Source organism: Numida meleagris, chromosome 1 (genome assembly GCF_002078875.1).
Source record: "Numida meleagris isolate 19003 breed g44 Domestic line chromosome 1, NumMel1.0, whole genome shotgun sequence".
NCBI lineage: Eukaryota > Metazoa > Chordata > Aves > Galliformes > Numididae > Numida > Numida meleagris.
Window position 1 is genome coordinate 34,294,867 of NC_034409.1, and position 71,928 is coordinate 34,366,794.

At 44.4% G+C, this 71,928-nt stretch overlaps 2 protein-coding genes and 1 long non-coding RNA gene across 4 annotated transcripts in view; 2 read left to right on the plus strand and 1 right to left on the minus strand.

Annotated features, from left to right (window-relative positions):
• On the minus strand, window positions 5,345-48,597 carry WIF1 (WNT inhibitory factor 1). The gene is made up of 10 exons (XM_021385087.1): window positions 48,437-48,597; window positions 48,200-48,339; window positions 24,344-24,452; window positions 20,384-20,524; window positions 16,286-16,381; window positions 14,590-14,685; window positions 12,985-13,080; window positions 9,245-9,340; window positions 8,836-8,931; window positions 5,345-6,182 (listed from the first exon to the last, which is right to left on the minus strand). Exons 1-10 carry the CDS (start codon window positions 48,567-48,569, stop codon window positions 6,061-6,063), a joined length of 1,125 nt encoding a protein of 374 aa, XP_021240762.1. The 5' UTR covers window positions 48,570-48,597; the 3' UTR covers window positions 5,345-6,060.
• On the plus strand, window positions 56,014-57,349 carry LOC110392758. Its single transcript, XR_002434600.1, has 2 exons — window positions 56,014-56,148; window positions 56,714-57,349. It is a non-coding gene; the product is annotated as an uncharacterized LOC110392758 (long non-coding RNA).
• LEMD3 (LEM domain containing 3) overlaps window positions 63,986-71,928 on the plus strand; it is a 50,483-nt gene continuing 42,540 nt past the window's right edge. The window contains exon 1 of one of the 2 annotated variants that reach the window (XR_002434599.1): window positions 63,986-65,506. Coding sequence is in view for 1 of the 2 variants with exons in the window: in XM_021385088.1 (XP_021240763.1) it covers window positions 64,072-65,506 (1,435 nt within the window). In the remaining variant the exon portion in view is untranslated. The remainder of the gene's footprint in view (window positions 65,507-71,928) is intronic. The other variant, XM_021385088.1, reaches the window with a different exon arrangement.

The following is a 71,928-nucleotide window of genomic DNA, read 5'->3' on the forward strand; positions in this document are numbered from 1 at the left end:
TCTGTCTTTACAACAGCTTGTACCATAGGCATGCTGCTACTCTTTGTCCTTCCTTTGAACTTTTCTCTGCTCCTGGTCTTGCAATGGTGTGATATTTTGAAGTTTTCCTTCACAATAGCTTTTCAAAATCCCAGTTCTCACATATCAACATACTGAGGAGAAACAGTTGCCACGGGACAATGAAAAACATATTTCAGGAGCTCAGGAGCAAGGAAGGAAATAAAAAAGGCACGGCAGTTCAGCAATTACTTGTTGTAGTGTTTGGCATGGCTCTGAGTTCTTTGCTTTGTCACTAGTTGAAGTGGTACCATGCCTCTCACGCTCAGGGTGGGTGTGCTCAGCAGTGGGTACAGCTCTCGGCAGTGACCTCGGTCACTGATGGGCTTCAGCCACTGCTGCAGTGGTGACATGGCAGCGCCCAGCACTGCAGCTGTGTTCTGCGGAACAGGGAGAGGAGAATACTGGTGTCACCTGAAGCTGTGGGGTACTCAAGCGTATAACATCTGGATTAGGATTAGGCCTTAGTTCTGGAGTTATTAACCATGTTGTACGTTTATAACCAGAACAGGCAATTAGACAAAAGCTCAGAATGGATGAGCACGCTGTGGAAAGAACCAGCACCTCATCTGGTCTCTGCATCAAGACTCCAACTTCATTTTTAGCCAGTCATGTGCCTTTTAGAAAGTCATGGTTTTAATACTCAAGTGATGCAGAGTCTGCAGCAGTCCAAGGTAAAACCTAATGGTTACAGAGTTCATGATTAAAAATATATCCCTGAATCCAGTCTGAAATTTCCTTAGATTCCATCTTTCAACCCCACTGGGCATTTTTCTAAAAGGGAGTTGATCCTTTGGGTGGCTAAGATGCCTTGTAAAGATCTCCTCCCTTCAGCTGATCTGCTGGAGGGCAGACTGGGGTAGCTGATCCAGCAGAAAACACATTTTCCTTGCGAGGAAGGTGTGTGGGTGAGGGAGAGGCCTCTCCTCCAGCAGCAGGAGCTATCTGGCTGGCTCTGCCAGTCCTGTTGAGTTGTGTTCAAAGCCTCTCGGTCCGCCACACTTTTCCATAATTCTAAATAGTTCTTGCTGCTTTCTTCTCAATTCTCATAAATTTTCCAGGATCTCTTTTGAAATACGGATACTGGAAGCAGGCTCCTTTTTTTTTTTTTTTTTTTTTTTTTTCTGGAACTAGTGCAGCACCTCTTTAATAACAACATCTGGTTAGGATCTCTAATTCTGTCTGTCACAGAAGATTACATTAATATCACTGCAAGGTCCTCTCGCGCCCTTTCATGTGAGCGCCGTACAGTTCCGTATGGAAAGGGAGAGAGCCACTGCCAGATCTCTGCTGCTACTGCCCTCTGTGCTGTGATGGGTGACTCAACTGGGAGACTTGGTTCAAACTGGGATGGCGGGCAGGATCACGCAGCTTGAGATGCCCATGACTCTGAGAGGATCTCAAGGGCAGGAGCTAGCAGGGCTCAACCCTTCTGCATTCAGCAGAAGTCACTTCTGGGCTTTGCACACATACCATAAAAAAAGCCGTCAAGTTTGTGCCCTGCAGCTATGTTGTCAGACTCAAAGCAAAGAGGAAGCGTTTCATAGCAGCTTTGCAGGAAGATTTTTTGCCCCTAATAATAACTCCAGAGATATGAAATAACACTGTTGTGTCATTGTTCATAAGGGGAGGAACCCTTGCAAGGTTTTATAAGATTCTTCTCATTTCTCTCCCCTTATTTCAAAGGCACATTCATTGGTTGTCTTTTAGGGATCTCACATGTTGAGCTGAGTGAGATGGACAATGCACACCTCCCAGTTAGCCACTTTTTCCTAGTAATTATTCTCTGTTTTCTGGGATGCTGAAGGGGACACATACAAAAAAAATGCTTTTTGCTAGGAGAGGAAACAGACTTCAACATAAATGAGGGATTTTGCATTCCTCTTTCCGTCAAGATGTTGTGTTCATAAGACCTTTTTCTTTTATCTTAAACTCTTCCAGAACAACCTCTGCAGTGTATATGAGAGCACTGCAGCATAGTTAGAGCTGTTGCACGAAGACACGTCAAATCCACTTAAAAACCGAGCAGGAACCTAAATATTTAACTACCTTCCTGGCTCTTTTCAGGTACTTTCTGTACTCAGCAGCTCACCCATTTGATTTAGCTGTTTGTGTTACTTATTTGCTTCGGAAAGAATGGTCTCCCTCAAGCAGAACAGACTCGTCTGAGTGATCAAAACCTATTTCAGTCAAAATACAAACCAGCTAACTACTTCCTTATTGTCCTCTAAATCCCCAAGGAAACATCACACTGAAGGCATTCTGCTGGCCACACGGCTGCTGCTCTCTGCTTGTGGGAGGTCCACAAGGTGTTTGGAACAGTTGTGGTACAGTGGTACTGCAGGAGGAATTGCGATCACGCACAGTGTTACCACAGCACTGAGCAGCTTCTCCAAACAGGCCAGGAGCGGGCACTTCCAAGCATAAGTGACCCTCATGGATTTTCAGTTACTTGTTGTCTCTCTGACATTTGTTCTTCTTGTTTGTTTGAAGTTACTGAGTTTTAACTCAGCTGGAAAAAAAAAGGAATGGTAGAGGGAGAAAATCTAAATTGAATGCTTTGGTATTACTAAATGACGCATTGTCAAGATGCGCAGGCTAGCTGCAGAGGCCCACAGGGCTTATGGTGATCCCAGTTCCAGCTCCTTGGTGGTGACAAAGTCACATCAGCTCCCAGAACACTGGCACACCCACCTCCCTCGGGCTTCTGCCCTTACGCAGCACTGTCTGCAGGACTCCATGGGCTCTGGCAAGTTCTTGCTCCCACTGATCTCAGAAGAACCCAGAAGCGGGGAAAAAAACCAAGCACCTCTCCCTGGAAAGCCCTCACCCTCTTTGCCAAATGTGCCAGTTTAACTGATGACATCTGAAACGCTGGTAATTTTGGTGGGGAGAAAGTGTAAAACTAGGGCAGCATTTCCATGTGTTTCCAACACAGTTCATTCTTTGTAGGAACATGCATTGGAGCTGGAACTGCCTCTAGTGAATCACCGTCTTACACGTGATAAATAAAATCAAGCAGTATAGAGTCAGTAGCAAGTTTCCAGTCCAGAGAACACCCCCTTTCCTGTGGAGAAGGGAGAAAACTTTATTTCTTCATATAATGAAGTGGCTTGAAAAATCGTGTTAAGTTGTGCTAAGCATTAACTTAAATTTTTAATGGTGACACCATCTTGGAGATGTATAGGTGGGGAACTCATCCTCCAGGTGGGAAGGGGAGAGGTTGTACCCACAGCAACTCCCCTCTTGCTGAGCAGATACACTGAAAACAGCCGGGGCTTTAACTGAGCTCCGACTTTCAGCTGAGTTAGTCAAATTGGATGCAAGCCATGGGCCAGCACACAAGGAACTCAATTTGTAGCCAAGTTTGTCCAGAAAAATCTGATAATCAGTAGTATGAGGAGTGGGGAAAATGCCAGGATGGGGTCATGGTCATATGGACAAGTTTCCTGGGAGCTGGGTAGCACAGAAGATGCTGAAATGTGATGCAATAGGTATAAATGATGTAAGGTGGCCTTTCCCAATGCTCCCTGCCATAAATGGGGTCCTATTGGTCCTTGGCTATGCATGAAGCTTGCTGGGGAAGTGACACAGCTGTGGTGAACATTCCAGGAGGGCAGGAAGCAGGGAGGCTGCACACAGGGCTGTGGCGAGGCCTGAGAAGCTGCACTGCCACCAGTGCATGGGCAGAGGCTGAGGGCCTCAGGGAGGGCCTCCGCCAGGGTCCACACCAGCTGCAGGGAGCTGCCATGGGCTGCAGAGCCAGATGCATCTGGGTGCTTGGACTTACAGCATAAATGTGGTTCTTCCAGTGCAAGATTTCACATGGAATAAAAAGTGGTAGAAAATTCACCTGTAGGAATCCGATGTAATTTAAGAAAAGGAATTGTGTTACAGTGTACACACTGGAAACCTTAGAGGAACTTTTTTTTTTTTCGTTTTGTAATCTTTCTGTCCATATTCTCCTCATGATTAATGATTTTTCCCAAAATGAATGGTGAAACTTAAAAAAACAATGAAGCAACACTTTGTGTCTCTGAACACTAAAGTCTCAAATTATTCTATTTGAAAGAAGGCATTTGGTATTTTTAAGGAAGCACTTTCTAAGAATTTGACAGAATCAGAAGTTCAGCCAAAATTTCTAAGGAATATTAATTCAGAAATGTCTTCATTTTTTTCCTGCAGCATGTTAACTGATCTCTGCAGGCAATCTTAGCCTCAGAAAGAGCAAAAAGCAGGCAAGTGCAGCATCCATGTTTAGAAATAGCTCCTCAGGGGAGGCACTTGGGGAGGCATGAGGCCAGGGCTGGGATGGAGGTGGCAGTCTGGAGCCCACCAGCTGTAGCAGTTACACATCTAGGCCAAGAAGGCTCCTTATGTCACAAGCCTGAGCTTTGCTGCTGCCCTGCCCCAGAAGGCCACACCACCCTGCTCTTGTTAGTGCCCCAGGTGTACCATGGCTGCTGTGGCCATACTCTCCATTCCCCGGTCACATTTATCCCTGAACTGGACCCAGAGGGCAGCAAGGTGGTCTTCTGTGGGAGCAGGTTTGTGCGGTTGCATCTGCAGCCACACTGCAGGAAGGCCAGTGTAGGAGCGAGCCCTTGAGAGCTGTCCTCCCTCTCTGGCCAAAGCATGTCCTTTTGATTGGCCTCTGGATCCCTTGCTCAAATAAGACCCACAAGATAAGCCTACTAAAATAGTCTTTTCACTCATTAAGATACATTTTGTGCACCAAATCCAGTGTATTTTCTTTATTTATTTAGTAATAGGGCTCCCAGAATAGCGGTATAGCAGTCAGTATCTATTTGTTGGAATGAGTATTGTTCTCCATCTCAGAAAGGAACCATCTCCATTGCTCTCTGTCCACATCACATTATCAATGTGACTGTAGCAGAACGGAGTGCTCAGACTTCACAGAGTCTGAACATACCACGAGATGAGAGCATCGCTCTGCAATAGTATCAGTAGGAATAGATGATTTCTTTTTCATCTGCCTTTCAAAGGCAGCACCTGAAAGGAAGGCTACAGAAGAAAGTGAAAAGAGAATCTCTACGTCCAGGACTCTGATTGGGAGCGGAAGGGCCTCAGATGGGGACACAGGTAAAAACGTGACACTTCTGGCTGTGCAATGCCCAGTGCCACCGCCCAGTACCGCTACCACTGGGACAGGTGCAGCAGCAGGGAAGTGGGGACAAGAAAAGCGGTCCAACCCACCACTGGTTTATGCAGGGAAGCCATCGTCCAACCCAGCACTGATGAAAGTGGAGCAGGCCACACAGAGCAGTACTCAAAAAACTAAAGCAGCATCTTTATTTTATACATAACCATCAGTACAAAAAGTTTATTATATAGGAGCTGTTTTGTTTACAATATATTATATTGCTTCAAGCCAATGCAAAAAGTTCATACATTACAGTTCTACTTTGTTTAAAATATATTATATTGCTTAATTGGCACCACTGAAGTGTATTTTTAATACACAGAAATTTGCAAAATTTTAAGGCCAACAATAATGCTGAGTTGAGTAGTTCAATTTTTAAATTAGGTAACATTTGTTTATTTTCCTTTGGGAAAAATCTAAATACACAACAACACTGTAAAAGACACCTTTCCTTTGTCTTGGGCAAACTAAAATCTGCAATCATTGAAATGATTCAGGTTAGCATCTAGGAAATTTTCTGCTTGAATATTGTTACTTAATTTTTGGAAAATGTTATATTGCAGATATGTAATAAAAACAAATGAAATTAAAACATAACCAGAGTATAGTACAAAACACCATCCAAAGCACTGAAAGAAGAAGCCTATATAATCATGCTATAGAAGTATTTATAAAACTTAAAAGGAATAGTAAATATCAGCTCAGTGGTTTATAATGAAGCTAATAAAATTCCAGCCAGTAATCTAAACTGTAGAGAACAGCGTTTTAACATCCCATCCATGAAAGGTTAATGAAGGCTATGAACTTTGTGTAACACGAAGCGTTTCAGATGTTGGAGCTCACCAGATATAATTGGATTCGGGTGGAGCATGCCTCTCCTCCGCCTTCTTGGGTGAAGGCGTGTACTGTCTGTGCTTGGTGCTGGCCGGTCTCAGGGCACTCAGACCGCTGGCTCCGTACCCTGGAAAATTACCCAGCTCAAGAGAACAGAAACCACAGTGGCAGCCTCACGATGTGCTGCTAATATTTCAAGTGGAGACAGTCCCCCAGCTTGAACAAAGGCTTCTAATACACCTCACATGCACATGGTCCCTTCCCCTTCCTCTCCCTTGTCTTGGAAGAGCAGGATGCTGTTGGGCAGGCTTAGCCCCAAAAAATCAGGATCATCAGGCAAGCTTATCCCCAAAAGACTGGGACAGTCAGCCCACTCGGGCTGCCATCTGGTGCAGGTTCCCATCTACACAGCCCATCCGAATGTGCATGTCAGGTGTGAGCCCCAGCAAGTGTTAAGAGCCACCCTGAGCAGCCCTTTGGGGAACCCAGCATTAGCAGGGTGAGCTGTGTTCTGCTGTACAGTGGGACGCAAAGAGAAAGAGCAGCGACAACAAAAAGTTCTCAGTAGTCTGAAAGTAGTTTGAAAAAGGCTTAGCAGAGCTGCCTTGCTGTTGCTAATAAAAATGAAACACAGAACTCAAAGTCTTGTTTTGACATTATTTATAGTCTCATTTACCCATCTCACTCTGTAAAGCCCATGAAAATAACTTTGAAAAATTAAGCCCCAGGTTTAGTTTTTTAACCACTTCTTTTTAAGAAAATAGCTTTCCTGAGGAGCTGTTCATTTGATACAAACATTAACTTTCTAAGGTAGTCTTTCTAAGCCATGAGGTTATTGGCTATCAGCTGGAATTTTTTATGACTGCTGAACTCACAACTACATGGTGTATGAAGCAAGTCTCTCAAATTAACTATAGGTCTTCTATCAAGGCCAAGAGATACTTGGTTTTAGCTGAAAAATGAACTGCCATGCCACACAGACTTCAACATGCAATTTAAGCCCTATATAGGCACTCAAAATGGGAGTGAATTTTACCCTAGTCACCTGTATCACTTTCTTTGCTGAATGCAAATAATTTTGCAGTGCTAAATGCAACAGGTCTTTGCCCAAACTCCACATAATGTACACTGCAAAACCATGGAGTTGTCAATAACATACAACACCTGAATTTTCATTATAGGGTAGTGGTACTCTTTTTTTAAATTCTTGTTATAGTATAGACAATTACCTTTTCTGGGCTGTTCATTCTTAATATATACATTTTCACTTGCTATATATTCTTTATAACAAGAATATTACAATATTTTTTATCATTGCTACTGAGTAATGAGTAGTTTGCCAACAGTGTTTAAGATATATGCTAATCCTTCATGAAAGTATATACAGAATGTCTTCAGCATCTTTATCAATGACCTGGATAGTGGGATCGAGAGCACCCTCAGCACACTCACAGATGACACCAAGCTGAGTGGTGTAGTCATTATATGACAGAAGGAAGGGATACCATCCAAAGGGATATAGACAAGTTTGAAAAGTGGGACAATCCCAGACACGAGTACAGACTCGTGGACAAGAAATCCTTGAGAGCAGCCCTGTGGAGTACAACCTGTGGACATGAAAGCTGGACATGAACCAGCAGTGCGTGCTTGCAGCCCAGAAGGCCAATGGTGTCCTGGGCTGCATCAGAAGATGGCGGCCAGCAGGGAGAGGGAGAGGATTGTCTCCCTCTGTTCTGCCCTTGTGAGACCCCTTCTGGAGTACTGCATCCAGGCCTGGGGCCCCCAGCACAGGAAAAATGCGCACCTGTTGAAGTGGACCCAGAGGAGGGCCATGAAAATGATCAGAGGGCTGGAGCACCTCTACTATGAAGAAAGGTTGAGGGAGATGGATTTTTTCAGCTTGGAAAAGGCTCCAGGAAAACCTCATTTTGGCCTTTCAATATTTAAAGGGAGCTTATAAACAGGAGAGAGACTGATTTTACATGGTCTGATAGTGACAAGACAAGAGGGAACTGTTTTAGAGTAGAAGATGATCTTTGAGGTCCCTTCCAACACAAGCCATTCTATGATTCTATGACTCTTTGACTCTATGATTCTATCATTTGCTTACAAAACCTTATTGCACATGAAATATAAAATTAAGTCTGAATTTGTTACTGGATATATCCAAATGTATTTCAAATAATTCCATAATGCTTAAGTAGCACAACAAAAATTCATTTTAAATATTTCAACTTTGCTTTGAGACGATATAATTTGAATTCTGTGGAACATGGGTGAGGAAGAGTAGAAGAAAACATGAAAGTTGTTAGGCATAGATTCCGTACAAGCTTTCAAGTTTTCTCCCAAGTTTCTAAAGAGCAATTCCGTTTTTGTGAGCTTTAATCATCTTTATAACCTGACAGAACTTTATGTGTAAAAATGCCAGTCTGACACTTGAAGGCCAGCTGACTTTACTGCGGAGTGCTGTGGGACTTACAATCCACTCCGCACTGCAGGTGGAAGACACACAAGGTCACCCCAGTGGCCTGGGTGACCCCAGCTCTAGACCTTATGATACAAAGAGAAAGGAAGTAAAAGAATTTTAAACAATTTGGAAGGTTTTTAAAAAGTAGTTAGCATTATGAAGAACGTAAAATCTTTGTTTTATTGTTTGGATTAAAGAAGAAAAAGTGGAGTGTGGTATTAGTGATGATGGTGGAAAGGCTCTTGAAGCCATCATGTTCGTATGGCATCTGTAAGTGCCCCCAGCACACACCTGTTGGTTGTTTCTCACTTACTTTTATTGCAGTGCCTCCCATGCCAGCCTTCTTTGCACTGGCACTTGTTGGGCTCAACGCAGGTCCCATACAGTCCACAGCCAGGCTCGCAGACAGCTGCAACAAAGCAGGCACACACGTTGGACTTGGTGGCATTTCTCTAGGAACATCTGCAATTGCTACACTGACATGTTGACACTGACATAGGGACCCAGGATGCAGGCCAGACTGGTGGGAGGCATTTGTAAAAAGATGTCTGGTCTTATAATTCCTTGCAGCCTGGTGTGTGTTATATGCCCAGGAAGCCAATCCACCTGAAGTACTCTGACAACAGGCAGCTAGCACTGTTAGCACGTGAGAGGTCCCGTGTGAGCCCAATGTTCATCCAAGGACCGACCGAGTGCACTGGTACTTATGCTCTGGTACTTACGCTTTGAACAAAGGTCTCCTTGGTAGCCTTTGGAGCACTTGCATTTATTCTTACCCATACATTTTCCTCCATTTCGACAGGGCTGATGGCACTTACCTAGAAATTAAAAGAACAGAAACGAGGGCCTTAGTCCCCAGCACCTACTCATGACAGTTCTCTGAGACGCCTGCCCTGTGCCCAAAAACTCATCGAGCTGTGGGCTCAGAGTGTGGTCTGTGAATCTAAGTGAAGGCTCCTCTGCCAGTACCCTGTGGGCACAAGCAGAATGCAACCTGGTGGTGTACGAGCAAGATTTTAAGTAAAGGGAAACTTGGGAGCTGATAGGTAAGGCAGCCTCTTGCAGAAAAGAAGTAGATCATCTGGGCCTGGCGGCCCGTGACAAGAGGCCGTGAAGCACCACAGTGCTGTGGGTGGTGCCATGAGGACTGTTTCACGCCTCAACTCAAAAACTAAAGGCACATTACAAAAACATGCCCTTCTTTCCCATTTGCGCAGAACAGAGCATCTTTGGTGACAGTAATTAGAATTGGCAGACATTTTTCAAGGCTTTTTGTCCAGAAATTATTTTCCCTCACATTCATATGTTGCCAAAAGAAGAAGCTGGGTCTGCCCACGTATGATGGTGTGCTCGGGCCTGACTTGCCAAGAGACAGGAGATCCACACTGATGGGGCAGAGGCACATTTGAGTTCTGCTAGGCCTGATTCACACCAAGAAACCTCTGAGGGCTTCCTCACAGTTAGAGTGAAGTCCCCGAAGACCAGGCTGTCAGTCTCTTGTTAGATATGTCTGCATTCTTTACCTCACTAACTCTCTACCATCTGTAGGAGCACAGCCCCCACAAGCACAGACATCCCCAGTGCAGGGGGATGTGCTCAGCAAGCTGGACCTGTGCTTCTGGCCTCCTCAGTGGCCATAGTGACTGCATCAGCTTTCTCACTGACCTCCAACACATTTCCAATGATATTGACAGAGAGCTGCACATGATAATATGAGCATCAGAACTCTTCCTTTCCACTGCTGGTATGCTGTGCTGAAAAACTCTGGGAGTGCACTCATCTCACAATCCTAAAATGCCCCCTTGGGAACTACACACTCCCAACAGTGCTGCTTGGCTCAACTCCACCAGGCTTCTGTGATACATGTGTGTGTTGTCAATATAAAAGAAACATTTGTTCTCGATGTGCATAATTATTTTAATAGTCCTGAAGCAAGTTCACAACCAGCCAGAAGAACAAGCTGTGCTGAGGAGAGTTTCTGCAGAAGCACACTTTCCCCACAGAAGCCTCTGTAGAGGGAATCTGTGGGTATTCTAATTTGCAGGCAATTGGATCTGGAGTAATTAACGAGTGAAAGGAGCAATGCTAAGAGAATCCAGGAGTTTTACTTGATCTTGAAGTAAATCTGGAGAATGTGGGTCAAAGCATGTGGTATGGACTTCCATGGAGCTGCATTCGGCAAACACTTGGCTCAGCGCAGCTCAGTTCAATCGAGACTCAAATGTTTCCACAGAATGGAGGAAACCTTCTGCTATTAACCGATAAATGGAAAAAGCAACAAAACAGTTGGTGACAAATGGAGGAGGAGGAATTCAAAAGGAAATAAAACTAACTTGTTATCAAACTGCAACACTAATTAGAGACAATGCATGACTGTATCTAGAAAAAAATCTGGAGGATTATGAATGCTTGCTAGTACGGAAGACTGGGCCCAGCAATTTCCCGGGAGTCTTAGAGAGTGATTCAGTTATCAGATGAACACTCCAAATCTTTAAACAAGAATAGAAAAAAAACCAATCCAACTGCTCAGTTTTTGGAAAATAGCTTTCAGTCTGTTGAAAGGTTTTCTTCTCGTGTTATTTCAAGACTCCCATAACTGAATGTAGCTGGGCCTGGGTCTAAGAAAGAGTTGTGTTTCTCCTCTGGTGTTCCTAAGTCTTGTTCAGCGCTTCTTGCAGTCCTCCACTGCTGAGCTAGTGCTAGGGCAGTGCCCAGAGGTGGTAGCAGCCATCCATTCTCTACAAACAATGGCTGTCCAGCTTCATAAAGGCCAAAAGAAGAACACAGCTTTTCTTGCTCTCATTGATAGATTCCTAGTCTAGCTCTCCATACTCTGATCCTAAATATTCATCTTTCTTTTGTACAGAAACTCATTTAATATTTGTGTATTAGCTAATTTAATTTGATTTGCACAGGTAAGCCTTTGTAAGAAGCCAAAGTCATTTGCACCTGTTTCGAGCAGCGGTAGACATTAATGACCCATAGAGCCTCCAGAAGAGACCAATTAAATGGAGTACCCTAAATTATACATTCTGCAGTATCAGTTCTAAGAATTTGCCTAAAAAACCCGACAACGCTGGCATAAAATAATGTAGCATTTGAGCTTTGAACTTTATTTATTATCTGAGAAGTATCAAAAAAGTTGACTTTCAGGGGAAGAAAGAAAGAAATGAGATCCTGTCAGAGGATCAAATTTGAACTTGGTGGAAACAAAGGAAAATTCAGTGGAAGCCCACTCTGTTGTACTTCATGACCCCTGATCTGAATTTATATCAGAGGGCTATACCAGTCAAATAATTTCATAACAATACACCTTTACTGCTTCCATTTGGCTCAAATTTTCTTTAGTTGAAAAAGAGATGCAAAATTCCTCATAATGCGTAGATATATGGTGAAACATTCACCTTTTTCTACACTTAAATGCTATGCAAAACATAGATCCTAAGTTATCTGTGTCCTTTCCTTGCACAGTAATTCATTTATCATCTGATACTGGCTGGCAGTATGTTAGAGATTATTTCCATGTGTTTCCAAGGATTTGCTGCTATTCGTTTCATCGCTGTGAGAAGAGCCTGTCCCTAGTGATGCATGAAGAGCAATCACTTTTTAAACGTCCCAGGCCAAACGCTGCTGTCTGTGCTCCTGTGACAGCCCCTTGAAAGCCAGTGGGAATATTTACATCAGAAAGGTGGGGAAGCTCCACATACAGGGGAAACTTTCATCCCAGAAAGAACTATGTGGGTGTATGTTCCCCAAACCAAAAAGCTCATACACCATTCAAGTGTGAGGAACTATATAATTAATCCAATTTATCAGAGCTATGAGAAAACTCTTCTTTCAGCAAGATCAAATGCCTGACAGCTGACCTCCCAGGTCTGCTCCAGCCTGGCCACATCTACAACCCCAGCTTTACACAGCACAGCACACTTAGATTAACTAGGAGCTAAAATATTTTCAATGGCTTTGATGCTAACCTTCTGAAAATACCAAGTCTTTTGATGTTTGCGAGGCGGATTTTCAAGTTGCCGTGTGAATGCAACTTAATACATTAAGTGAAAGCTCCCAGCTCTTACAGTTCAGTCCTCTCTTCAGCACAAACCCCTCTGCTTCCATCTTAGAGCAGCCCTTTTGGAGGTATGGGCTCAAACCTAACCTGCTGTGCACTACAGTGAATTGCAGCAACTTCTGAAAATATCTGTTCCACACGGACTGGGCACAGAGCAGTGTTTGCATACTTCTGGCTTGAAGGCTGCTGCCAAGCCCAGTTACTAGTGACAGCAAAACAAGGTCGGGGTGGGATGGTCCAACAGTGAGTCAGACTTAATCAAGTAATGGTCTCAGCGGAGTCATCTGGCCCTCTGAGGGTGCCAACCAGCAGAGCCAGGTCATGCTGTATCTTTTAGACACTGACAACAGAATAAGTTGATATAAAGGAAAGCAAGCACATGGAGATGCTACTCACTGATTTCACATTGGTCTCCTTCAAATCCCGAAGGACAAATGCATTTTCCCAGATAGAAACACGTTCCTCCATTGAAACAGGTTGTTGTACAGTTTGCTGAAACAAACAAAGCAGAAATGAACTAAATCACTTACATCAACTCACTCTGGCTTGCCCTTAGTATTTTCTGCTGCTCAACCCAAATAAACATTGCAGTTGCAACAAATAAGCAATGCAGCAAAGAGATCCCCAGGGACTGGTTGTGTTACGTCTTCATCAGTCCTCACGCGTGCAGCTCGTTGAAGGACCACATCATTCCTGCTGTGTGTGGTACAAAGGGCATAATCCAGGGCTGGAAGTTACTTCAACAAGAAGACACTTCAGCACAGCTCTTAATTAAAGCTGTGGGAGATTGGAGGTTTAACAGGAAGTAAACCTTTGTAAGATTTTGCTGTGTGGTGACAGAGATGCAAGTGCTGTGTCTTTCATCTGTTAAATTGCTCACATTGTGCTATATGTGACTTTTCACCAGCCACCCGGGATTCATATTAATCTCACAGTTCTATGTCCTTGGGGACACTGGGAGCATTACACTACAGTGCACTTCTGCAATGTTTTCAAAATGCTGTAAAGGTCTCATCAAGAACTATGTTCACGCCAGAAGGGTTTTTACTCCAGCAGTTTGTACAAGTGTTCCTCAGGACCTAGAGAGGTTCCTGTTGTTTTTCAGGAAAGTCCATTAGGACCTTTTGCATTTACTGTCTACTTCATGTAGTTGTGAAGCAACAAAAGCAATGTGATCATATCATCATTTAGGTTGGATGAGACCCTTAAAGGTGACCTAGTCCAACTCCTTGCAGTGAACAGGGACACCTACAGCTACAACAGGCTGCTCAGATCCCCCCCAGCCTGACCTTGAGTGCCTTCAGGGATGGGGCATCCACCACGTCTCTGGACAACTTGTTCCAGTGTCTCTCCACACTTATTGTAAAAAACTTTTTTCTTATATCCAATCTAAATCTCCCCTCTTCTGATTTGAAACCATTTCCCCTTGTCCTGTCGTGTTCTGCAATCTTCTCTGCCATGAGCGGGTCAGTGGTATTTGTGCAGCAAACCCTTTGGCTCTCTCTGCACAGTGCTTACACTGTTCCAAATTACTGTTCTGAACAACTTCTTGTTCCTTTTTAACCCGAAGCTACAGAGCAGCAACAACAACAACAACAAAAAACAAATGGACTTTTTGTGTGTGTGTGTGTGTGTGTCCAGATGCAGAAAATTATCGTACTAATTAGTAAAACTAATTCTACTTCAGGAAACTAGAGTTCAAAGAGAGATGACTTATTTTCCTAAGTGAATGTGGTGGTAAGTCCCCCAGCCTTCAGTGGGTCAGCTAAAGAGATCTGCTGAATTACCTTTGCTCAGCTGGCGGCTGTGGCTGCTGCACGTGGAGCTGTGACAGCGCTGCATGCTCCCTGCAGCTCCCAGCCTGTGCCAGAGCCTGGACAGGAGGAATCACAACACTGTGTCCTGTAAACCTTCCTTCACCACCTACTTGGCTTTCCTAGAGGGGAATTAACATGTGGATGTCCAGAGTGGCCACAGGACCAGCGGTTTCACTGCTGTTACCTTTGTCGCAGTTGATGCCGTAGAAGCCGGGGGGGCAGATGCAGAGGCCAGGGGTGATGCAAAGCCCTCCATTCATGCAGCGAGGAGCACACAGAGCTGAGCAGCAGGGAGAAAAGGAAAATCGTCACTGGCATGACAGCAGCTTGCTATTAAATGCTCGGCATGCTGTCTCCTTAAGCTGCTTTTCCTTCTGTTGAATGAATCAAGCCACCTTTGCAAAGCACCTTTGTTAGTGGTTGCATCTGCTTTGTACAGACAGCTCTGCTTTGTACCTGCCAATCTGTATACAGTATTACTAAAATTGAAGATTGAATCTGATTCCACATATAAGCAGAAATTGCTTCTTGTATACTTCAAGTCAGTTCCAAGCTGGGGACAGCAAAATGCCTCCCTTCACCCACTGAATACATGAAATCCCCACTATACCAGTACTCCCTGTAACTGTGCTCTGGTGCTGAGCTGGTGCCTGAGCACTGCAGACAGGACTGTTTCTCCAGGGGATGTACTCAGAGGTGTCAGTAACTTAGCGGGGCTCCCTGGCAGATTCTGTGATGAACTCTCCTGCCACTGCATACCTGGCCATAAGCATAGCTGCCTGATTTAGTGGAAGAGAGCCTCTAATGCAGCCAGAGTGTCCTGAACACTCCATCTGAACCCTCTCTGGAGCCCCTGTGCCCTCCCAAGGCTCCTCTGCAGTTGTGGCCAGCCCATGAGGCTCTATGTCAAGGAGTGATGTTTCATTTGGTGGCTGCCCACAACCACTACAAGCAGCAAGGCTGGGTTTGTACTGTTGGGTTCAACAGCACTCAGACAGAGCCAGGCAGGGGTACAGGATCACCAGTGCTGTGAAACTGTCATTCCTGGTGTGTCTTTGTCCCCAGATGGCCAGGGCACAGCCCCAAGGCAAGCAGCCATGGGCTCCTCCAGCTGACAGTTTAGGGGGGTTTGGCTTTGGAAGGCAGGAGAGCATATTAACATACAAATACAAACTGCCTGGCCTCCAGAGACAAGAATAGTCCCTGCCCCTTTGTACTTAATATTTTGAATGTAGTCAAAGTGTCTGGGAGCTGAGTGAAGGGTGGTGTTGAAGTAGAATGCTCATGGGGTTGCTTTGCTCCACCTTGGGCTGTCCCAAGGAGGGCTTCCCTCTGGGGAAGGAGGAAGGAAGAGACAGGAAGAAGAGGTGCTTCCTCGCCCAGCCACACCAAATTCCTCCTACTTCACTCCTGGAAATGTTATTTGGAGGTATTAGTCAGTAATGGAAGGAAAAAGGAAACTATTTCCTTCATCTTCCTATCTTCGTTTTCAGTCTGCCTCCAAATTAGATCTTATCTCCATATAAACCAATGCAGAACAAAAGTCCCCGTGCTTGGTTTTCCAGCTAGTCTTCATTAGCAGATGAACTTTATTTAATCTTTTTGCCAGATGGGTGCTCTGTGATTAAGAACTCTCTAACTATTGTGTCAGTTTTTGTTAAAAGCAATCCCTTAGAGAGAAAACATTCTTGCAAGCAGTTAAATTTTCCATTAGAATATGCACCATGACAGAAATTTACTTAGATGTGTAGATTCAAAATAAAATAAATGCAACTTTAGAATAGGCCATTCATATTTTTAGGAGAGGCTACAATACAGCAGCTACGATTTTGTTGAGACTATGGTAAAGAGAGTGGAGAGGACTTTTTTTTTTTAATTACCTTTCTCACAGTGAGGCCCATAGAATCCATCTGGACATTCACAAACGTGTCTCTCGTTGCAAAACCCTCCGTTTCGGCATCCTCCCGGACACTCCGCTTCACAAAACATAATGACAATCTTAATTGGCTACTACATACTTCAGCTGTCACTTATCTTTCAGTAGGGCCAATAGATTCCTTTGATAAAACGATAACAGACAGGCAAATGCTGGTAGTAGTGAAGTTCAGCTAAGACTTTCTAATGAGAAATTGTTTCTCTTTTTGTTAATCTCCAAATACAGGTTTGAGCTCATGTGCAGGAAAATGAGTGATCTGCTGGATGCTAGATCATGCACACCTACTGCTCTGCTGTTTTGCTCATGAATGAGTAACATGGATGCTCTGCACAATTCAGTGCTGACTTCTCCACAAGGAAACGAGCAGGAAGCTGGTGCAGGACCTGCATCGCTGGTCAGACCTGCCCTTAGTGTGTTGGACCACTTCCAAATTTTGCAGCCTTAAGTTGACTGCACTGCAACTTGCATTGCATTAATTACTACATCTGTTGCTACTGAGGTGACAAAGTGATGAAATCTGTCTTCAAATGAAAGAGTCAGCTTTGAGGCTAGATGAAAGGAGGCCAGAAAGGAAGATGAAAGCATTCCTGTGTAGTGATCCTGTATTATCATCCAACTCTTATTCACATCTCAACTATTGATCAAACACTGGTTAAAGTGTTTGGCAACACTGACTGGATTACACAAGGATGAGAAATACATCTGTGTATGATCACCATCCTCAAAACACCAGAGCCCATCAAAAACAAGGCAAAACAATTTGAATCCAGTGGAACCCCACAAAAGCACTACTGCCAGGCAGTGATTCCTTGAAAATGCCTTCCCAGGCCTCTCACAGGCAAGAAGGGAAGCAGGAGAGGCTGAAATGCTGCATCACTTGTGACCAGCGGTACCACCGCCACAAGGCAGCTTTACAGAGTAGGCATGACCTCCTCATGTGGATGCTATGCTGTGTGACACCCTGCATGATGAGGTTAAAAATACTCTGCAGTAGACCAACACTCAGACAGAACTCTTATTGCAACCTTCTCAGCTCAAACTTGAAGATCATCCATTAGACAGCAGCTGGCTGCAATATTGGCACCATGCTTTTTTTTTCCTTTGGTCTAGCAGTGCTGTAAGTATACGTGGCTGATAACACCTGCCAACATTATCTTTCACTCCTCTCCATTGGCTTTTCACCTGCTTCCACCAAGAAGTGTTGGCACCCACCACTCACAAACTGTACAGATGTACCATTGATTCATGCCGTTTCCAAACTGAACAATACCTGAGTTCAAATTCAAGCAGTTACAACCTTTTAAGTGCCCTTGATTAAAGTGACAAGGAATATCAGAATGTCCATAAATTCAAGTGGTTCATGTCGCCTAAGACATTTTCACAGCCCACAGAGAATCTTGAAACTAACTCCTGTTAATGTAAGGGGAAATATAACTCTAAACTTAAATACATTTGAGTGGTTTTCCCTCCTTCTTTGTCAGGTGACATATCCTTTAGATTTATTCACAAACAAACTTCCTTTCTTGAAAATTTGTCTAGTAGCTGATTAGAGCCAGAGGAAGCAGTGGCAGCTCATGCTATGTGCAGTATTGCTTTCCTCACGCACTCATGGAATATCTCTCTACCGACTGAAATACAAAGGGTAACTACGAGACTAAGAAAACCTGAGGTACCAGGCAGGGGACTGGATGCTGTGTGCAAACACAGGAAGGAGAGAGGATAAAATCTGTGATTTTAAAATGCTCTTCTACCAAAGACCATAGATACATGGGGAAAAAAATGTGTTACTTTAAAAATAAAGATGTTTGCAGCGGTAGGAATAGCAGGAAAGGCTCTTTTGTCTCATTTGTTCTTGCAGTATACTCTAGGACTTATTGGAAATGTTTCTCTTCTTGTAGCCGAATGCAGAGCTGCTATTCATTAAAGAAAATACATGCTTAAATGCGTGCCATTTCAAACAGAAAAATAGGAAAACACAATTTTTTGTGTGGTCACCTCTTGGCCACAACAAAGCCTCTTCTCTGCCACAAAATTGTTCCCTCATTCTGCTCACTTCCTCTGGTGGGGGCCCCTCTGGCTGCCCACAAGAGACTGGAAACAGCGACCCGGCGCCCAGGCAGGAGGAATCCGAGCTGGTCGCCACAAGTGGCATCTCTTCGAGGGAGGAAACACACCCTACACTAATACAAACCAGTGAGGACATCCTTGTCCTTCCCAGTGTCTGTCCCCAAGTGTTGCGGAGTGCTCCCCACTGGACAGAGGGCAGCAGTGGGAGCCACCCCGACAGGCACCAGCAGAGGTGAGTTTGAAGGCTCCTACTCTGCCCACCAATGGTGTATGGAAAATCATCCTCATGTCTCTCAGCTGCTTCAGGACTGGGCCAGTCATCACCCTCAACTTTCCTGAGTTATGTGCTGCAATACTCCTAAATTTTAAATATTTTTTTTTTCAAAATAGTAATAACAATAATAACAAACAGCATAGAATCCAAAGCTTGGACAAATGCAGTGAAGAAACTGAGTTTTGAGCCCTTCCAGGAGAAGATGAATTTTTCCACAATGCAGTCCCATAACTGCTGTCCCGATTAGCTGACCCCAATGTTATTTCCAAAATTTATTAAGTTCAGTATCTTTGAACTGAACTGAAAATGGAAAAGTATGAGTCATTCTGTGTTGTGTTTACATCAAACACAACTCTGTGCAAGATCAATTTTACTTCCATTCAGCCCCCATTTTCCTTCCTATTCCCCTCTCCACCTCTTCTCCCCCTCCTCCCCTTTTCCCAGGCTAACTGAGAGCAGCAAGGCTTCAAAGCGGGCAGAAAGTCGGCCATTTATTTAGGTGTAGTGCAGGTTCAAAGAATGAACAGCTCCTACTCCTGCTGCTGCTCTTTGAAGCCACACTCTGGCCGGTGTGGAGAAGAAAGTGCGGGACTGGGAACCGACATTTAATAGGAGAAGAATAAAAATCTTGCTCTTTGCACATCATGGGTTGATTTGATGCAATCACACACGGTGTGGGATAGCTGCCTGATCTTAGATACTGATTTTTTCAATTTCCACAGCCTCAGTTCAAAGCGATAATGACAGCTGTTCCTGGTGTACTAAATTAATCCAGAAAGTCTTATTACATAGCGTTTATAGTTCATAGATGGGCTGAGTAGACAGGTTTGCTGCTTTCCAAGTAAGAACGGAGGTAATTTCACAATGCCCTTCCTCTATCAGTGCATCCTGTGTGTGTTTTTTCTTCCCTGGTGATGGCCAGGACCAGCTTCCATCACCTGCCTTGAGTATTGTTTTACTGTGCAAACAGTTCTACCAAAATCAAACCAATAACATGCATGCTGATGTGTTAATAAGAGAAGAAGGAATGCTCTAATTGGCTGTAATGTCTCATAAACTTTGTAAATGTCAAAGCAGCAACATGTGCTGCTGAGGCTGCTGAGCAGTGCTGCATCCAAACCCAAATGGTTGTCACCCTGAGCTCCAGAGGAGTGGAGCTAACTTTTGCAAAACGTTCTGATTTATGCTTTTTGGATTAACTTGGGATGTGCAAGTTCAAATGTAAAGAACTGTTGAACTATGACATCAAACAGTGTTAAGTGAAGTGTGTCCGCACTACAGATCACAGAATTGAGATCTCTAAGTTATGTATCATTTCTGAAAACATGAGCCTCAGCTTGTAAGACACTGTAGTGACTCTCCTCCAAATGCTTCAAATCATTTGTTCACCTTTGCTTCTCATATGATGTACTTCTATCAACATCCCTGAAATGATGAGCTGTGAACAGGAGGAGGAATGCCTCCAACCCAGTCTGCTAAGGGAGATATAGTTTAGAGCTAGAAAAAGCTTAGTAAACACATTAGAAACGAGCAGCAAATGTAAATAAGCAGCAAATCTACAAAGAGGCAGAACATCCTGGAGTTCAAAGCCTTTGCTACCCATTGCGTGACCACAAAATTCTCTAGCTATTATCCCTAAGGAAACAGAAGAAAGTTGGGTGACTCAGTCTGACAGTCTTGTCATGTCCTCATTAGCATTACCTTGCTGACAGGTTTTAAAGAAGATGGCGTTCTGAGGGGTCTGGAGGATGATATTGCCTTCTGAGTTCATTACGATCACGTTCACTTCGAATGCAGCCACTCCATCTTGTTTTCCAAGGCAAGGAAATCCAACCTGAACCACTTAAAGGAGAACAATAACAATAATATTTTGTGTTTACTTGCATATAGATAAAGGAATACTAAAAATAAAGATAATAAGTATTTACGTTTAAGCTTTAGAGTACCACCACTGATGAGAAGGTGCAGCACAGAGGTATGCAGGTCGCCATATTCATAGACAACAGCAGCAGCACAGGAGGTGAACCTGGGCTCCCTGTCTGACACAGCCCCATTGTTGGCGGCACAGACAGGAGTCTTAACAAACACACTTCTGCCTGCAGTCGGCAATTACCCACATGGAGGTATCTAAGGATAGGGTTTTCAAAACCTCCAAAGGGAGCTGGAAGCCTACATTTCATTTTCTAGGCTGCCTCGATCCTTCTGAATCTTACTTTCATGGGCTCTCACGTGACTTTTGCAAAAAGATCATGCACATTTCGGAGAAATAGTTGCTTCAGGTATGTTTTGCTGCTTGGGATCTTGCAGTTAATACTTAAATAAAACACTGATTTAATCAAAACTCCCTCCATAAAGTACTGGCAAGACAGTACAGTTTAATAAGATCATGGGCACAAATATTTAAAAAAATTACAGAGGCTCATCACTGTGACAGAACTTGTTAAGTGTGGTGATATTTGGAGATTGCCTTTCCAGGAAAAGTATTCAAACACTTTTGAACTACAAAGAGTCCAAGCAAATAATTAAGGCCAGTGAATCTGGAGTATTTTAATGAGGAAGCGGGCTGAGAGCTCAGAGCTCTGGAATGCTCCTCCGTGATGGTCTCATGTGATCTCACGTAATCTTCAGATGAAATGATCGTCTCTTTTCTTCAAAATTGGCTCTTCCTAGTTCCTTCATAAATTAGATCCAGCTAATAGTAATTGTTTATTCATCTCTCCTGAAGCTGGCCTGAGATTTTGGAACAAACTATTGACCTAACAGCCTTACATTTGGTTTGTTTTAAATTGCTTGTTATAAAAAGTGTTGCAAGTCATAATTGGGCAATTTTTGTTATTTGCTGCCTTGGTATAATACAGAATAATTTATTGCTGAAACACATTCTACTCCTGGTAAGTTCTGTTGCAGTTTTCATCATAAAGCAATTTAATTGTTGAGGCACTTTTACATCAATTTTTTTAAAGACATTTGCAAAAAAGCATGTAGCCATGTGGTAGGAAGAAAACTCTTACAGCAAATCAAAAGCAGTTTAAATGGTTCTTAAACTGTAGTAACCTTCTTACAGCTCAAGTGCAGGAATTAATTCAGTGCATAAATGAGGCTGTGTGTGACTTAGCTGAACAAACAGCTGTGGGGAGGAAGATGTGGCAGAAATTTGACGATGGCACTGTAGCAATTCCTAGACTTCACTGCATCATTAGCAACCCCCATCACTGTTGAGTGAGCGGAGATGTTGCTGGACCTGAAGAAGGCATCAGATGTGCCAGATCATGTGGAGCCACCTTGGCACCAGCATGCACTGGGGTGATGTTCACAGCTCATCACTGCCACCACCCAAACGCCGGACTTGGGTCTGAACTTAGAATCATGGAATCATAGAATCCTTAGAGGTGGAAGGCACATTTAAAGGTCATCTTGTCCAACTCCCCTCCCCGGCAATGAACAGGGACAGCACAGCCAGATCAGGTTGCCCAGGGCCTGATCCAACCTACCCTTAACAGTCTCCAGGGATGGGGCATCCACCACATCTCTGGGCAGTCTATTCCAGTGCCTCACCACCTTCACTGTAAAAGACCTTTTCCTTATATCCAACCTAAATCTAAGCTTGAACCCATTTTCCCTTGTTCTACCACAACGGACCCTGCTAAGGAGTCTGTCCCCTTCTTTCCTGTAGCTCCCCTTGGATACTGGAAAGCTGCTATTAGGTCCCCCCAGAGTCTTCTCCTTTCCAGCCCCAGCTCTCTCAGCCTGTCCTTGTAGGAGAGGTGTTCCATCCCTTGGATCATTTTTGTGGCCCTTCTCTGGATGCACTCCAACAGGTCTATGTCTCTCTTGTACTGAGGACTCCATACCTGTAGTACTCCAGATGTGCCCCAGAGGAGCAGGATCACCTCCCTCGACCTGCTGGTCACACTTCTTTTGATGCAGCCCAGGATACAATTGGCATTCTGGGCTGTGAGAGCACATTGCTGTCTCATGTCCAGCTTGCCATCTACCAGTACTCCCAGGTCTCTTTTGACAGGGCTGTGCTCAATCCTTTCATCCTCCCGTTTGTATTGGTAGTGGGGGTTGCCTTGACCAAGGTGCAAGACCTTGCATTTGGATTTGTTGAACCTCATGAGGTTCACCTGGGCCCACTGCTCAAGACTGTCTAGGGTCCCTCTGGATGGCATCTCATCCCTCAGGTGTGTCAACTGCACCACACAGCTTCCTTAAAGATCTGCCAGCTCTGCTCTGTGCCTTTGCCCATGAGGACAGTTTCCCAGGCAGCTTTGTTTACTAACTCCCTGAAGAGCTGGAATTTAGCTTTCCTAAAATTTAGAATCCTAATTTTACTCTTTGCCTGTCTCCTATCCTTCTGGAACATGAACTTAACCACAGCATGGTCACCAAAGCCCAGGCAGCTTCCAATCCTGATGTCACCAATCAGTTCATTTGTGTTGGTGGACAACAGTATTGCATCCCCTCTGGTGGGGCCATCTATTACTTCACTCAGGAAGTTACCCTCAGTGCATTCCAGGAGCCTCCTGGATTGCCTACAGTTCGCCATGCTGCTTTTCCAGCAGACGTCTGTGCGGCTGAAGTTCCCCAGCAGGATGAGCATTTGCAATCACGACGCCTCCTGTAGCTGGAGGTAAAAGGCCATTAGATTAAACTGTCACAGCCAAACTCAAAACAAGAGGCGGATCTTCACACAATGGGAGACAACAAACTTCTTACCACAGGGACTGGAGGTACAAGAAGTCTGTATGGACTCAAAGAAGAGCCCATACAAGTACTGGTAAGAGATTTGTAACTCATGTGTGAGTTTCAAAAAGACATCAGGAAGCCTCTGAGCAGAAGCCAGTCAGGGGTGAGGGTAAGTAGAAGTATCACATATACTTGCTTTCTTTTTGCTCTTCAAAAAAATCTGCTCATAGCCCTACTGGCCATATAACAAAATACTCCCTTGTCTAATATAGCTGTCTTTCCTCCATTATATTTCTTCATTTATCTTTACTGTAATCTTTTGGGCCTGTTCTCCTGGAAAGAGTCCGGCGGAGGGCCACAAAGATGATAAAGGGCCTGGAGCACCTCTCTTATGAAGAAAGGCTGAGTGACCTGGGTCTGTTCAGCCTTTAGAAGAGGAGTGAAGAAGGAAGGGCAGATCAACCTCTGCTGTAGAGCTGTAAGCTCCAGTGGGTAGCCGAGAGTGCATAGCCAAGGGGAAAATGGTAAATGATAAGATCCTAAACCAGAGCTTGTGTTTTCGAGCCTGAATGCCTGAGAACAGCAGCTTACACCAACTTAAAGTAAAATGCCCACAAACTGAAGCCTCTGAGAAACAGAATAATTGGATAACTATTCCTTACAGCAATCAAAGATTTTGTTCTCCAATAGTTGCACAACTTAACCAATAATAAAGTACATTAATGTTATGAAACAATTTTGCACAATTTTCTGCTGATTTCTCTACAGATAAAAGCTTCATGTGACTTGGCTCAGACAAAATACACTGCTGTAGTCAGGCGAGGCACTCACAAACCGCTCAGTGTCAAGCACAATGCAAGCATTTCTTTAGCAATAAGGTTCAAAACTGCAGTTCACATCAAGACATATAGTTTTTGCTGGATGTGGGATATTTTTTAAAGGAACACAATTTATAATATTAACAGCACAAACCTGATGGTTTATGAGGAACCATTCCAAGCAGAGGTATATTTACAGTTGGATCAGCCATGATGCCTTTATCCAAAGAGCGCAAGGACAAGAATTCGTAGAAGTACTCAGCCTATGACAAAATACATGAGAAATTGCTACGTATTTTAATTGCATTCATGTAAGTGATTATTTATATGTAGCTTATTTAGCACAAGCTACAGCAAAAAATCACTGCTTTTTATTATGCCATTCACTGAATTTATTTCCATTACTTCCCTGATCGCTTTCTTACCTAAGCATAATTTTTGGATAATTTCTTCTTATTTCAGGAATTGCAAGTGACCATACAGTAAACAGCATACTTGTATTATAGGAAGGACAAAAACATGCATACAGTGAACTGAGGTTATATAGAGAATATGTTTTTTACAGCCCACACATTTTATCTGACCACAAAAAAAACCAAAACATTATGAACAGTGGACTAATTCTTATAGCTGCTTTTTTGGGCAGAACTGACTGGTGAGCCTGGAAAACTTGCCTGCACCGTGAACACACCTTAAAGGACATGCCCACAGGCATGATGCAACTGTGGTGTGAGAACATCCAAACTTGCCTTTTGTGGATCTGCACAGCACAGTGCATTGCCCTGGGGAAATAGTTGGTGCTGAGCGATGAATGCGATGTTACAGGAGTGCTGTGCTGGGAGACATACATTGCTTACAGCTCCAGCACTGCCTGGTTCAGTTTCAGCTCACTGAGTTGTTCCAAGGGTGGAGCTGAGAGCTCTCCTACAGAGCAGGCTGCGTGTCACTTAAAATTAACCCTGACATACATGATTTCTTTGGCTATCCCCAAAAGGTGTTGGCATGATTGGAAGTTACTTCCCACCACCTTCATATTACTGCCTATATGCACTTGTGCAAATGAAGAAATTGTAGCCTTTGCTACTTTCTTCCATGGGAGCCCAGCTTCTCTGTTGAGTCACCTGCTCAGCATTTCTTCATATCTGAGGTAAAGTGGGATTCCTCTTGTCTAATGCCATGCGCCTGCAGCATAGATGCACACACCGTGTACATCTGAGATGCACGCACCTCAGCAAGTCACTGCTGTTAATGGACATTGGCACTCCTAAGGTACAGCTGCAGGTGCACTGAGCAAGTGGAAATGAGCCCTTTCCCTGAAGTCTGGCTTGTCATTTACCCTGAAGCATGTAAACGATGATTACAGGTAATTTTATCTGCTGCTCTCAGAAAAGCAGTTGAGGCCTTAGCACAGACACAGGTAAAAATGTATCTCCACACAGCAACTCATTGACAGCATACAGTATTGTTAAGCCTGCTTCTTAGCCAGGACTGTGAAGAGAGATTAAAACTAAAGTTTTACAAGAACTTTGAGCCAATAAATGGCAGTTAGTTCATGTCTGTGAGATGGCAGTCAGCATCCTTAGCTAGAAGATTAGCATTTTTCTCTCATTACCAGTTTTCCTGACTTACTGGCATGAAACCAGTGAACAGCCACAAAGATGATTAAGGGATTGGAGCATCTGGTGTACAGGAAGAAGCTGAGAGATCTGGGACTGCTCAGCCTAGGGAGGAGAAAGATCAGGTGGATCAGGTGGATCTTATCCATCCGTAGTAGTAAAGATGGAAGCAGGTTCTTCTCAGTGGTGTTCAGCGACAGGACAGGAGGCAATGGGCTCATCTGAACATCAGGAAACACTCTGTGTTACTGTAGGGTGGTTGAACACTGTCATGGGTTTCTCAGAGAGGCTGTAGAGACTCTACCTTTGGAGATATCTGAAACTCAACTGACATAGTCCTGGGCATCCTGCTCAAGGTGGCTTGAGCAGGAGGACAGGTTGCTTGATCTCAAGATGTTCTCATTTCAGCTCAGCCTCAGCCTTTCTGTGATTCCATACTAATTTGAGCAGAAGCTCTAACAGCATGTGAGAGATCAGAGCACTATAGCTTCTGCTGCCACCAGCAAAGCTTTCCGAAACTGGATAGAAAGACTGTTGTGGAATTCCTCATCAGCCCTGGCAGCACATCCACTTACTCTGTCAAGACAACAAAGAGACTCCAGTTTGTGGGAGCTGTGCTCTGCCCAAGGTTATTATGTAGGCATGGAGGCCTCAGAGGAGGCCTCACCAAACAACAGTAGGGAAGGAAGCCATGGAAGTTGTTCAGGGTGGCTTAAACACATGAAGCATATGTGGGAGGGAGACGGGACGTGGAAAGAAATAGTAAAACAGCAGATGAAAATTGAAGTCTGGGGTAATATTCAAAAGGCTGTTTTTAATTAAAAAAAAAATTTCCAACACAATATACCATGCCAAAATATGAAAACAAGCCATAAAGTCTTAGATTGTGAACATTTTTGTTTTCAAATAAAACTTTGGTTCAGAAAAATAATTATATGTCTCCACACATCTATAGAATACTACAGTGACTGAGTCAATGCTGTACTGTCTGTTTCTCATTGGTTAGCTTTGATGTTTGGTTATATCTAAACCAGGTCATAATGGGCTGGGATATTAAAACATTATGTTCTTACTATTCTAGTAAACAACAACTGGTAACTAAACCAAATAGCTCCGTTGCCATATTTCCACTCTAGCCAGGCTGCTGTAGCAGGTCAGTCTGTGAGCCAAAGCCCTGATGCATAGAAAATGGACTGGAATTTTATTTTCTGGAGTTAAATGATGCCTGAAGACATAGACAAAAAGAAAGTTAGGTGTGGGAAAGGTGACCGATTGTGCCATGAGTCACAACTCTTTCTGTCTTTCCAGGAAGGAATTCTTTTAACCAGGACAGAGGTGCAGCGGAGATTAATGCCCAAGGCAGGAGGTAAGATCTGCTCACACCTTAAAAAGATGGGAAGAGATGTTGCGCATGCAACAACCTTCTCAGGAGGAAACCCAATCTCTGCATTAGGGAAAGACACCTGCTCTCACTGTTTCTGTGCACTTGCTTAGTTTACAAAAACTGACCTCCTTGATATGGAACACTGCAGGTAGACCCAACTAGCATGACTATGAATTTATGAAACCATGTGCTACAGAGTGCATTTGCAAATCACGCGTGCTGGACTACTTTGGTCAAATTTTAACTAAAAAAATACTACACAAAATCAGTCTAGAGAAGCTGCACAGTGAAGGAGAGTAGTTCAGCTCCTCAAACCTGTCAATCCCAGGTTTGTCTGCCAGAAATCCTACCAGTTTTGAAGCAATCTGTCTTGACACAATCTCCATATCCAGTCTCCAGTATTGTCCTGGTGTAATTTGAGTTGATTGTCAATTAACTTGCATTAATCAGCATGACTGAATAGCAAACAACACATCCTCAGTAAATATTTACCATGCTTCAGCCTAGCATGAAATTTAATCATGATGTTTAATTGAAGAGATAGGCCTGTGCAATTAAAATCTGGACATTTGGGTATTGTATAGTGACTACCACAATTCATAATGTAAGTGGTCATTGTGAGTGACCTGGTAGTGCAAACAAAACGTCTTTGGATATTGCTGAGCGATAATGGGAAGAAAAAAACAATCTAGAATCCACTTTCATTTATAGAAACATTCTCGTGACTTTGCGTCTGAAGCCAGCCTATGTACTGTCTGGTATTTGAGGGGCAAAATCTGGTACTGAGGTTAAATCTTAAAGAAATGCTGTTATAAGAGGTGATGGAGGAAACTGGGTTTGCAGTAGTGTTGATCTTTGACAGGAGTGGGAGAGATTTTGGTTTTGGCTTGACTGCAGCACACACCCGAGGAAGAATTCTCCTTCCTTGTGTGTGAACGCTTTGTATGGGACCCTTAGAAATGGAGGGAAGGTGCCCTGCAGAGCCCACGGGCACAGTCTGGGGACTTGGTGCCTCCAAGAAGCAGGTAGCCCCACACGGCCACCCCACAACCTCTCCCCATGTGGGCAAAGCCCTCAGCAAAGGGAGGAAATTTCATTTTAGGCAAATAATTCCATGGTCAGGATTAACTTTTATGGACTTTCAGTGAACGCTTTCTATAAATCAGAGGAATCTAAAAGGTTATAAAAATAACGAAGCCCTCTAACAAGTACCGTAGTGAACATCTGTCGGCAGTTTGGTTTTACACTTAAAATTCCTACAAAACTCATTTCTTCAGGGCAAGATCTACTGCATTATAATTTTTTCATCACTTAAATGCCATGTTGTGCCTACTTTGTTTTTGTTTCATATTTAATCAAAGCATTCACAGGAATGTGCTTCACGTTTGCTTCATTTTACATGAAAGTTGTAGGATTAGAAGTAATGGTTGTACATTAAAGTGAAGCAGAGTAGCTTAAACTGCTGTATGTCACAGCTCAAGAGCCTAATGAAATCTGCAGCCTTTCTAACAAAGAAAATAGAAGGTGTGTTAGCTTTGCAAGTTGAGGTAAGAAATGAACCATATTTCCTTCTCATTATTTTAAAGAGATTGTTGCTGAGCATTCTATTCTGCTGTCAATTAAATGACAAATATACCCTAATGCCAATTTTCTTCATTTAAGAAAAGAAACTCATCAAAAGAAGTTCCTTTTTATCCCAGATCCATGGATATTTCTGGCTATGCACATCTTAGAAGATTCTAGCGTGCATTATACATAGCAGATGCTCACAGCTGCATATGCTGTATATAAAATTGCAAAGTGAGGCAATGTATGTGTTCGTTAGGTGTTTACAGCATGGACCATTGCTTCTCCAAGATAGTAACTGCATTAGGTCAGAGAAATACGTCTTCTGTGTTCCAAGATGAAACTCGTAGCAAATGAGATGAATTTCAGCAGAGAGGGGAGGCTCTAGCTGTACCGTGCATATGGGGCTATTGAAGGAGTTTGGCCACAGTTATGACTATGTCAGCAGCACATTTTGTTATTGCAGTGCAGTCTAGACATTGCTGTAATTAACAACATTGGGGTTGGAGCTTGATGATACTTGAGGTCCCTTCCTACCCAAGCCATTCTATGATAATGATCCTCCTTAGACAGCAAATAAACTGTCTGCCTACAAGGTTTTGTTTTTCTGCCAAAGGAGGCAGCTGGCCTTACCTGCTACATTGTCCTCTCCTAGAATGTGGAACTGAAGCAGTAGGATTAACAAAAAGAGAGATGCACGCAAACAGGAAAAACAGAGATGTTTTTGTTTTTCTAAAGAAGGACCCAAATTAGAATTCAATGAAATATCTCAAAGAAAAGTACAGTATGTTACAGTGTTAATTGCACACTGATGTACTGAAATGCACAGCTCTGCAGAGTCTATCTTACACTGTCTTTATTCATGTTAAGAAAACTGGAGGACTGAGGAAAGTCCATGCATGAGGACAAAGACTTTTTTAACAACGGAGTGAACCCTTACATGCAACTTCCAACAGTAATCACTTGTGCTTGTAATGGTTTTACATTTCATAAGAAGAATGGAACAAAAGTGATGGAGTCACCATCCCTGGAGGTGTTTAAGGAAAGGGTAGATGTAGTCCTTAGGGGCATGGTTTAGTGGGCAGTATTGGTGGTAGGTAGACGGTTGGACTAGACGATCTTAGAGGTCTTTTCCATCCTCTATGACACTATGATTCTAAAACCTCCCTGATTTTGTCCATGGAATATCTAACTGTTGCTTAATGTCTTCTGTGGCACATCATTGTGGATGGCAGATGAAACCCTTCGACAGAATAATTTAGAAAGCCAGAAAATAAATGCTACCTGATTATTACAAAAAGGAGCTCCAAATTTTGGAAGATGATGTCATGGGGTTCCGAGAATACTCTGTACAGAAGAGACTGACAGAAATCTTTGCAGAACATATTAGCCATTCCTCCAAAAAATGAGACAATAATTTCTACAAAGTGAAGGAATACGAAGCTTGGTAAGGCCACAGAGTAACAGATTTGGATTACTTTTAGCAATTAGGCTTCTGGCAGTTGTCTACTCTTTGGATGATGTGGAAAACGAGAGAATACTTGGATACTTCCTCTTGTTAAACTTTGAGCTCTGGAAATTACCTAGCATGTGAAGAGCTCATTGAAAACCCACCTGAGCCTGGAATTTGACTTGGCAGAAAGGGTGCGGTTCTAGAGGGACTCCAGTGAAAAACAAAAACCCAAATACCTCAGGAAGGCAAAAACACTTTAAAACTCATCTTCATATGCAGCAAAAGCAGGCTGCCTGAGACACGTTGCCAAAGAAATGCCTATTACTCCTGTCATAGAAACATAGAATAGGATATCCCGAGTTGGAAGGGCTCCACAAGAATCACTCAGTCAAACTTCTGGACCACCCAGCACTCAAATCATATTTCTGACCGTTAATCCATTGCTAGTCTGCTAATGAAATACGGCATTGGTGCAGGTCAGATCCAACCCACTGATGCAGGAAGAGCATGGGGCTGAGGCTCAGAGTGCAGGGCCATGTTCCCTAGGGCTGGCACCTCAGAAAGCAGCACGCAGACAAAGAGATTCAATTGCAAGTAATTCCCAGGTACGTACGAGTACATTGCTGCAAAGGCATGTGGAATGCAGTTCTTAAAAAAAAAACTCACATTACATTGACAGCTATTCACTGTGGGAAGGTCAGGTCTTTCTTACTCCCTCTCTATCTTGCTTTACTCAGAAGGAAATGAAAAAGGAAGAGAGTGCAACAGGTTTGGTCCTCTCGTTTAACAGGTTTCCCATAACACATTTTATTCCTGCTGCACTAGTTACTTTATAAATAATTAAAAGAGACAAAGTCACTGAGGTTTGGATAAATATGCACAGCTAACTATACCTTGAAAGTCTTTAGTGAGGAATGATATTTCTCAGTATGGACCAAGCTGGAATGCATACATATGCCCTTCAAGTTGTTTTCTACTGTATCTTATGGATGAAAATTAAACCTCTCTTCGCTGGGGAAGGGGAGAGAACCAAGCAGCACACAGAAAGAAGAAACAGTATTTAGAGCTCAGATTTAAAAACCAGGAGATGCATAACCCTACATTATCTTCAAATATTTGAGGACACACATTGCTCCGGTATCCAGAGACTTAGTAAAAACTCTTCTGATGAAAAGTTATTTCTTGTTTTGGCATAACAAGGGCTAATTCATTCTTTAGTCACCAGGCAAAAGATCAGTGCTATCCCCAGAGGGGATTTCATGATCAGAGATGTTCAAAATGCCAATTTCCTAATGCTAATGAAAAAGGGGGAAATTCGGAAATTATTACTGCTCCTTAGAGGAAAAAGAAGTATATATATACACACATTATCGAATCACATTAGATCCTAACAAAACAACACTGTGTAAGTCTGCCGTCTAAACCTGTGACACGTCTGCACAGCCCTATCTACACTGAGAATAAACTGTGAGGGTATTTTCTTCTCCTCACAGCTTGAAAGATAAATGAGAACCTGGGCTAGCTGGTCCTGGGGCTGCATTTTTACACAGATTACAGACAGTTTGCAGTTTCAGGCTCTGGACAGATTTATTTGTAACAAATAAATTAGACTCATTCCTTTTGTGTAATGTAAAATAATTTCAATAAATCCTCTACAGTGAGGGAAATGATTGCACTAACAAGTATTTAGACTAGTTTTGGTGGAGATCTGAGCAAATAGTACATTTAATTAAGCAGGATCTTTTCTAAAAGCACAAATGTAAACCTTAGAGATGGTGGCTCATCCAGTGTGATGAGAGAAAGTTCACAGTCAGAGAATAGGCTAATCCGCCTCTTGCACAGTGGTAAACATGGATAATGCGCACAGATTCATTCTGGCCAGGCTTCAAACTTCCAACCCTTTGTTCTTAAGCCTCCCAGGACAGCTTTGAAGTGGAGGATAAAGCTCCTCTAGCACACCATTACCAAAGAACAATCTTCTGATTATGATCTCATGAAAGTGTAATCAATAACTTACACAAGTTAAAAGCGTGGCAAACAGCAAAGGTCACGTAATTGGACCTTTATTGAGTCCATGTGTTTCAGTCTTGGCTTTAACTGGCACTCCTGTATCATAAATATCTCTCTCCAAAACATAAGCAATGATCTGCCTTGAAAATTATGAAATCTCACAGCAGCTTCTGTCAGACTGGAGTCCTTCCAGGGTCTCAAAGGGTGATGCTTTCACTTGTGTGTGTCTCATAGAAAGGAAGCTTGCAGCACCTCTGGAGGTGAGGCTTTGTTTGTTGACTGCTCAGTAGACGATGGCCTTTGCTTGTATTCCAAGCAAGTGTGTAAAAGTTAGGGTGAATGAGTTTTGAAAAAAAATCAGCTTTTTTTCAGACTGGTTGTTAGACTTTCCTGACACTGATCTTTCAGCGTCTTTGGCATGGGTTTTAAATGCCTCTTTTTTGTGAGCATTCACTTTGCTCTTATTTTATAACCTGCCATTCACCAAAGGAAATTCCAGATACTACCAGGAAATAACTAAATTCATTATTTAAATGGAGTCTTTGATCAAAATATGAAAAACAAACAAAATCCTGTGTGTGTTTCACAGAATCATAGAATAGCTTGGGTTGGAAGGGACCTCAAAGATCTTCAAGCTCCAACCCCCCTGCTGCAGGCAGGGCCACCAACCTCCAGATCTGGTACTAGACTAGGCTGCCCATCCAACCTGGCCTTGAACTCCTCCAGGGATGGAGCATCCACAGCCTCTCTGGGCAGCCTGCTCCAGCACCTCACCACTCTCTCTGCGAGGAACTTCCCCCTGACATCCAAACTTTCCTCTTTTTCTCCATTGGCTGTGTACCTGAGATGACACTGATTTGCTTATTGAGATAAGACCTCAGTCTGTGGACATATATTAGTGTAATATTTCCATGTACCACACAGCTCTCCATATAGTTACAGCCTCTATAATTACACCTGGAGTTCATCAAAGCAAGATGAGCTTATCTTCACCATAAAGCAGGGGAGTATTGCCTTACCACAGTCTCTGGTCAGGAGCCGAACAGTTTCTGCACACAACTTTTCTATCTTTCTGACTAATGCGGAGTCCATACAGCTCCTGGCTGCAGGCAGGGCTGCCATGATCAGGGCAATCCTTCACTTGAGGAATAAAACAAAACCTGGGAGGAGTGATATCAGTCAGGATAAAGTTGAGCTCCCAGACAAACCCTTCATGCAAACTTGCAGGAATACACCCTTTTCCAAAGCACATGAAGTTTATTTTGTGAAAGCAACATCCTGCTAGGTGTTTTCACTCTGAATGACATGACCTATAAAAGCAGCGTAAATCCTGACGGGGGGGGGCAGCAGCTGGGGGCTCACTGCGAGAATGTTTTGCTCCAGCCCTGTTTTTTGTTAGAGAAAAAGCTAGTGGGACTGTTCAGCTGAAAAACCAAAGGGAATTCAGTGACAGCAGAAATCTGTACTTTGCTTTGAGGTAACTCCCTGCATCTGGGATTAAAGAGTTTCCCTGAGGTTGACAGCTGCAGCTCATTCCTTGGCATACAGCTATGGTGAATCTGGTCGGCTGATGCAGGCTGAGACAAACTGTCCTTTTTGTCATTCAGTAACTCCCTGATATGCTGACAGTCCATCACCTCTGCCAGAGTCAGAGGCTGTTGGAGGCTCTCCAAATCCCCCCAGACAGCCTTTATTGACTAAATGAAGAAGGCGGCTCTGGGCTGAGTGTGGTCCAAGTGCTTTCAGGGACACCAGGGTAGAACAATATGCTGCAAACACTGTTGACCTGTGAGGTCTGCTCTCCAAATCTGTACCATGTTGCTGTGGCCCTGCCCTCCTCACATATGGCCATGGGCTGAGCTGCCCAAGACAGACAAGGTAACAGTCAATCACTTCTTTTTGTAGGATTAGTCTTCAGCCAGACCAACTTCCTGAGTGCCCACATCTGCACTGGCACAAGAAGGAATGGGATGGAATGGGATGGGATGGGATGGGATGGGATGGGATGGGATGGGATGGGATGGGATGGGATGGGAAAGAAAATGGGATGGTGTCAGCTGATGGCCTGGTTGAAACCACAGTGGAACCACACTGGAAGGGAGGCAAAGTGTTCCCTCGTCAAATGTTCTTATCTTACCCTCAGATTACATGATCCTAGAAACGGGAAGAAACAAAGCTGAGAACCACCAGCTAGAAGGTTTCTCCAATCCAGTGCTGAAATCAACAGAACATGCCCCCAAATAAGACACGCACATTCCCAGTGCCACTGTAGGCACAATGAAAAAATGAACAATCCATGCATATGATTCTGCCCTCAGAAATATGACCTTTTTACTGTTCGTCAAGGTTGTATGCTGGGAATAGTTCAAGCTGACTCACGTTTGTCATACTTCTAACCTTAATCATAGAATCACAGAATGGCTTGGGTTGGAATGGACCTCAAGGATCATCAAGCTCCAACCACCCTGACGCAGGCAGGGCCGCCAACCTCCACATCTAATACTAGACCAGGCTGCTCAGGGCCCCATCCAACCTGACCTTGAACACCTCCAGGAACAGGGCATCCACAGCCTCTCTGGGCAGCGTGTTCCAGCACCTCACCACTCTCATAGTAAAGAACTTCCCCCTAATATCCAAACAAAATCTTCCCTCCTTCAACTTTAAACCATTTCCCCTTGTCCTGCCATTATCTAGCCTTGTAAAGAGTTGACTCCCTCCTGTTTGTAGGCTTCCTTTAGGTACTGGAAGGCTGCAGTGAGGTCACCTCGGAGCCTTCTCTTCTCCAGGCTGAACAAGCCCAGCTCCCTCAGCCTGTCAAGGCTTTCAACCTCAACACAGTGCTTATCAACAGGCTTCTTTGGGGCAGCAGCACCGGATTCCAAAGATGTTCCTGAAATGTGGTCCAGGAGCTGTACTGTGGATGGAACACTGTGTACCCCTCAGGGTATGCTGTGACCTCTCTCAGCCGCACATGATGCTGCGTCGGTACAAAGGTGAGGCCCACGCTCTGTTTGCCGCTTCTGCCCTGGGGGTGACCAGGCGATGCAGACCGGGCGCTGGGATCGGGGCTCGGGATTGCTACGCCGGAGGAGAGCTTCGGGCGGTGCGCGCAGCATAGGGGCTCCCTCGTGCGGATCTGCCGAGAGGCAGCGGGCAGGCACCGGGGCACCGGGGAGCACCACTCGAGCGGGTGAAGGAGCGGCACCGGACAGAGCCCACCGAGCGCTGCCAGCGCGGAAGGAAGGGGCTCGTTCAGTCACGCAGGTACATCAGGATGCTGACACACAGCAAGCAAACACTTCATATTTCTGGGGGAAATATGCTTGCACATAGACGCCAACTGCCTTAATTGAAGAGCTTGTTGCTGTACCTTTCAGCTGTGCTCAGCAGACAGAAGGACGTATAAGTTAGAGGCGGCAGAAAGGGGAACGCCACAGCTTGATGACCGCAAGAGCCATTAGAAAGGTTTTCAGGGAAATGTGTATGGAAGAAAACTCTCGAACCCAAACCACACTGATCATATGCAAATACCCATCCTCATTTCCAAAGGCAGATTTTTAAATCAGTAGAAATCTGTTTTCAGAAATAGGATGATTTACCTGTAGGCTACTAATATACTTTGAAAGACAACAGGTGAACAATGCAGTTCAGAAGGTGCATTTTCCACGTTATACTGAAGGATACATTTAGTTAATGACTGGGTTTTCGGTGGGTGGGTTTTACACACTTTAATCCAAGGCTTTTTCCTTTTACAAAGGAATGACTTCAAATATTTTCTATGCCTTGAGAGTGGTCACTAGCTCACTTTGTGCTTACCAGAAACATAACTTGGACTTTACCATAGGAACTAATGTAAGCACACCATTACTGGATCTTTCTGGCTTACCTGTGAGTCTATAATCAGAGATGAAAGCAAGCTTCACCTAAACACCACTTTGCTGCTTGACTATTTTCACAGTAGTACTTGTGCATGTAAACTAAAATGTCTTGCAAACGTGTCCTGTCATTTTCACAGAAGGGCAGTGGTTGTCCCTTTCTTACTATCATTCACAAAACTCAGTCTCTGCTTCCCACTGCTCATGAGCCCACTGGCCTGGGGATGTGCCTGGGTACACCCCGTCCCCTGCTCTAAGCCAAGGCAAGAAAGACCTGTCTGCAGTCACTGCGTCCTCGTGGGCAGTGACAGGGAACAATTAAAAAATCTGGAGACAGAAATTTCTGATGGGGAGAGGCAGGGAAACAGATTTCATGAGAACTTGCAGAGCTTCAGGCTCTGTGCCTCCAGGTAACCGTGCACTCGGCTGGCAAACTCTATGATTCCTCATCATGTTAAATATTTCCCCATTAACCCAACTGAATGAACTTATACTAATTAATTATGCTTTACAGGATGAGAAAACCTCACTTTTGGATGAATAAACCTCTTATATAAACAAGTTAAATACTTAGAAATGTTTTAAACATTGCAACTCCACTGTGAGGTCTCAGTTACTCTATGAACAAATCACAAGAACAGCAGCAGCGTGGCACCAACTACGCAGATGATGAAGTTCACCTGACTGCAAATGTTGGCAGCACAGTTTTAAAGGGCCCTATAAGTAAAGAGGATATTCACATTGGCATGACCCAAACCTGAACTCTAATCAGTGGGCAGAGTAATGTACAGATTTTGTCCCATTAAAAGAAGGCTGTTGTTACACTGAATAAAAGAGCAAAGCTGCGGTGGCTCCTGATGGGCCTCTGATTTCTGCCTGGGAGGGACAGTGTGAATTTCTCCACCCATAGCCACTCCCAGCATGTCGCAGCTGTGACCGGATGGGAGCAATGTGCTGGGCCACAGCAATGTGCTGGGCCATACGCTTTCAGCTGTGCTCCCTTGTCAATACAGAAATCTGATTTGGTCTACTCAATCTGAATAGATGTTCCAGTGCAAAGACGAAAGGAAAGAAAAAAAAAAAAAGAACACACAAAAATAAATAAATAAATAAAACAATGTAATGATCAATATGCCCAGCTAGTGAAGTATCTCCTAGCATTCAATATGGCTGTGCATGCCATCTCTTGCTTGTGACTACAGGCCCAGGTATCTGCATTTCGCCTCTCCCTCCTCTGGGGCAGATCCTAGCATGCTGTGTGCAACCCAGAGGTTTGATGTCCCTGAAGACAGAGGTCCCTGCCTCGAATCCTGCAGGCATGGAGCTGCTGGCAGCTACTCAATGTACGTATGGCTTCATAAAGAAAAAATAAATTTGATTCAACCTGGTCACTCCATGGACTCTAGTTCAGCAGTTCAATTTATTTCCCAGAACCTCTGCAAGAAGGAGAACTGGCCAAGGCTCAAACCTGGAAAAATGAAAGCAGTGTTTACTGAAGTTTAAAGGAACAAACTGAAGGTGGTACTTGTGCTGAAGCCGCTCAGTGGAGGTGATTATTTGCCTATGTGGTTTTTAGTCTCAAATTCCCATTGACTATATCAATATTCACACATTTACAAGTTCAGAGTGAGTAAATAACATTTCAGGTAGAGCCTATCTCCTCCTGCTCATCAAAAGGTTGTGATCTCCCCATGCCTTCCTCATGCCCTCAGGAAAAAAAATACATTCGTAATGGCAGCACTGAAAGCCTTGAACTGGTTCTGATGGCCAGGATGGCCCAAAACCTGCTGCCTCTCCTCAGCAGCCATCGTTGCAAGGGCTGCCTCTGCTGCTCTGCTGCTGGGTTCTCTGCTTGGGCGCTCGGAGCTGGTGACAGGTCTTCTCATTAGTGGGCTGCTGTTTGGGGAATTTGTTTTCCCTGGTGCTGGGCCAAAACCTGTGGCTGAGAGATTGCCAGGTTTGATGTCAGGCATATTTTTTTCCCTTAGCATCAGTTGGGTTTTGCTAGCTGTTTACGCAGGCTAAGGGGTAACTTCAGAGGATTTGTGGTAGCAGTTCTGAAAGCAGTGTTTGGTCTCTAAGTTATTGATGGAAGTAGTTGGCAGTGATGGCAGCAAGTGCTGGAGCAGCTGGAAGGTAATTGCCCACTTCTCCTTCTATGGCCAAAGAAGCTGGATTCCATCGGCTGCTTACAAAACAAAGCACACTTTCATACATAGATGGAAAAAAAAATAAGGGTTTTTCTTGTTTGGTTGAAACAAATCCATCTCAAATCTCTGTAAGCCTTTACTAAGGCATTTCTATCCCACAAGTTTCTCTTCTCCAAGTCAGACTGACTTGTCAAGCCAACTCCTCAGCATTTCTGTGCAGTTGAATGGTCTCCTATGGATGGACTTTAAATGAGCAAATACTGTGGTGGATTTCAGGTATCATAGATCTATAAAGACTTTTCAGTGCCTCCATACAACAACATTACTGTCTTTGCTTCATTTATAATACTTTTTCTGAGGCAGACTTTGGTTTGCTGCTTTGCTGTGATTGTGCAAGCCAGTCCCAGATCTGTGCTACAGCCCAGCTTATTTTGTGTTAATGATGAGAGGAGAGCAGCTTTTCTTGACTTTAGGAAGGCTTTCAACACTTTCTTCCAAAGTCTTCACAGAAAAAGTGATAAAGTGGAACTGATGTTAAGTGGACAGTGAGGCTTTGAATGGGCTGTGATCAGCAGCATGAAGTCCAGCTGGAGGCCAGTCAGTAGCAGTGTACCTCAGAGGTTCACACCAGGTCTCACACCGTTTAGCATCTTCATTAATGACCAATATGTTGTGACAGAGTACATCTTCAGCAAGTCTGCAGATGATACAACACTGGGAGAGTACCCCAGAGGGTTGCGTTTCGTTCAGAGAGACCTCACCAGGCTGCAGAAATGGGCTGACAGGAACCTTGTGAAGTTCAGCCAGGGAAAGTACAAATCCCTGCATGAGAAGAGGAACAACCCCATGCATGAGTACGCACTGAGAGCTCCCCAGCTACAAAACAGATGGTAGAAAAGGAGATGGAGGTGCTGGTGGACATCAAGACAACCACAAGCCAGCAACATATCTGTGTGGCAAAGAAGGCCAACACCTCTGGCTGCATTAGGAAGAGCACTACAAGCAAGTTGGGGGCTGATTCTTCTCCTCTGCTCAGTCTTGGTGAGATGTTCCTGGAGTGCTGGGTCCAGGTCCGCGCTACCTAGTACAAGAGAGGCATGGATGTACTGGAGGGAGTCCAGCAAAGGGGCACAAACGAATAGATGCCTGACAGAATTTTGAATGCACATCTGGTTTTGTCTATTTTAGCTCTTTCTTCTATAAGTGTAAAGAAAGAGGTTAATCTTCTGCAGGTTCTTCTACAGTCTAATGGATCTCATGGGAGACCTGTAGGGCCAGTGCCACAGCCAGAGGCTCCACAGGACTTCCAGCTCACACAGAACAGCTGCCAGGATGCCACCCTGGGGAAAATGCCTCTGACCTCGAGGCATGTATGCTCCCTGAACTGGACTTCTGCTACTCTACACAACTGGCTCAGCTCAAATTGTCACAGATAGACCAGATGCTTTTTGGGCATGGGTCTGAACAATATTTTATATGAGAAGAGCCAGTCTTTCATTACATTATTACATGTATTTTATTGCAATCACAGTTAATTATAACTAAGATCTCAAAATGTCAGTCTCCACCAACCAAACAGCAGGGAAAAAATGTGAAGTTGACCACACACATTCAGCAGCTTTTCCAAAATATGATTGATTTTGTGTTCCTTCAATCTACCTTTCAATTTAAAAAAAAATCCATTTACATAACAGAAAATACCAATAAAACTATCTTCCCATATCCCCAGACAGCTACTCAACTTTATACACATCATTCACTGCAAAGAACACTGTATATTTTGTTATGGAAAGAATAAGAATTTCAAGGCAACCGACTTCGCTGTTGTTCTTCACTGTGCGTTTTGGGTGATTGCATTTTCCACTACATTTGGGTTGTATTCTGATGTAGTAAGGAGTTTGGCCACAAATAAACAGTTACAGTTCCCTGAACCTTAAAAAGGAAACAAACAAACAAAGAAAAATAACTAAACAAAAAAAACCTGATATGATTTAACAGCAGAATAAAAAGTAAATAAAATAGCATGTTTTAGAAAGTGGATGAAAATGAAAAAAAAGGAGATAAAGAAAGAACAAATCTTGGCAAGCTAAATGTAAGGCCACAATAAGATAAATCAAATAATGATTTGTGATAGACTTTCTTGAAAGCTGTCAAAATATTAGTACATTTTTCATTAAATTCTTCAGAGCAGACAGCTGTCAAGTCAATGGGGCTAACAGCTGAAGAAGGTGCAAAGAAAAACCCACAGAAAAAGACATGAAAGCACAAAAAAAGCTAAATACATGTTTTACATATGTGTTTATGAATGAAAAGCATGGTAAATTGCTACATTAGAGCTTTGCTTTATGAAGCTTAAGGAGATGTTTCAAACTGAGGCTTCTTGGGGTTGGGGGTGAGGGTGGGGAATAGCAACCAAATGCATGAACCTGATGGTGTACCCCAAAGGTTTTGAGGTACTCAATACTATACTGCAGAGAGCCCAGCTGTGGGGGCAAAACTTACTCAACCAGCCTTGGTATCAGAGGAACGTGGCAAGAATAATGCCAATTTTTGCATAAGGCTCCAGTAAGGACTTGGAAAGCTAAGTCTGAAATCTCTCCTGAGGGAAAGTAGACATGGAGCTGAACACAACATCCAGGGAAGACACAACAATGCATTTTCAGGGACCAGTCAGAGCTCACCAAGTAGATAAGAATGACCTGGTTAGTACTGCTCAGCTGAGTTTCTATAGAGCTTTTAACAATGTCTCAGACCAAAGCCCCCAAAAGGTGTCACGGGATGAGAAGGAGGTCCTCTGGTGAGTTTGTAGCTGGTGACAGCTGCTCAGTTCTAGAAACGGTCCGTAAGTCATCAGCACTTGTAGTGAAAAGAGTTGACCAAGGCATTCCCAAGAGAGATGTACTGTTCAAAATACTGATAACAGTTGTACAAGAGGGGATTTATAATGAGTTGGCAAAGTTTCCTAATATTAGGGAGCTCACAACTAAAGCTGTCTGTGAAGAGGCTACTATACCTAATGGTAGGTTGGTAGGATCACAAATGAGAATCGGTGTTGATAAACAAGAAGTGACACACAGAGGGAAAAAAGAATGTGAAACATAATGAGGTATTTTAAATCAACTGCTAGTATTACCTAGGACGGAATGCCCTGATGATTACGGCTGCTTCCTTGGCGAGTTCAGATTAGTGATCAATATGGTCAAAAGGGGAAATGGACTTTGAGCATTTTTTAGGAAAGCTGTAGAGAACAAAATGGAAAACATTTTTAAGCCCTTACAAGTCTGGTGGGCTCACATCTTGAATATTGAGTTTCAAGCAGCCTTCCTTGAAAGAACACAGGTGATACAGAAATCTGACTAGGGAAGATTCAGAGAGGGGTAAGAAAAAGAGTCAGAGGAACTGAGAGATCTGTAAAACAAAAGACTGAGTTTTGGACACCTCAGGTGGGCATTGGGAAGCCTTTGAGACATTCAAACAGATTATCACATTCAAAGCAAACAGAAAAGCAATGTTTCACACAGCACATACAAAGTGCTTGCGTTTGCATACAAGGTGCTTGTTTCTGCACCCATCTCCTCCCAGCCAGGCCACAACACGGTAGGTAAAAAACCCTACACCCAAACCTGCCTCCAGTTTCCACACTGGAGGTTCCTCCTTTACTGTGTTCCATGTTTCCAGCTCCTCCAGCTGCACCAGTGCAGGATGGATGGCTGTGGATTGACCCGCAGGGTACTGACTAGCTTTGGACACCCATTTCCCAAAACCCAACCTTTTAAAAATTAACTTAGTCATCATGTTGTGGATAATAACCACTCCACATCATGTTCATTCCACAAGACTGTGAAGAATGAACAACGCAGGAGAGAGCATTATCAGTCAGAAAACATTAGGAAGCTGATCTTGACGTTGCTTCTGTGGTATCTCAAACAAGTACGCAGAATGTAAGAGTGGACTCCTTGGGTGGATCAAAAAACACAGTTTCAGCCTCTTAAAGGGTTGCATGTCCTCAACTCCTAACATTAAATTCTATGCACATCAGGAGCTTTACCAATATTGTAGGAAATCGTGCATTGCAGAATGGATCTCTGAAGACTCAAAGAGCTAAGATGATCAGTATAGAAGTGGAACCATCAGCTAGCATAAGAAGTAAATGGGATATTATTCTTCCAGATTTACTTAAAATGTCTGTTTTGAATATTTAGGCCACCAATTTCCAAACATTTGAAACAGGGTAAGCAGATTTCAACTATTTTAAAATGAAAACTCAGAGGACTTTGGGAACTCATTGCAACTAGCTTAGGTGCACGATAGTTAAAACTAAATTCAACATGATGAGTACACCTAGTATGCAGCTTTGAAAGCTCTGAATTGCACCATATTCCTCACGTCTGTGCATGGCCTAAGAAGAAGAATGTGGCTTCAGGTATTTATTTTATATGTACATAGGTCATTTTGCTAGAAACAAGTCATTCTTACTGGATCTAAAGTCCAGCTACACCAAAACACTCTAAGGAAAGCCCAATACCAATAGTAGTACTTAAAAACATTTAGAAATTCTTCCAGTTAGCTCTCATTGTGGTCAGTTTGTTCTTTCTCTTCCGTGGCATTAGTTGTAATGGCATTAATTTCAGGTCACTACAACATTCTGCAGAAATTGCCTCCAAAAACTTGATGTTGATAGAAAACATTTTCTATTTGAAAAAGAGGACAACAGCAAAGCATGCTGGATTTTGTATTTCTGAAAAGCACTGTCAGCAATGTAGGGAGACAAATTTGAACCTCTTCACAACTACAGCCTTGAAGCTTGGGGTGTCCTGTTAGTTCCAGTGCCTTTCAACTGTTACACTGTACGGTGCAACAACTACTGTAAAAGTAGTGAAAATATTTTATTTCTTAAGCTTTTTTTGTTAAAAATAGATTAGAATATTTATAGAAAGGACAGACAATGAAAACCTTGAAGAATGGTTTATTTAACACAGCTTTAGACCGCTGCATAAAGAGAATAATTGTGTAGTTTACACATATACCATGTAAATTACTATGGAAACCAGATGTCGCTTACACGACAAGGTGCCTTGTAACTCATCTCTGCTGAGCAATAAATTCCCCTTTTACTTCTTGGCAAAACTCTGAGAAACGTTCCTGCTGTTTTCTATCAGCAGATACAACAGATGGCTGGCACATGCCTGCTTTGCTAAGTGAAGTGGGATCTCTACAGCATTACTTTGATCCCTGGTGGCATGTCTACAACACCGAGATGCAAAATACCACAGCTGAACAGAATCTAAATATTAAAGGTTTGGAGCTGCGCACTCGAGACGTGAGCCCCCTGTCTGAAAATCATGCTCACAGTGTGTAAACATCTTCACATTCCACATTGGAATTTTGGTACAGAGGTCAGAAAACAAAGTATTTCCTCTGTTTGGTGACATGAAACCGCAGTGAAGGTACTACTGTAAGTCCCAGGAGCGCAGGTTTACGCGATTGCCTTGACCCAATTTCCAGAACAGCCCTACTTTTATTAGGAAAATAAATGAATTGCGAGTATTACACATTTTCTAAGCTGAAAAGGATCACTGGAATCAGTGGGTATGAATAAGATTTTTTATGAAAAGTTTGGCAGTCACTCTGAACAAAGTTTCCTTTGAAGAAATGTATGTTTTGAAATCCACCATTCTTTGTTTTCTTTTCGTTTACCAAGCAAATAATAACATTTGAAGGAAGCAAAGTTTTATAACACCACTGCCTTAAAAAATGTGGTTTATTAGCTTTCCTTAGGATGGGGAAACAAAACTCCTGGCATCGTTGGTGTTCCATTCGATCTCCACGGTCAGGCTGTGCCTCAGTGAAGTAAGGTAATTTCAGAGATGTCATGGAGCTATTTGGAGTTGATGGTCACACTGCTGAGACCAGCGCTGGCCTTCAAGAGTTGGAATTACCTAACTTCCCCAAGCTCCACTTCAAAATACAGAAAGGATGCTGAAGAACATACTGATGACAACTATCCCCTCTCCCTAAGTGGCGAGCATCTTTTTGCTTTGCTCATTGCTATCAATAACTTTTTGCTCAGAAGTGACCCAGCCTTTCCCACAGGGATGGGTCCCCCTTATCTCTTGATGCCTGCACTTTGGTGGCCAGAGGTGCTCCCAGACTGAAGGCATTCCTCCAGCACCCAATCCCTTGTGCACACATGCACACCTCCTGTCTGAGGGCAGGGCCACCCCTGTCCCACCACAAAAAGCATGCATCCAGCACCACGCAGCTCACAGGTGAAAACATAATGTGCATAAGAAGGTAATGAACCCATTCTACAGTACTCTAGGTTTCTCATAACCTGCAGCTTACCTTGACTTCACCAGAAAAAGAAGCGATTCAGCATTTGGAGACACATTTTGTATGTTGGTTGGTTTATTTTTCCCTAGAATTTCCTAATATTTAATTAGGACTAATGAACTAAGGACAGAAAGCAACTGATGATATACCTTGATAAACATTTTCTAATGAAAACAGTTTTAACTCTTTATAATACAGTTTTTTTCACTTCAGTGTATACAGAATACAGCTCTCATCCAGCCCTGAACATGTTACATTCAGCATACATTTCTGAACTGGAATATGGACATATGCAGCAGTGCAGGACAGGGGAGTACTGGCACTCTCTGAGTTGGATTATTCACCAACCTACAATTTATATAACTATTTACCCCCGCACCAGGAATATGCAACCTGCTCACAGGACATTTACACCTGCTTTGCACAGGTGCAGGCAGGGACACGAGGCAGGAGGGGCTCAGCCCCACACAGCTGGAGCAGCCACTGCTGTCCACTGCCCACCTGCCCCTGCGCTGATGGTATCAGGGCTGGGAATGGGGTCATGGCACAGACATATTGCTTCCTTTCTTCACTGTGAGGGCAGTGAGGCATTGGCACAGGCTGTCCAGAGAAGCTGTGGATGCCCCATCCCTGGAGGCGTTCAAGGCCAGGTTGCATGGGGCCCTGGGCAGCCTGAGCTGCTGGGTGGCAGCCCTGCCAACAGCAGAGGGTTGGAACTGGGTGGGCTTTAAGGTCTCTTCTGACAGAAGCCATTCTGTGATTCCTGTACGCACTCAGAAGTGTGCTATCTGCAGACCCAAAAGGGCTCTGGCTACTTACTGATAGAGAATGTAGCATATACAAGGGCTGCTCTGAAAGAAATGCCTCCTATTTTGTTATGTTGCCCCTTGACAACAGAGGTGTTGGTGGTACAGCAGTGGAGGTTGAACCTTCCCACCAATATCCATTCCATGTTGTTGCCATGTGACATATGGCAGCAGAGGGGCAGGCTGACACAATGGCATCTGACATGGAAGTGTGGATGAAGCAAAGGTGTGGCACTGAATTCTTCCATGCAGGAAAAATGGCACCCACTGACATTCACTGACACTTGCTGAACATTTATGGAGACCAAAGAGTGGATGTGAGCACGGTGAGGAGGTGGTGGTGCGTTTCAGCAGTGACTACAGAGACAGTGGGGCACCTCCACTGGTGCTGATTTTTATGAGCGCAGCATGCATGCTCTTGTTCATTGCTGGCAAAAATGCAGAGCTAATGCTGGTGACTACGTTGAAAAATAATGTTCCGTAGCTGAGAATTTGCTCTATCAAATAGTGTTATCGTGCTCTTTGTACCTGTTGTAATTTCCATGGAAATTAATAGGAGGCATTACTTTTGGAGTGACCTACTGTTGCCATCCCCCAAAGTCTTGGAGCCCTAAGGAGATATCGTAATATACCCCGTGGGATGCAGCAGTGAGAGGTTGATAGGACACAAGACACAGGACTCTCAGAAGAAAAGGTTTCAGTTTTACCAAATAGAAGACAACTGTATGCCGGCTAACGGTTGCTCTACAGGAAGCAGTGTAGTGTTTCGGTACCTTGTACACCTTTATTCTATCAAAGACTACTTCTATTTTTGCTTTTTCTTTCCCTTCCTGTCCTCTCCTCATCTTGTTTTCTCCTTCTCCCATGCTTTCCCAGATCCCAGACAGAAGTGTTCTGCCAGAACAAAGGTGGCACTTTCCCGAATGCTGGGGAACATCTAAGTACTTTTATCTTGAAAAACAAAACAGCATTGAAATAACACCTGTTAGCACCTACAATCTCATTTCTTCTCTTTACAAAATACAGGAAATTCTGGAGAACTGTATTCTTTTTGCCCCAAGTAACTTCTATCTTGTTCTACTTGCAACACTGCTGTGGGCACTTTCCAACTAAGATGCACAGAAATGGTACGCTGATGAATGCTTTTGCTCTATGGGCTGCAAAAACACGTATTTGCTCCTGTCCCTTCTCATCAGGTACAGGCTCAGGTGGCATGGTGGCAATGATGATATGCTTTCCACAGAGGATCAGAACTGCGTGTAACAGGCAACTCGAACGCCTCTAAGGGACTGCAAAATCCAACAGGTTTGTGCTGCCGAAAAGTAGGTGTTTTGTCTGGGATGTGAAATCCGTCCTTTTCTAACCCTACTCCTCAAACACCCACAGGCTGAAGCTTCTTCCCTAGCTCAAGCCACTGTCTGAAATCCTTCTCTTCACCTGCAGAGGTGTGTAAATACCCACGGCCACAGGACAGGAATGCCAAAGTTTGTAGCGAGTGTACACACAAATGGACTTGTAGAAATGGGATTATAAACTCTGCAATGCAAAGTCTCTCCATCTTAACACTTCTTAGATCCATAAATATCCACCAGACATCATGCTGTCGTAGGAACAGAGTTGTCAACGATCTTACTTTAACCATGTACGTATTTACTTGCTAACTATCTATCTTTGGTCTCACAGGAGCGCCTTAATTCAGCAGAGAGGAGGGGCTGGTTGAGCAGCTTTGCCGCAGCTCAGAGGGGTTTCACCCCACGGGCTGCAGAAGGAGAACACGTCTCTATGCCGACTCTCAGCCCGCAACCCTTCGCAGTGAGGGCAGTGCCACATCTCTCCCTCCCGAGCTGCCTGCAGGTGGCCCAATGGGGAACAGAGCGCGGGGAGGGTGGGGAGGGTGGGGGTCAGCCTCATATCTCAACCTCCTTCCTAGAAAGAGAGGTATTTTTCTCACGCCTGATATAGAAACAGGGCAGGAAACACAGTCCTGAAATGCACAGATTATTTCTGTGATGTAAATCCCAGCCCCCAGCATACAAACTTGCTCTCTCTCCAGAGCCGGACAGAGCTCCGATGACCCCGAGCAATTCCTTCAGCCTCAGCGACATCACTCCATGCTCCCCTCCTTTTCTACAACATGGGGTGAAATGCTTCCAGAACCCCCCACCCAATCCCAAGGGCCTCAGACAACGGGACAGAGCCAAGCAGGTCCGTCACCAGGAAGGATGCTTTCACACAGCCAGAAACACAGCCACGGTGGTGAAGCTGCCGTAGGCTGAATCGCACACTCAGGTGTCACTGACTATTTGAAGATACACGTTGTTTCATCTTTACCAAGCTCTTTATAATAAAGTATAATGATACATGATATGTAATAACATATAACGTCAACGTTCAGCCTTGTAAAAACGAATCATTTTATCCATGAGATTTTTCTGTACCCACGCTAACCTAGGCTCACGTTCCAGCTTTAACCGAAGGCAGCACGGGCTGCCAGCAGCCCAGCTAGCGACGTGCGCTCCTCGCTTTTTCAACAAAAGAATCCGCACGGAGACGCGCGGCTCCAACCACACAATTTCGCGATGAAAACTCTCAGCGAGAGGGTTACCTTTACTTACCGGCACCCCCCGCTCGGTGCGCACCTTGAGCGAGCGGAGGGTGGCGGACGGCCCGCGCCGAGCGCCCGCACGCCGACGGAAGGTGCCCGCAGCCGCCCCGCAGGTACAGCCGCTCCGGGGCCGTCCCCGCCTCTAAGCGCCCCGTCGGGCCGCACCGCCCGGCCCCGGGCTCGTCGCCGGAGATGCCCTCGCCCGCACCTACCCGTCCCGTAGCCTGCCAGCTGAAGTTCATGGCGTGGATGCTGACGGGGATGGCCGGCATCCTCTGCTGAGCTTTCCTGAAGTCGTGAGTGAACGGGGCCATCTTCCCCTCGGACACGATCAGGATGTCCTCCTCGAAGCCTGCGGAGGGCAGAGGGCGCGATGCACGGCGCCGCACGGCTGCGGGAGCCCCACCGCCCTCCTTCCTTCCCTCCCTCCCCCCCTCCCTCCCGCTTACCGATGAGGACGCGGGCTTGCTGCGCGTCGATCCACAGGTACAGCGTGTCGGGCTGCCGCGCCGCGGCCCGCACCCCGCACAGGCTGAGCGCCCCGCACAGCAGCGCCGCGCACAGCCGCCCCGCCGCGGCCATGCTCCGCGCCCGCCGCTGCCGCCCCGCTACCCGCTCCCAGCCCCGACCCGCGCCGCTCCGCCGCCCTCTGCCGCTGCGCGCCGCCACCCGCGGGCGGGCGGGGACGGGCGGGGCGGGGCGGGGCGGGGACCCCGCCTGCGGGAGTGCCCCTTCTGTATTCTTTCCTTAGAAAATTTTTTGTTTGTTTTTCCCAAAGCTGAAGCCAACCGGGATGGATAAAGCCCGAACGAACCCCCGAGTGTCCCCGCGTGGCGCCGGCTCACACGCGTGGAAGCGATGGCGGCCGAACCCTTACTTCGGTTTTATTTTATCCGAGCTGCTAACAACGATTAGGACCCGCGGCTCAGCATACGAGAAACACGCACGTTTCCCCATGGCGTGCACGCATACAGATGTACACAAACGCGCACACAGCAGAACGGCGCGCCGCTCCGGAGCTCAGCACCACCGCCGCGCCCACGCCGCCCCGCTCGCCCCAAGGACCGGCCCCGGCTCCCGGCGGCTCCCGGGACGAGGCTGCCCCCTGGCGGCCGCCATCCCCGGGACGGGCCGCTCCTACGCGGCCGCCCCGACGCTCTCCCCGTGGCCTCCCCGTGGGCAGAGCTGCCCTATGGATTGTCGCTTTGACTCCGGCTCGTAGTGGTGACACCACGTCTTGTCATCGGTAACGATACGATCCAGGAAACTGTCACCTTCATCCTGTATCGGTCCTCACAGACGTACATAAGGGGTTATTTGTGTTCCTGCGAGCATTCATGGGACCCATCTTGTGCAAATTTTGGCACCATCATTTCCAATGCACTGAAGCCAATATTCAGCCCCATACACCTGATTGAGATGCTCTTCATTTCATGGTGTGACAGCTGCTCATGGCTGGCTGCAATATGGCTTGTCTTTCACATCGCTGTCCTAGTTCATATTGCTTACAGTGCAGCTTTCCATTTTCTGTTCTGCTTCTTTTCCTGCTACATTCCCATTGCACCCACTGCAGAACACAGCACTGACAAAGCTTTAGGGTGGTCCTACATGAAGCCAGGAGCTGGACTCGGTGATCCTTATGGGTCCTTTCCACCTTGGGGTATTCTATGATTCAGTGGTTCTATGATTCTGTGATTCGAGACAGCTTCAGACCAGGGTGGCTACCCAAAGGACGGGTGTGTGTGGAGCCAGTGCCTCACCTGCTGCTGGGTTTAGAAAGTGTATTGCAAATGAGACAGGAGCTTGCAGAAATAAAAGTGAGCATTTAATCTAGCAAACACACACTGCTTTATTTTTTTTTACTGCAGTTTTCATTATTTCAACAGACTGTAGTAAAGTTAGACTTCAACACCTTCAGTTTTTAAAGGAACACTCTTTCATCAACTCATGACCAAACGGACCATTGCTGTCAGCCTGAAGGCACCAATTCCCCCTCATCCTCCTGCTGACACCACTTCTGCCTCTGCCCCAGGCTGCAAATTCCATTTCCAGAACCTATTTGGTGTTTGAGAGGTATGAATCCTGGTTTCAAAGCTGTCAGACCAAAGACATTGCCCACAAAGAAATGTGCACTTTTGATTGCAATTTATCAAGCACGTGAGCTTTTAATTGTTTCAGATTTCTCAAAACTTGATTGACTGGAAGTATATATTTATATATAATGAAAATTACTTGTTCTGAATACGACTGAAAAAGCGTAGTAAAAGAAGTGGTTCAAATTAGTTCCATATTGGCATAATTTATTGTACTATTCCTAGTTATAAAATCCACAATTAGGCAGAAGAGATGGATGTGTTCAAGTTGCATTGAAGCACTGAGCTGTGAAATATTCCTGGAACTAAAAGAAAGTTCACACTGAAATATGTGCATATAAAACCATTCCTATGAGTGTCCCAGAGCTCTGGCATGTACAGGGCTGTGCAGTGCCTCTCAGTGGGCACAGCAGATGCAGGATTTCCATGCATTTTGATGGAGAAATGCAGGTCTCGGGGAGTATCTTACGGCAAGCAGTTAGCGATGTGGAAGAAAAGAGACATCCTCCGTGCTGTTTGTGGCAGGAGGTGCAGGCTGTTCTCACACATTGTTACAAGTCAGAAGCATTACATGGAGAAGAGACCACAGAGACAACCCCAAATGCAGGCGAAACTTCAGTCAAAGACTGCACCTTCTCAAAGAGAAGATCAGTCTGTCATGAGATGCAAACTTCAGAAATCTGGTCTATGTTAGATTCAAGACCCTGTGAGGCTGCTAGTAATGTTATTTTTCCTATTTCTGCATCAATTCAATCTCTTTTAGCTCTTTTCTGACCGCCTCTGTTACTTCAGTCTGTCTGGATTTAAAAGCCTCCTTCAGTCCAGCAGAGAGGTACTGGGCTTTTTCTTTCCTACTCCTGTGGGCATCACTTTGCTTCAAGCAATGCTAAATTCGGTGCAGCTTTAGAGAGAAAGTCAGATGACCCTGGCCAAATGAAAAATAAAAGGGTAGAAGCGGAGAAGAGCGAACATGAGTAAGTTTCTACCTTAGAAATAGCAAAGAACATTGAGTGCTGGCAGTGATTCATAGAATCATAGAATCCTAGAATCATAGAATGGTTTGGGTTGGAGGAGACCTTAAAGCCCACCCAGTTCCAACCCCACTGCTATGGGCTGATTGCCACTCACCAGCTCAGGCTGTCCCATCCAACCTGGCCTTGAGTGCTTTCAGGGATGGGGCACCCACACCTTCTCTGGGCAGCCTGTGCCACAGCTTCACAAACCTCTGAGTAAAGAATTTCTTCCTAACATCTAATCTAATTCATCCTTTGCAAAATTATTACTGTATTGTACTAAAGCAGAATAAAAAAGTCTGTTTTATGCAAGTTGCTTTACTTTGATCATGCAAGTTTCATCGGTCTGTGACTTGCTTATCAAGAAAGCTTTATTTGCTTGCAAAGTCAAGGTTAAAACTAATCACATTGTTAACATTTCTCAGAGATAGAATCAAAAAGCATGCTGAAAGCTTTTAGGAGCATTCTCAGAAAACTGTAGCCAAAGTCTGAAAAATCCATCACCGTAATACGGCCTTGGGAGCAGAATACGATTTACATCGTCCACCCGTGATAGGGAAGGACAGACATGGGGAGGGTTACAGATGCCACAGCCTCAGGTCATGCCTTGCATATGGTGAAGAATATGTGAACAGTAAAGTAGGAAAAGATCACCTTAGGCCATATGTTTCCCTCTGGCGTCAAACTGCACAAGTGAAGGAAATAATCCCCATATCAGGTGGTTTCCATACTGCTTTGGGCAGCACTAAGGTAAGGGCTGCACAGCCCCATTAGCTCTTGGTCACATCTCCCTCGTTATGCAAGGCAGCAGGGCAGACAGGCAGCAGGGCCTTGGCACAGAGCTGCAGCAGCACATGGGCCAGGTGTGGGGATGCCGTCCAGGCCTCAACGAAGGCAGTGGTAAAGCTAGCATTGCCAAATGGGCAGGCCTGCCTGTCTCACTGCTCATCCTGTTGACGCAGGATGCAGGTGCTGCTGAGACCACGTCCCAGGCACCTCCTGACCAAACCAGAGAGCAGCAGAACATCAAACATGGAATGGGGCTGCCTGTGTCCTGGGTTCATGGAGTTTGGGGTGGTTCATATGGCAGTGGGAGAGCTGCTGATTTCTCTGCTCCTCATTTCCTGTCATGTTTTTTTTTTTCTTTTTTTTTTCCTGTAATTCTGCAGTGCAGAGAATCCAGCTGCCTTTATTCCTGCAACAAAAATTCTCAGGTTTCTTAGTTTTGCTGCTTTCCTCACTGTGCAGCCAGAGAGAGAGGAATGCATGAATGAGACATCTCCAAGGAGTGTTTTTTAGGAACTCCAGTCAAGATCCATGTGCTGGCAGAAGATAGGATACATACTCGTTCTGCTTACGTGGGAAATGGGTAAAGGTATAATGGCATGTCCCAGTAGGAGGGAAGCTGTATGAGAGTATCATTCAGAAAAAAACTAAAGTAGATCTGAAGCACTGTGTCCAGGCCTGGGGCTCCCAGCACAAGAAAGACACGGAGCTGTTGGAGCGGGTCCAGAGGAGGGCCATGAAGATGATCAGAGGGCTAGGGCACCTCTATTACAAAGAAAGGGTGAGGGAGCCAAGCTTGTTTAGCTTGGAGAAGAGAAGAGTCTGGGGAGACCTCATTGCAGCTTTCCAGTACTTGGCAGTAGCTTATGAACAGGAGGGGTACCAACTTTTTACATGGTCTGATAGGACAAGGGGGAATGGCTTTAAACTAAAAGAGAGAGTGTTTAGGTTAGATGTTAGGTGGAAAATCTTTACTCAGAGGGTGGTGAGGCACTGGCACAGGCTTCCCAGAGAAGCTGTGCATGCCCCATTCCTGGAGGTGCTCAAGGCCAGGTTGAGTGGGATTCTGGGCAGCCTGAGCTGGTGGGTGGCAACCAGCCCATGGCAGGGGGTTGGAACTGCCTTCCAACCTAAGACATTCTGACATTCTATGATACATTGAGCTACAGTCAAAGCTAGATGGAGGGAAAAATTAACACAATGAAGTCATAGGAACCAGCAGAGAACTATGCCATAAAAATAATGAACTCATAATTAGGGCCTATTACATTCCTAACCATGGAATATTCCTCCTCCAGCAAATTATTTTCTTCCACAGAAGTTTTAATTTCTGTTCCCTGGGCATTCAAGTATCACTCTTTGTTTTCTCTCTCATAGCATTTCTAGAACTTGCTAAGCTTAATTTCCCCCACAGGACAGAATGTGTCGCTCAGTGACTTCCTGCTGCAGCATTACTTGGAGACGAGCAGACAAAGAAGGGGTTTTCATGTGGGAGGAGGCACAGAGAACCAAAATATCTGCAATGAGGGCAAAGGCTTTTCAATCCTTTGGGGACAGAGGGCAAAGAGCTGGAGAACCAAATGCCAAGGGCTTTGATGCTGACATTCGGGGAAGAAAGCCAGGGGAAGAAATGCAGTGCCAGACGCAGGAGGACAGGGTGTCAGCAAGTTCAAAAAGCAGAAAAGGATCTAATCAGCAAGAGAATAGGACATGCCTGGCATTAAACACAGTAGCTACAACACTTTTTAATCACATTAACCTTCTTCCATATTTATTCAATGACGTGTCTGAAAATTATCCAACCAAAATAGGGTATTCTGAGAAAAAAATAGACTACTGAATCTCTGTAGAGGTCTGGCAGTGCTTTCTGCTGAAGTCAGGGGATATAGTAGGGGACTTTGGGGCTGTGACTGCAGCAGGCAGTGACAGCAGGTGCCTGAGTAATACATAGAAGGACTTGCACCTCTCAGAGAGCTCAGCACTGGGTTTTTTCCTCGTTTTAATTCCTGGAGGAGGTTTGTGCAGTAGCCAAGACTCAGGAACATTGTTACACTATGCAGAGAGCAAGCAAGAGCCTCTCTGGGTCCGAACTACACAGGCAGCACCTGAAGTGAGCACAGCAATCTCTGAACATGTTTATTAATGTGTTAATGTTGTCCTTCACGCACTGCATGGCGCTGACTTGCACAGTTCTTCTTGCACTCAGTACCACTATTGAGGGCTCTGGCTTTACCAGACAGGCTGGGCAGAGTGGCGAGTCAGATAACTCCAGCAGTGAAGGGGATGACGGGGGATGTGGAATTCGTATGTGTTCTCAGCAACCTATTCATTGTATCAGATACAGTACTACAGCATTACCACACGTCAAAAGGGGAAGAAATAATGTCAGATTGTGGAGCAACTGGAAGTGAAAACTAAATTTTGAGAGCAACAGATGGATAAAGAAAGTGTTAAAATGTATACGTACCTGTAACGATATTTAGTGACTTTTGTCTGGGATGATTTAAAAGGGCCCAGACTTCCACAGTTAGCAGAAGGATGAGGGAACTCATACAGCCAACACAATGTCAATATGAATGATGTAAAATGATGCAAAAAGTGCTGAACTATGCATGGAAAATCAGTTCCTAAGGGAAGGACTAAGGATTAATACATCCTAAAGCATGGCTTTAATAAATGATAATTAAAATAGGAAATGCTCCAGAGAGACAGTAAAATAAGCCATGAAAAGCAAAGATGTGTTATAAAAGAAACCCCCAAACCAAATTACAAGACAATGATATGATATACATGTCAATGTCATGCAAAATATGTGGAAGCAATTGAAGTGCTTATGGTTTTCACAGAACAGTTCTGCTTCCTTCTTATATTTATTTTTTTTTTCACAAGATCAGAGTAGATCCAGATGTATCTAAGAACGGGCATGTGGTTGTCCTTGAGCTGAGGATCTGTAAAGAACCATGGAAACCGTGCCTGGGTAAGAGATGAGATGAAGTTGTGTTTAAGATCTATTGGATATTGTTTTCACTGAGATTACACAATATTCTCAATGCCAGAGAGTTTTAACATTTTATAAATCAGATTGAAATATATTTTCTAAATTGTATATGTTAATTTACATATGTAGTATGTAAATTAAACCATTAATTCAAAGGTACCACTTTGATCAACGTAGCTGCCAAATTGGACATTTATAGATTGTCTGTCATATGAATATAACAAATAGCAAATGTACACTAAGCTGAAAACATGCATGTAAGATTTTGAGAATTTGCATGTGAGTAATTAATAATGGTTGTTATAATTTTTAGATGGAAAGATTTCCCAACTGTATCTTTCTAGATGAATTTCCAGTTAATTTCAGTTAGATTTGTGATTAGAGTTTCTAGGAAGTGGTCTTCTCTACATCTGAACTTGGACATTTAGGACATCATGAACACACTGAAAAGGGCTCATTGAAGAGCTTGGCTTGCACATCTTCTCTGTGCTACTATCTGAGCTGCCAAAGAGTTAATTCAGTTTTCCTGGTCACAAGCCCACAGTACAAGGCCTGTACTCTCATTTGTCCTCTTCTCATCTTCTTATTTTACTTCAACTGTTATGTACTTTTTGCTGTTAACAAGGCTATTCGCTCTAAAACTCTTCCTTTCATGATCTAACACTTTCCCATTCAGCTCTTCTGTCTGTGCCTGTTTCAGCACATCTCTAAGGGTCTAATTATATCTACCCATTTTGTTTCTGATTATGTTATGACAACTTTTTAAATTACATGGTTACATACTGTTTTTTTTTCCTCTGGATTGAGTAGTCAACTGGCATTTTATTTTTTAGCTGACTGACTCTGCAACGCAGGACATTTTCTTTTGGTACATCTTCTGTTTGTTTATAGCATATAATAGTAGTTATCTTGCATTTAATTCCATATAATTTTCAATTTTATTGTCTCTAACAAGAATACCATTCACAGTAACCAAGGTATCGTTCTCCAAAATATCCAGCAAGTCAAGGACCAAGAAAGGCTGGGAAAGCACTGGAATGGAATTGCTACTTTACTCTTCCATGACATTTTCCATCTTCATTCTTAGAGGACTGTTATAAAGATGAATCATTATTTCCATTTGCCTGTAGGAGAAACTGAGTCACCTGAAGAGGAAGTGATTTGCCACACAGCAAGGTAGTGGAGAGCCAGGAGCAAAGTATAGGTCTCTCCGCTGCCCCTCTGGTGTCCTCGTGGCACGAGCTCACTTCACTGCTCTGTTCACAGTTCAGGTGAGTCATTTGGATCCTTTATTCTGCTAACACTGGAGTGCTTGCTTAATTTAAGCATTTTTTAAAGATTACTCATAGTCTTAAGACAAAGAAGAAACAGAAATGTGTAAGAAGTTTGTATCTTACCCCGTGACTTAGTTCTCTGTCTGTAAAAGTATTAGTATGCCTCTTATCCCATTGTCAGACTGCTGTGACTATTTTGGGTTGAGAGGGAAGAAAGCTATTTTGTTCTCATTTCTCACTCTGCTCAGACCAGAACTCTCTGAATACCCTCTGCCTGTACACTGGCCACATATAGGGGTGGTTCATTTTTTTTTCTCACTGGTTCTTTGCAGGGGAGATTTATTTGTTCAGAGCACTGTTACATTAGACAACATTTTATTTTTACTTTTTTTCTGGAAATTTTTCACAAATACTGATTTTAGTTGGGAATGCCTTTGTCTATAGTTGATAACCAGTGGTAAGTCAGAGGAGCTTCTATCCTGTTACTCAGAGTGTGTGTTACCTGGTTTGCTACTGGTCCCCAATTCTTCAGCTATGCAAGCATTGTTTTCCTTTTCCATAGACATCTGGAGCACAACTGTTTGCAGTATGGATGAAGATGTGAGAGGAGAGTTCACCCCTTCACCTATTACTCCCGACACAGTGGGGATGAAGAGCAGAATCACAGCTTTGTCCCCCTGCCCTGTCTCACTGCAGCTGCACAGGGAGCTCCTCTAATCATTTCTTCTAGATTTTCTTGCAAGAACAGCTCCGCACTGTCCTACAGAGCCTCGTGTGTTACACAGCAACCACTTCAGTAGTTGCCTTCTAACGTACTAAGTATTTTGCTATTGCTACTCTGCTGCTCCTTCTGCTTTCTTCTATTCCTTTTACCTTCTTTCTTTTTTATACAGTTTCCCATATTTCTACTATTTTATCCTTGTTTCATTTCTGTGTCGGGTTTTTTTTGTGTGGGTATGTGTTGGATTTTTCTTCTTTTTTGTATTTTTTATGCTTTTTCCCCACAAGAAAAGAGATCTGTTCCACTCCAGCCCAATTTCAGTCTCATGATGGTGAGCTGGAGATACGGCAGAAAGCATTGGCATTGCTCCTGTCTGGCTATGCAGGGAGAGGACTAGGGCTTTGCTGCTGTGTGGATTTCCCAGAAGTAATACTGGAGCTGGTCCAACAATTTACAGTAAAAGGACTGCAGTTCTAATGCAAGTTCAATAAGGTTTTTCAGGTCACATGCAATAACCTAAATGGCTCATCAGATGTGTCTCTGGCTTGAAAAATTACATAAAATCTTTGGCCAGGATGCTGCATGGCACACAGTGGACTTGAAAGATCTGGCCTTTGTATGAAACCTAACATGAGGGGAAAAGGGAGATCTCTGGCCTGCAGTGACCACACAGAGTTAAGAACAAAAGGGCCCATACGTGGAGGATGTTCCTGTGGGGCCAGCCCTTCAGATGCTGGGCATCCTTAGCTCCATTGTTGAACCAAGACACTCAGCCATGTTGACAAAGAAGCCCAACTCTGACAAAAGCTTTATTTTGCTTACATTTCTGTCAATCTGAAGCTAGCAGTAGAGGGAGAACATTAGCATTACAGCCACCTTTTCCTAAACAGAGGGCATACATCTCATATGACTTCCAGAATGGTGAAACTTCATCCTCCCTGACATGCAGTGCTTAAACACTAGGTAGACAGAGCAGGTATATAGAGTTCAGGAGTGCAAAGGATAAATATGGCCTACTCTTAGGCCAGCTGCCATGTCATACCCCAGAAGCTGAAGGATAAGCATTGACAAAGGAAAACCTCCAATGCACCATTCTCATAGATGGGAATCGAGTGCAATGATGTTGTCTATACATGGCAGACAACTGGAGTGTGCAGTGCATGCTGGAGACTCCCATGATGTGATACGGAAGCTTTGGTTCAAGTAGAACCAAGCTGCCTTTAGGGTGGAGATGTGGATAACCTACCTGTAGGCCAAAATCAGCTGTTGTGAACACTCCCTAAATGTTCTTAATTTTTATGAGACAAAACAAAGTAATACAAAAGCAGCATGTATTTAGAGCAGGATTCGTAGTCCTTAGAACCAGTGGGACTTCACTCCCATTGCCTCTGAGTCATTCTCAAGGAAATTCTTTCTCCCTCTATGGGAGAAATTTTCTATGTGCGTGGAGTTATTGACAGAGAAAATTGCACAGCTCAAGGAAATCTTCTAAATATGCAAGGCCCATGCCACTGAGCACTAGCAACAAATGAATTGATTCAATACTCAATAAAAAGCTGAGAGCAGGAGAGACTGATATGTTTGTGGCAGTCTGTGCTGCTGAGATGAAAAGAGGTTCTGTAGAAACATGGGTTTTGCTAAGGGCTGCTGACCTGTACATCTTGCATGCAGTTATGATGGGAGGTCATGGAGGCAAGAGTGTATTCAAGTGATAGGGAGTATCTCTAGTTTTTATGGGTACTAGAGAGCAATTAAACTGGGTGAAGTCTCCACCTACAGTAGTGCTAATAGTTATTTAGAACACACTAAATGTAGTGCTTTGCTTATTTATTGAATAAAGTGAAATCTGAGCCTTTTGGCACAAGAAATGCATTACACAATTAGCCTTAAAAAGAAAAAGTAAAAAGTAAACTTCATTCATTCTGTTCCATGAATGATGGCTCTTCTTTTAGAGGTTATTAAGTGAATGAAATAAATGTAAATTTTCAAGACATTAGCACTGGATCAAAGTCAGGGATGGAATTGTAAACAGTGAGCTCTTTGTGGCTATGACTACATCACTCTTCACACTGCTGCCAAACACTATCAAAGTCTCAGGCTAAAGTGCCATGTCTGCCCCTATATTAAAGGCTGTTCAGGACAGCATCAAAGCAACTCCTCAGGTTTATTCAATGTATCCGCATCCCACAAGGTTCTGAGAGAGTAAGAAAGGTACAAGAATGTAGGAAATAAGGCATCTCTAAGCATTCAGGGTTCTGCCAATTTCAGGGTGATGGGATCCCTTCCCAGTATCCTCCAGTGGTTAAGGATGCCTCTCTAGATTTTATGTTTCCCCAGTCCTTGAAAGCAAGTTTTTGCAAGAGGTACCCAACAGAAGGAAACTAAATGCTCACAACCCAGAAAAGCGTATTGCCAGGACTTTTGGCCACAACTGTCCTAGTAGGGCATTGCATATGTGCAAAAGTAACTCTGCTGATTCTGGGTCACAAATATGTGTTACACCTTACCAAAGCATCTATATACTAAGAAAAGTCAAACAATATGAAAAATATGCTGTCTGATCACCAAGATCAGCTTAATTTTTTCCTTTTCAAATTTAACTGAAATACTCTGGAGGTAATCCACTGCAATGATTTAGAGAATGAATGGCACAACCCACTTGTCATCCACTTTAAATGTATGTTACAGCATCCAGTAGTCTTCTAGCAACAATTATCGTAGAGTCATAGAATGGCTTGTGTTGGAATGAGCCTCAAGGATCATCAAGCTCCAACCACCCTGACGCAGGCGGGGCTGCCAACCTCCACATCTAATACTAGACCAGGCTGCTCACGGCCCCATCCAACCTGGCCTTGAACACCCCCAGGGACGGGGCATCCACAGCCTCTCTGGGCAGCGTGTTCCAGCACCTCACCACTCTCATAGTAAAGAACTTCCCCCTGATATCCAACCTAAATCTTCCCTCCTTCAACTTTAAACCATTTCCCCTCGTCCTGCCATTATCTAGCCTTGTAAAGAGTTGACCCCCCTCCTGTTTGTAGGCTCCCTTTAGGTACTGGAAGGCTGCAATGAAGTCGCTCCGCAGCCTTCTCTTCTCTAGGCTGAGCAAGCCCAGCTCCCTCAGCCTGTCTTCATAGGGCAGGTGCTCCAGCCCTCTGATCATCTTTGTGGCCCTCCTCCGGACCCTCCCTAACAGCTCTCTGTCTTTCTTGTATTGGGGGTCCCAGTCGTGGATGCAGTACTCCAGATGGGGCCTCATGAGGGCAGAGTAGAGAGGGAGAATCACCTCTCCCTGCTGGCCAGCCCTCTTCTGATGGAGCCTCGGATACCATTTGCTTTCCAAGCTGCTCTTGTTAAGTTTTTCATCCACCAGGACCCCCGGGTCTTTCTCTGCAGGGCTACTCTCAAGGATTGCTCCTCCCAGTCTGTATATATGCCTGGGATTCCTCCGGCCCAAGTGCAAAACCTTGCACTTTGCTGTGTTGAACCTCATTAGATTCATCTGGGCCCACCTTTTGAGTCTGCTGAGGTCCCTCTGAAAGGCATCCCTTCCTTCCATTGTGTCAACCACACCATTCAGCTTGGTGTCATCTGCAACTTGCTGAGGGTGAATTGAATTCCATTGTCTATGTCATTGCTACAGACGTTAAAGAGCACCAGTCCCAAGACAGACCCCTGGGAGACACTGCTCGTTACTGGCCTCCACCTGGACATAGAACCATTGATCACCGCCCTTTGACTGTGGCCTTTCAACCAATTCCTTTTCCACAGGGTGGTCCACCCGTCAAATCCACATCTGTCCAATTTGGAGATAAGGATGTGGTGGGAGACCATGTCAAAGGCCTTGCACAAGTCCAGGTAAATTACTTTGAGACATAAGACAACAGGGCAAGAAAGCTTTAGGGGCCAGCAGCTGACTGACATATTGATACTGCAAGATATTTACTCTTTCTTTGTGAATAGCTTTGAGGTGTCTTACCATAGCTGGTGTTCTTTAACCTCAGTTCCTGGGGAGCTGGACAGTTCAGGCTCAAGTTTTAAAATAAGTACACATAGCTGTTCCAGTTCCTGAGAAAAATATTGAACATACAAAGCAAATTTTATTGAAAGGTTCAAATGTTAATAAACATAAATAGCCCCTACTTTTAAAAATAAATATATTTATTTTTAGCCATTCTTAAGAGTCGTCAGTTGTATTTTTTTTCAACATACAGAGTCAGCAGTAGTGCCTCCAGTAGTCCCATTAAAATGAATACAGAAATAAAGCCATAATAAAGTGCATCAGGTCCTGATCATAGATGAATATCCAATTGAGAACATGCTATTCTACAAATCAGTACAGGTTATATGAAAGGCAAAGTACTCAGTGCAGGAGGGGATTCTGTTACCTAATGAATGTTCAGACTTGCAAACGAAGATTGTTCACTTTTAGAGACAAGAGGTGCACAGTCATAGCAAGTTATCACACTCTTTGTGGGAGCTGAACTGCTATGATACTCATAGGCAAGAACTGCAATCTGAAGACAAATGGTTTCTTTCTGAGAAGAAGGTTTCTAACATGCTGTGCTCACACAGAGCAAGCAGTCCAGAACCAAGTGGGAAGTACAAGCATTAGACTCTTTGTGGGTGCCTGTATCTTACCCACAAACCAGCAGCAAACCAAAGGCAAGCGATGGCATAAATCTTTTGAACATTAATAGGGTGCCCTCAGGAAAGAAAAGCATATCAGCAATAGATGTATCAGCAAAACACAAAGTTGCAGTAAGAGACATGCTAATCCTGGAAAGGCAAACTGTTGTTCAGAGAGGATGAATTCTTACAAAAATTCATAGATATCACACAAACTTGAAATCAGGAAAGAAAGATAAAAGCAGAATTAAAATACTACTTCAAATCCCATGCCCAGTGAGGTTAGTAGGAACATGACTGCTGACTTGCATAAGAACCACTTCATTAGATGGGAGAACCAGAGATATCCTTAGAACGTCAGTCCTTAAAGATGAGGGGAAAATGCAAAACGTCTTGTTCGAAAACTGACAGCCAAAAGTTTCCAAAAGAATGATCCCCACAGTCCCTGGAGTCATTATCAGTCGTTATCTTTAAAAGATTACCTTTGTTTGACATCTGCTGAAAAAATCTGTTACCTGGAGATACTGATACAAATCTATAGTAATAAACAAACATGGAGAACTGGGATTGGTAGTATCCCTACTTCAGTATCAACCAGAAGACATATTTTTGAAACATTTCAAAATAGTTTGGCACACATTTTAAAGCATGACTTGGAATATACAGACTTTTCAGTCAGCTGCTCAGTGTATCTGCACTATGTAGTTCTGCAGGAGTTGATTAATTTGTTGACAATCTATAGTATTTATTGCCCTCCTGCTGCCAAGTAAACAGGTTTATAAACTAATTAATGCCCTTGCTATCATAAAAAGCTGGAATATATGAGTAATATTGGTAAAATCAAGGGATCTACATTTCTAGAACAGCACACACAGACACATCTCATAAAAGAAGAGTGTCAGCATGTAGCTGGGAGTGCACTTGTCCCACTGTTATTAGACCTGGGACTGGCTGCTGGTGCTTTGGGCAGTGCCATAGGCAGCAGGAGGTAAGCACTGAGTGTGGGGGCATATGCAGCAGTGTAGCTCAAAGAGCTGCTGGAAGTCTTGGGCTGAGCACTCTGAAGAGAAGGAGTGGAATGTTGGAAGCATTTCTTATGGCATTTGGAATATCAGTTAGGTATTTTCAGGTGGGGAGATAAGTCAGTGGGTGCATTTATGTTAGTGGTTTAATGTACGCTAGAGTTTATTCTGAGTGTAATCTTCGGTATACGCAGAGCTCAGTGTGTTGCTCCAAAGTGCACTGTTGCACGTGAAATGGTTCCCTCGCATGTGGAATGCAGCAGCACCACACAGATCACCCCAGTAACAGACACCTCAGCTTCAGAAAAGTTATGTTAAAGGAGGCTGAGGAGGCTGAGATCAGATGGTTGGCTCTGTGCAACCAGGTGGTTGTCAGAAATGAAGGGTGGAGTACAGCCGTTAATCATGACAATCCATCATCATTATGAAGGATGGTTTCATGACACTCTTCTTGCTCTATAGCCTGGGCCAGCCTTCAGCACAGTCATCTGAATTTCTCCTCTGCAAATGTTCCTCCATGACTGAGGTTAGCAACTTCAGTTCTGACATTAGCAGGCCACATCCCTCACTGCAGCAGACCCAGAGCAGAAAACATGCAACTGCTCTTACCACCGGATCCTGCTTCTGGACCACTGTGTGTGCATTGCTACAAGACCAGTTGTAGTCAGATTAAAATGGAAACAGTGCTGCATTTATGATACGCTTATCAGGGGGGAGGCGCCGAGTTTGTCATTTGGGATGGACAGACACAGGCACACAGGTCAGAAAGGGACTTTGCAGCCACTGCATGAGGCCGGGATGCAAAGGGGCAACCAGGAGGGCTGGCACACGCCCCATGCTGAGAAATGCCATTTGGCACAACCATTCTGACAAACACACATCTGACAAACAGACGTTGATGTATGTTGTTAGTTTTCACGGTGCTATATTTGAATATATTTTCCCAAAGAAAACAAGTCTCCAGGCAACGGTAGCCCTAAGGAGGGTGATGCTCAGGGCGCAGCTTCCAGGAGCGCTCACCACTGAGCATACCACAGCAACATCTCCTCACAGCACTGCCCATCCTTCTACAAGAAGAGAGCTCAGCGAGGGGTGAGGAGCGGGTGCGTGGGAAGGAGCAGACGGCCCACGTCAGGTGCGCTCTGGGTGTATATTCAGTGTTGCGACTGGAAAGAGGCGTTAGGAGACGTTCAGTGCTCGATCTGAGCGAGGAACGCTGAAGTCTCGCCCTGGCAGCGCCTTTCAAGGGTCCCTCCTGCAGCCCAACCACCGCCTGCCCCCGACCTCCTCCCACATCGGCCGCTGACGGGAACGAGCCGCCCCCGTCGCCATCCCCTGCCCCGGGCGCGGCGCAGCGAAGGGCAGGGCAGGGCAGGGCAGGGCGGCTCGCGGGGCGCCGGAGACGGAGCCGGGCCGAGGCCGGGGGCGGGCGGCGCCTGGGGGTGACGGGCGGGTCTAGGCCACAGCCGAGTGCGCACGCGTCAGTTCCGGCGGGGAGCGCGGCGCGGCGCGTGGGTAGGAAACGCCGCGGCGGCGGGGGAGCGGAAAATGGCGGCGGCCGCGCAGCTCACGGATGAGGAGCTCTTCTCGGAGCTGAGGCGCTTCGGCTTCTCTCCGGGGCCGGTCACCGAGAGCACCCGGCCCGTCTACCTGAAAAAGCTGAAGAAGCTGCGCGAGGAGGAGCGGGCCGGGGCCCGCGGCGGCGCCAACAAGACCCGGAACAGCAACAACAATAACACGGCGGCCGGAGGCGGCGGCGCCGGGAGAGCGGGCGCGGGCGGGCGGCTGGCGGGCGCCGAGCACCCCTACCTCCCCGGGGCCGCCGGCGGCGGGCGGAGCCGCGCAGCACCCCCTGCCGGGGGCGGCAAAGTGCTGCTGGGCTTCAGTTCGGACGAGTCGGACGCGGAGGCCAGCCCTCGCGGCCAGGCCGGCGGCAGGAGGGAGCGGGCTTCGTCCCTCTTCCGCGGCGCGAGGCCCGGCGGCGGCAGCGGCGGCCCGGCCCCTCCGGAGGAGGCGGCCCGGCGGAAGCCCAGCGCCTGGTGGGGGGCGGCGGCGGCCCGCAGAGCTGCTCCGGGCGCCTGGGAGCGCGGGGACGGCGGCGAGGAGGAGGAGGAGGACGACGCGGAGGAGGAGGAGGAGGAGAAGGGCGAGCAGCGGCGGTGGAAGAACCGGACCGTGAACGGCAGCCGGCTGCTCGCCTGCGGCGGGGACAAGTACTCCGACTCGGAGGAAGAGGAGGCGGCGGCCCGGCAGCAGGTACCGAGGGAGGAGCCGGGGGCCCGCCGGCCCAGACGGAGCCTCGGCAAGTCCGCCCCATTCATAGCGAGCAGATGCTCCGCGGCCGGCGCTGGCGCGATGGAGACGGGCCGGGACAGGGCCGGCGGGGACTGCGGTGCCGGCGCGGCCGCCGCGACTGACGGGGCGGCGGGGGCGGCCGCTGCCGGGAGCCGAGACGGGGGCGGGAGCCGCGAGGAGACGGCGGCGGCGGGGGGAAGATGCGAGAGTCCGGAGTCGGGTCCCGCCGGCCCCCGGTACCGCCTCGGCCCGTCCAGGAGAGCCCCCGCGGCGCCGCTCCCGGGCGCGGACAGCGGTGACGGCGCCGAGCCCCCGGGCGCCTCCAGGAAGGCCACCAACAACCACGTCCTCGGCGGGGCCGCCGGCAGCTACGGCGCCGAGCCCAGGATCTATTCCGCTACCAACAGCCTCCCCCCGGGCGGGAGCGCCTCCCTCAGACTCAACCACTCCAATCATACGGGTTCAAATCACACCTACCTGAAAAACACCTACAAGAAGAATCTCTCCGAGCCCGAGGAGGAGCTTCTCCAACAGTTCAAAAGAGAGGAGGTATCCACCACTGGAGGCTTCAGTGCACATTACCTGTCCATGTTCCTCTTAACTGCTGCATGCTTGTTCTTTCTGATACTGGGATTCACATACCTGAGAATGAGAGGTTCTGGAGTAGCTGAGGATGTGGGAGCCAACAGTAAGTATTAGGTCAAGGGGAAGGGCAGTTTCTTTCTGCAACAGGATGTACTGCTGCTAATCCAACTCTGCGTTCTCAGGCGGTCTGTGCTGCACAGTTTGGGGTTCCGCTGTTCTATAAACTTCCCACTTAGGATGGAGCATGCTGAAACAGACTGGCCTTCCTAAAGTGATGTAGTGAAGCTTGCTAGATGTTTGGGGGTAAACCCATATCCTGATTATTCTCTGCTGTAATCTGTTGATACCTTGTTTTCTAGCATGTTTTCTTCACAAAGCAGTTTCATGTGTTGTTCAATCTAGAAGATGCATGGTTAATAGAGAATCGACGAGGTAAGGCTTTTACCCATTTCAGAGAAGGTGCACATTTGGATACCAGGGATTCCTGCAGGGCGAAGGTTTGACTGTAGTTGTTAAGCAATTAAGCAGGTTACCTTTGTGTATGTGTACTGAGGCTTGGGCAGGATGAGGTGTTTCTTCAGCGGTACAGCAGACTGTGCAGGCTTTGGACCTGTTATGTATTATTTTTCTAGTATGTGCTTTTCTTATATATTTAGAATAAGAATGTGATTATACACTAAATACTATTGTGTTGAAGTTTGATTTTTTTTATTTTCACAGCATTTTTTTAATCCCATACTACTTGGGGACATCTTTAATACAAGGAAGCAACTTTTTGGAATGGATTTAGAAACTACCATTTTCTATTCACAAAACATATGAAGATGGAAGTGTACCATTTCCATCTAAGGAGACTCTTAACATCAGAATGAAAAATCATGCCATTGCTCATTGGGAGCAATGAAAAATTGTGTGAAAAGCTAGTTTTGGGATGTGAGACCATTAGAAGGTTCTTGGAGATTGTATTGTTCTTGCACTCATTGAGGAGAGATACGTGGGGTGTATAAACGTGTGTGAAATATTTCTTAATATTTCTTTGTATAGATAGTAGGGCATGTTTATAGCCATGCATGAACGTGAATACAAGTGGCTTGCATAGAATGATTCTGCTGCTAGTTTGAGATCTGCTAGAGGTTACAGGGCAGAAGTAGTAGAGAGTATTCTGCTTGTTTTTTGTTTTTAAATTTTTTCCTCTTTCAGACCTTATTTTTTTATATTGCAATAGCTATAACAGCAGAATAGTTCTTTATTTTTCGTGCTTTTTGTGGGAGGAGTGGAGACAAAGAATTTCGTGTTTAGGAAAGTCAATAGCAGCAACGGCTAGAACATCTGTAGTTTCTTTGACTGTCCATATGGCTCTTAGTTAGTACTGTTGAGTTCTGTTTTTGGGAAGGTGATGAACACATGTGGGCTTAGTTGTAGTATAGTGTGACTGTTGGGACAGTTCATACTCCTATTCTGTGGTTAACCTCTGACTGTAACCTACATAAATGGTTTTGATTCCTGATAAGCTGTGTAGTTCCGCGAGCATGCATTTGATTATTTTTTTCTGTCCTAGTCTTAAGTTCTTAAAATCTGATAATTTTAATAGAGGAGAAGATCTTTCAGCCTGCTAGAGTAAACTTCCCAACTGTGATACCGAGTGGTTAAAACTTGCCCTGTCATGCTGGTTGGTAAATCTGAATGTCTCGACTATGTAGGCCGCAGTAATACTGAGAAAATAAATCTACTCTGAGCTCCTTGTCTTGGAAAAAGACCTTCTGTTTTAATGTGTGAACTTTCTACAGAGATATGGGATCACTCTCTTGAGTATATGTTCTTAAGGTTGATGCGGATGGAACTAGGAAGCAGGGAATGTTCTCCTTTGCTTTGGTTTGCCCAGCCAAAGGTCTGGTGGTCCAGGGTTGCTCAGGAGTTCAGTTAACCCAGTCCTTGGCCTGCTTCTGTTTGTCCTCTAGAAAGTGGATTTTCTGAGGAAGTGTTCTGGTGTTGGCGCTCACGTTTAAATCTTCTGTTCTCCTTCCTTGCAGCCCTGGGCTTAGCAACACCTCAAGAGGGATAGGGCCCAATGGAGGATGCAAACAGCAGTTTTTGTGGCTAGCTTCTTGGCTAGGAAGAGGAACAGGCCACAGGCTACTTGGCTACCTTTTTTTTTTTTTTTAATAATGCGGGAATGTGCAGTCTTCTGTTGAGTGGTTCCCTAAGCTTAGTTGAACATCATTTGAGCAAGTCCTTTGGTTCTTACGCTTATGTGAGTGTATTGTGTTTTCTTCATAGAAGCAGAATTGATTCATGCATTTTTATTAAAAATAGTAGCGTAGCTTATGAAACAACTTTTCAGCTAGATAGTTAGGCACTGGCTTTTTTCTGTCTCTTAGTTGGCTTTAGATAAGACTCCATTGGTTGGGAATGGTTTGATTATGAAAAAACAGTTATTTCCAACTTCAGAATATTATTGTAAAAGAAGTTCAGGGATTCAGTCCTGTTGGACTATACATACCTCCAGAACTGTCACAGTTACCGTGAGAACGTAAGAAGATAGGTGTTCATATATTTGAGCTTCTTTTTTTTTCCTCTTGCAGGGAGTGGTACCTGACAAACTTGAAGTTGGTTGTCTTGTTCCTTTTCTGACATGAAATTCTGTCAAAATAGGGTACTGTTCTGTGTGACACACTGAAAAGCGTTCGTCACCAACTGCAGCCAGTATTAGCACATACATTTGTTGGGCTGTAATGTGAGCACAGTGGAGACACTTGTAATTGGTGGAGGCTTGGAACAAGGCGTTAGGGTTGGATTTAGGCTAGGTAAAGTCTAGATAAATATAACACTTCAGAAGGGGGTTGTCACATCATGCAGAATGTTGAAATACTTTCTTATTCAGAGCTCTAAACTAACTAGAAGTACTTCAGTTTTTCTGCACACGTGGCAGACTGAAAACAAATTAGAATTGACTCTATTTTATATATCTAAGCTATATACGGTCACTTGAGATAAAGTTTTTCAGCATTTTGTTGTCTAAGATGCTGATAAATATAATATCTGTAGGGCTTTTCTTAAGCTATTGAAATAAATGGCTCTAAGCTCACATAAAAGCTAATGCGTAAGCAAACTGTGCTTTCTGTCTCTGACAGTCTTGTATATGAAAAGATCTACTTAGGCTTGGTACTGGTAACTTCATTCATGTGGCTCTTGCTGTAAGTGTGTCTTGCTTGCACCTACCTTAGAATATGATGGGATTGTATGAACATCTTGCAGAGCCAGCATAATAATTTGTCAGGAAAATGGTCAATTTGCCTTTTGTCTTCTTCACAGAAGTCTTCAAATTCTAAAGAGTTCATCATCTCTTCTACTTAATTCGTTTAATTTTGTGATGCTACTTGGAGCATCTCAAGTGGCTGTTGGCACTTCTCAGAGTCAGTTACGAAGTTATTTTTCAAGGAAAATTGATGCTAAGATCAGTGGGTGTTACTTTGAGGCCTGATATACTTTCTGAAAGATGAGGTTATTCCTATAGATGATGTCGAAGGCAGTAATATCAAATGTATGGCAGTTAATGTTACTTTCACGCTTTCTGCTCCAATACTTTGCTTAGGAAGTGGTTGATGCAGCAGAAAAAAATGAAATCTTCCATTTGAAATGTTCAGGTAGTTATTCTGTATTGTCTTAGGTTCTTAGAGGAGAGGCTTTTGAAACTGGGGTCTCTTGTTAGTGATTTTGATCTTTCCATGTAACTTGTTATGAAATAATTGCTGGTAGGACAATCCTTGGTCTATTTGCTCTAACTTGATTTTTTGAAACGTTAATTTAGGGAAGCTTCTAGTAGTTGCCTATATTGCAAGTGGAAGCTTATGAAAATCATAATTCTAAGGGTTTAATTCTGTTCCATTGACACTCTTTTTTTTTTTTTTTTTAGACTTCTAAGTGTCTTGTATTAAAACTTTCATGGAATGTTGTGCAGGGAATTTCTTTGATTAAAAAGCTGGAGTCTCTGTATGAAAGACAAGAAGTGGACAGTTATGCACACGGGTTTGCAAATTACTACTGCGGTGCTGTGGCATTTCACAACTGTTAAAACTTGACTTGCTTTCTAAGATTGCCCTCTCAGGAGAGTCTTTCTTCTCCACTGGGAGAAGATGAATTTTAAATGAGAGTTGTTTATGGAAGAGAATATAGTAAAAAGAGGAAGCAAAATTAAAGATTTGGAGGGTTCCTGAGCAGTGTGGATATTAACGTTGCTCATGCACTGCAAGTGGTACTCTGGCTTACATTTGACAATACAACAGCTTCTTCTGTTGGTGTATTAACATACAGCTTTGCTTCACTTTGTGTATATTGCTTTTAACTAGTTAGCAAATATGTGTGTTCTAGATGATACAAAAGAAAATCTTGAAGTGTGTCTTAAAAGACTGATCTCTCTTGTAGCTGATCTCACTGTCTTCTGCGTTTGGTAACTTCTGGATTATGATCGGTATATTTAAAACTCTGGGCTGCCTTCATGAGGAAAAGCCAGACAGAATAGTGAACTTTCTTCAGCATTCTTGATATTTTTAAACTCTTGAGTTCCTTTTAGTGTGTCAGAAACAGCTCTTTTAAGTGGGGAACAAATTTGGCCGAAGCGTGAGAAAGAATGTACCAGAAAAGCACAAATAAATGTTACATAGCGCAGAAGAGTTTATCTTAGCTGGCAACTTCAGATCTTTCCTAAAGGACAGAAAACAATCTATTTACCTTTGCAGCGTATCTATCTGTAGTGTAAAGTAGAAATATGAAAAATTATACTTGAAACAAAAATGATGCAATTTCATAATGTCTGTATTTTAAGGAGATAGTTCTAGATATTCCAAAGGAAGTATCAAACAGATAATTGGTATGCATACCTCAAGAGTACTGTTGTTTGCAGACCTGTGCAGGACTTTCCTTGTGCCAAGATTTCAGATGTTCTTTAAATGTATTTTCAGCTTTACTGTCACAGGCTGTGGTTTTTTTTGTGGAGTGATGAAAAATTAGAACTGAAACTTCCCGCTTGGGGAGTGAGCATGCAGAGGAGGTCTAACAGGATCTGATTGCACAAGCTGTCAGAAACTAATAGAAAGTTTGCATTCAATCCCGTAGCGCATGGTAGTTCTCACAAAAGAATGTTTGGTTTCTGATGTGAGAGAGCTGAGGGCAGTCTAGGATCTGAAAGATCTGCAACTTTTCCATGTTTATGGAGCACTGCATGCCAGACAGAAGTGGGAAAGCAAAAAGCAAACTTGTGTTTCTCCTGTTAAGAGCCTCTGCCAACTCTGATAGCGTTCTTCAAGCGTAGTGCAGTTTTCTTTCTGCTTAGGAAAGATACAGCAACAATGGTTACAGTGGACATCTTTAAAGGAGGAGCCCACGATACCCAAGGACATGCATTTAGTGTAACGTTGTAGGAACCCCACTTTGCACTGTTTCTTAAAATATACCAGTAGGAGGGGAGAATCATAAATGTAGTCTTTCTATTGCTGGATCCACTGATGCTTCTGAAAAAATCACATGCACTTAACACATGTTGATGTGTGTTTCATGTGGGAGTACTAGGTTGCAAAACTTTGGCTAAATGCTTACTCAGCTAAGCTGTCAGGAGTGCTGGGATTGTACCAAGCTGATCCCTGTCAGGCTTCTTGCCTTGTGCTTCAGAAATAGTATGAACACGTGAACGGCATGGCAGAGCTGCTGTTGGACAACCTTGTTTGATCACCTAACAAAAAAAATCTCAACAAGCAAGTAAATTAAGCAAGTACCGCAGTTTTGTTAACGAAAGTGCTGTTCCAGTGCTGTGGAGAAGCCCAGAGTCCTTTGTAATCATCAGACCTGTGTTCCTTACGTGTTTAAAAACTCCTGTGAATATCTGTGTTCTTTGGTAAAAGTACTTGTGTTTTGGAATTTGTGGTAGATCCAGGGGAGTGAGTTGACCAGTCAAGATACATTAAGAAGAAAAAGTGATTCTCAGGGGATTTGTGTTCTCTAAGAAATTCCATAGCAGTATCTTCGTTCTGACTGCTCTCTTCTTGGCTCCTTCTGTTTTTGCTGAGAGCTTTAGAATTGCAAGAGAAGGTGACAAAGCCTTTACCGTAATTATAATAAATGAGGATAGAGTTAACTCTCCCTCTGATCAAAGTAACCATCATGTCTTGTATCATGGCTACTGAAGAATTTGGGTTGAGCAAAATTTGGGAAAGGATCAGTGTACTGGTGCAGGGAAGCATATAGGTGGTTGCAAGTAGAGATAGGAGAGCCGCTGCACAACTTGCAGCGGACCTTATACAGGTTCCTTCTTTGTAAAGGATTTGCTTCAGTTTATAATGTTTGGTGCTGAGCCCTCTTACAAACATAAACAAAAAATGATCAAGTTCTTGAGTGAAACAGATGATGTAAGGCTTTGCATTAGATATCAGAGTGCAATCTGTTCCTGGATGCTTTGACTGCATGCAGATATGGCCTCTTTGCACAGCTGATAAAACAGAACCTTGATGTTGTCTCAGTGTTTCTACAGTTTCT

Coding starts and splice junctions, on each gene's coding strand:
- WIF1 (XM_021385087.1), bottom strand. CDS start 48,569: ATGGCCGCGGCGGGGCGGCTGTGCGCGGCGCTGCTGTGCGGGGCGCTC. Junction 13,081..14,589: donor CGGCATCAACTGCGACAAAG/GTAACAGCAGTG, acceptor TGTTTGTTTCAG/CAAACTGTACAACAACCTGT. Junction 6,183..8,835: donor TGGGAGGCACTGCAATAAAA/GTAAGTGAGAAA, acceptor GTAATTTTCCAG/GGTACGGAGCCAGCGGTCTG.